The sequence below is a fragment of the Miniopterus schreibersii genome (genome assembly GCF_964146895.1).
Source record: "Miniopterus schreibersii genome assembly, chromosome: 7".
In the NCBI taxonomy this organism is placed as follows: Eukaryota; Metazoa; Chordata; class Mammalia; order Chiroptera; family Miniopteridae; genus Miniopterus; species Miniopterus schreibersii.
In genome coordinates this window covers 38339336-38411424 of record NC_138108.1, presented here as the reverse complement: position 1 = coordinate 38411424, position 72089 = coordinate 38339336, and the positions used below count along the sequence as shown (strand labels likewise).

Below are 72089 nucleotides of genomic sequence, written 5' to 3'. Positions count from 1 at the left end.
GTTATCTAGTCTATCCTGACTAGCATAGTAGGGTAACAACATATTATTATAATATGATATACACATACCATGTATGTGTATGTATCCTATGAGGTGTCTCAACACATGAAGAAGTGGTTCAGCCTATAGCTTTCTTTCCAAAGCACAAAGAACATAAATGCTCAGTTTGTGTTGTTTTTGGGCAAAGATGACACAAACACGAGTTACAATGGCATTCAAGTCTATGGCTTGCGCATTGGAAGCTCATTTACCTAGAAACCTGGGGGAAATCTCTCACCTGGGGTGGACAGACCCCAGGCCCTCTGAATACCTCATGGCAGCTACTGAGGCTTTACCTTGCGTGACTGTCTTGGCCGGGGGACAGCCCCTCCCCCCTCCACGCAAACTCTCCACGGACACTCAGCGTTCTCACAGGGAGCACCCGGGAGATGCTCTTGGGTTTAGGCAACGGGGGAACCCATACTGTAGGGAGCACCGCTATTCCAAAACATCTCAAAGCAGTACTGTTTCAGGCTTGCTGACTGCTCCCTTCATTCCCCAAGCAGTTTCAACACGCACACATCTGCGGCTTAACTTCTGTTCCAGTCACCAGAGCAGCTGGTCCTAGTGACCGCACTCAGAGACCAAAACCTCGCTGCAGCCCTGGAGGCTGTCCAGCTGCAGACAGCAGGACCGTGATGCTTTCCCCAGAAACCACACTTTCTTTGTCTAGGGCTGGCAAGAAGGTGCCGTTATCTTTGAGGCCCTGGGCTTCGAATTTCCTCTGCAGCATGCCTGGTCACCACCCCTTCTGTGGGCAAGGCTTTATTCTAAGGCCTTCGGACCTGTGGGAAGGATCCCTAGGGAGGGCTGACCGCTTCTTTCCTTAACAAGAACTGCCTCCCTCGGACCAGTTAGCTGGCTTTGATCCACGGTGGAGAATCCTGCCCAGTGGGCCTGCCGACTTGGGCATTGGTCACACAGGGCAAAGGAAGAACCATGAATACAGTGGGAAATCTGTCAGTAAAATTGAATAAAATCTTAAAGCTTCCTCCTACTGATAAGTGCAATTGTACTTTGAATTAAATGGTGCTGACCTTCAGAAAAAGAAAACATTAATATATTTTCTTCTTCTTCTTCTTTTTCTTCTTCTTCTCCTTCGAATCGGTAACTTGTTTCTAATTGTTGCTTTCTAAAATAAAAGCTTAAAAAATATTACCACTATGTGTTTATTGCAGTAAACTTGTCTACAGAAAGGTATATAAAATGTTTTAATAACATCTGTCAGCTTCTGCCTTGTGATATAATTAGCCATGTACCTGCCTATCTCTCCTCTATCTTATATGTTTCTTGAGGAAAGAAATCAGCATTTCATTACTTTTGTGTAGCCCATAACACCCAGACACAGAGCCTTTAATACAGTAGAGCACAGTAAATGCTTGTGAAATGAATGCTGTTCAACTAATTTAGGAAAGTTGGTGTTTTCACCCACCTTTGTGGACCAGAGTCTCCAAGGTTGAAAACAAAATTAGAAAAGATACCTGCAATAAAGATTACCTACACCTGGTAGGAGTGGTGCGTGACCATGGACTCTGAAGTAAGGCAGATGTGGTCTAGGACTTGTCTCTTATCTTGTTAGTGGTGTGGACACAGGCAGGTTATTTCAATGCTCAGAGTCTCCGGGGTGGGGGTAGGGTGGGAGGCTCTGCCTCAAATTGCCCTTGCTGCTGGACCCAAGCTGATGGAATGACCGCTACCTGAAAGGTGGATGCCTGGGACTGTTGCGGTTTTAGCACTGAAAATTCCACACCGTGGGAAACTCCTCAGTCTCAGGCAAACCAGGAAGTCTGGTCACCCTACTGAGAAGTGGGACAAATCACCACTGGCTCTTGAAACTTCTGTTTGGAAGCAAAACAAAACACTTCTACTCGTTTAAGTGACTCAAGCAAGTTGCACGGCCACAGAGAACTCCCAAGAAGTGGGGACATGTCATCCCAGGGGAGGAGACCTGGAAATATTTGGTTGCCAGCTATAATGACCACCACACCTACTTTCCCCTTCCTGCCCCCATCTAGGTTTATAGTCCCTCGGGTGACACTCAGCTCTACACCTGATCCTAGCATATTTATCGTTAATGGACTTCTGTTCCCCCTGCTCCACTCTAAGAACAGCACTGGTAGTGAGCTGGAAAGTGGATGCTGAAGGCAGAATCAGCTTCTCCTTCAATGATATCCATTCGTTCATTTATCGATTAGTGGATTCATTTGACAAACGCTGATCAAACCCCTGTTGGCTGGAGATATGCTATGTGATATGATATAGTCTTCCATATTAAATATACAAGCCCAAGAAATAGTGAGCTGGTCATATTAGGCTTTTACTGTGCCATATGTAGATCTAATTTCCTGTATTATATTATCTTATATTTTCTCTCCTGCCTCTTCTCAACATCACTAAAGACTGAATTTAGAGGCTTAAGTAAGTAATATTATTAAAGTGCTCAAACTAATTTGCTCATGCCTGTTTAGCCCAAGGGCACTGCTGGGTTCGGGGAACAGAATAGGACTTAAAACTGGGAAGCGGTGGTGCTCTTATGTATTTGCTGGTTCCTGCAGTTTGATTTTATGCTGTGAGTGTGCCATTAGCCATTCCCAGGTGCAAGTGGCTGCTTCCAAAGATCTACGTCACAATGTCTCAGTCATCTGTGGGCCATCAGAAAACTCATGCCCAGGCCACTTCCTCAGCAAATTAAATCAGAGTCTCTGGGGTGGGGTGAGACTCAGGCATTATTTTTTTAATGTTTCCCAGGTGGAGCCACTGGTTCTCACATTTTAACATGCACCAGAATCACATGGATGGCTTGTTAAAACACAGATCTCTGGCCCTGGCTGGTGTGGCTCAGGTGTTTGGGCGTTGTCCTATGCACTGAAAGGTCGCTGGTTCAATTCCTGGTCAGGGCACATGCCAGGGTTGCAGGGCAGATTCCCCAGTAGGCAATATGCAGGAGGCAGCGGACGGATGTTTCACTCTCACATTGATGTTTCTCTCTCTCTCCTCCCTTTCTTTCTCTTTAAAAATTAATAAAAATATTTAGAAAAGAACAAACCACAGATCATCTGGGTTCCACCCCAGAGAGTTTTTGATTCGGTAGGGCCTAAGAATGTACATTTCTAACAAGTTCTCAGATTATAATGTTGCTGCTGGTCTGGAGATCACATTTGGAGAACCACTGGTCTAGGAGGCCCTCTGTATCCTTGAAAACTGAACGGAATGGGGGTGGGGTAGGATAGTGGCAGGGAGGGCTAGTCTATATTTTGATTTACCTCTGGAGGAGTGTATAGTATGAAAGCATGCTATATAATGTTTTGCAGTCTTTTAAAAATATATACATAGCTGTGCAAGCTGTTGTGTTGTGTTTTTTTTTACTTAAGACTGTATCTTAAGGCTGTATTTTTTACTTAAGATTATATGCACCTCCTGTGAGTGCATATAAACTTGCACTATTCTTTTTCATGAGTCTGCATCACCCCATTGCAACTATGTAGCATAAATTGTTTAACTCGTCTCCTACAAATGGATGTTTACTTCCTTTCTTTTGCCATTACAAGCATTCAAACAGTAAGACAAACAGCTCTATCAGATAAAGTCATTAAGGTAAAATTTTTGGGTCAAGATTATTTCCAATTTCCGTTTTGATCCAAACTGCCAAACTCCCTGGGAACTTCCAAGAGGCAGCACAGTAGCAAGGGTTCTGCTGCCAGGCTGCCTGGGGTCAGCTAGTGGCTTAGCCACTCACTAGTCGTGTAACCTGGGGCAAATTATATTCTACCTCCCGGTGCCTCACTTGGTTTTCTCACCCGTAAAATGGTGAGAGTAGCAGTTCTTTCCTCACCAGGTTGTTATGAGGACCAAATAAGAGACTACATATGAAACAGTACAACACCTGACACAAAGCAAGTCCTTGGTAACTGACACAAAACAAAAAACAAAAAGACAGAACCAAGCAAGTAGAACTCTTGAGACGAGGGTGGGTGACCCCAATGATCCCATCTGGGTTTGGGCCTCTGCCAATGGCCCCAAATTTAGGCTACACCGGTAGGCTGCACCGATGGGACTTGTGCTACAGGTATGGTATGCCTAAGGGTCTGGCAATTTCACTAGGACTGATGTGACTTCCCTGAAGCTCAGGCCCTTGCCTTTGCTTTGGGTTCTGTCACAATAACTAACACACACTAAGTGTAGGGTTCTAACACTTGAGCCTTCAAAGGAGTGATGTGCCAAGAGTGAGCTTTCATGCTGACTACAGGTATAGGAGGCTCACCTGGAGAAACCGAAGCTGAAAGACTTGCCTAAGATTACACAAAAGGAAACGATGGAGGTAGAATTAGTACAGGAGAAAGCATTGTCTTTCCATTGTGCAAAAGAGTCTCCAGGTCTCTCTCTGATTAAAGGAATGGTGTTGGCCATGTAAAGAAATAGTGGTGATGATGATGGACTATGACACGACTGGCTAATTAACTTCACTTGAACACCATGGATCAGTTGCTGTACTTAGCCTTTTACCTGGATTATTTTACTTAATTCTCACGACTGTATGGTTGAGTGCTCACTGTGTGCCAGCTGCTCTTCTAGGCACTTTACACACTCAGGTTCATTTCATTCTCACAATCCTGTGAGATAGGTACTAATAGTATCTCCATTGTACAGATGATGAATGAGGAATAGAGAGGTTAGCTAACTTACAAAAAATTAGTGAGTAGTGGATTCACAGTTCTGACCCAGATATTCTGGCTGTTTGTTGTTGGATTTTTAATTTTTATTTTAAAAATTATTTTATAATTAAAAAGAATTTTTTTTTTAAACTATAAAAGAAAGTTTATTTAGAAAGTCACAGAGGTAGAAAAAGTGAGCTATAGGAGAAATGGGCACAGGAAACAAGTTACAGGCAAAAGAAGGGAGAACCTTTGGAGCTTAGGAGAAAGAGAGAGGCAAGGGAAACACTCCTGGGGGAAGGGCGTTCTCCAGAAAGAGAGTCATCTTTTGCTGGTTTAGGTGGAGGAGGTTGTACTAATCACACTCTTTTTAGTCCATAGTACCCTGTCCTCATTGGTCTCTGCAAGGCTCTTCTTTGGTTCTATCTATATCTATCTATCTATCTATCTATCTATCTATCTATCTATCTATCTATCTATCTATCTATCTATCTATCATCTATATCTATCATCTATCTATCTATCTATCTATCATCTATCTATCTATCTATCTATCTATCATCTATCTATCTATCATCATCATCATCTATCTATCATCTATCGTCTATCATCATCTGTTTGTCTACCGACCTGTCATCTATTATCTCCTCCCATTCTGATCCCTCTCTAATTTACCATTCTCCTGTGCTTAATTTAATGTATATCTTGTTTCTGTGAGTGGTAAATTCTGTGCTGTAACAGGTTGTGTTCTGTTGTGTGCCATTTCTTATCCACTCTTCCAAGGGTAGCCAAGGCCTGGGTTAAGACTGCTGCTGCTACTGGCTGCCCTAAAATGCTTGAACTACTATACTAGAGAAGTTAACGTTCCTACTACCCTCACTCTGGATGTGCATGGAGCCAGCAAGTAAGTCTGAGGGTATGGAAATCATGTGGTCTTCCATTTACAACCAACACATTAATACAGTTACAATAGATCTTGAAAGGTCAGCATGATGAAAGGACAAGCTAGAGACCAATGGGAGCCCAAGGGTTAGTTGGAGGTCTGGCCTTACATTCATCTGTTCTAGACCCAGGTCACCCCAAATAATAACAAACCATGTAAACATGATGGGTTTGCCATAAAACATGGCTTTAAGAAAACTCCCCTCGACGTCCACTTCCAACCAGATTAGCACCCCAGGCCTCTGCAGAGGGCTGGGTCCATCAGCACTGGTTTTAGCAAAGCATCTAACTCACATGTCCAGGTCAATTCCTAATGGCTAAGAAAAGAATGTTATGCCCTAGTCAGCTTTTCTCAGTGGTTAGAGCCCCGGCCTACGGACTGAAGGCCCTGGGTTCGATTGCGGCCAAGGGCATTTATTTCTGTTGCAGGCTCGGCCCCAGTCAGTCGGGGCACATGTGGGAGGCAGCCAATGGATATGTCTCTCTCATACCAATGTTTCTTTCCCTCTCTCTCTCCCTTCCACTCTCTGAAAAGCAATGGAAAAAATATCCTTGGAAGAGGATTAAAAAAAAAATGTTTTAAAGCTAGAGGTGTAATTAAATCTGTATAAACCAATATAGTCATCCCAAACTCAGACTCATTGAGGCCAAAAGTACCTCCACCATTTCCTAGTCTTCAGAAATTCAACCTGCACCCCTGCCATGCCGACCAGTCCCCATTTCTCTCCCCTTCTCCCCCTTTCCTCACCCTACTCTCTTTCCTGCCATCAGGTCTATTATTAATTATTATTATTATTATATATTTTTTAATCTTCACCCAAGGATATTTTTCCCATTGCTTTTCAGAGAGAGAGAGAGAGACATCAATGTGACAGAAACACATTGATTGGTTGCCTCCCGAACTCGCCCCAACCAGGCCAGGGATCGAGCCTGCAACCGAGGTATATGCCCTTGACCCGAATCGAACCAGGGACCCTTCAGTCCATGGGCTGATGCTCTAACCACTGAACCAAACCGGCTCGGGCCATCAGGCATATTATTGGTTGAATTGTGTCCCCACCAAAAGACAGGTTCAAGTCCTAACTCCTAGTACCTCAGAATGTGACCTTATAGGTAAGTAGGGTCATTGCAGATCAGTTAAGATGAGGTTATACTGGAGTACGATGGGCCCTTAATCCAACATGACTGGTGTCCTTGTAAGGAGAAGGCCGTGGGAAGATATCAAGACACAAGGAGAATGCCACGTGAAGATGGAGGCAGAAATTGGAGTAATGCACCTACAAACCGGGGACACCTAGAAATGTCAGAAGCCATGAAAGAGACATGAAACAGATTCTCCCACACAGGCCTCAGAAGGAACCAAATCAGAGTCCTGACTGGACTCCAGCCTCCAGAACTGGAAGAGTATAAACCTCTAATGTCTAAAGCTACTGAGTGTGTGGTACTTGGTTATGGCAACCCTATAAAACTACTATAGCAGTCCCCCCATATCCATGAGAGATAAGGCTCCCTGTGGATGCCTGAAACCTCAGATAGCACTGAACCCTAAATATGGCATGTTTTTTCCTATACATATATACCTATGATTTATAAATTATAAGTTTAATTTATAAAACTATTTAATAAAATAGAGCAATTATAACAATCTACTGTAATAATTATGTAAATGTTGTCTCTCTCCAATTTTTATATGTTTCAGCCCAAAACTATTCCTGAATCTCTAACCATCCCTTACTACAGTAAATAGTTTGGTGTCACTCATTTCAGGGGATCCCTTGCTGAAGTCTTCTATAGGCTCAATGCTTTCTGCCTCAACATGTTGCTGTCAATCAGAATACGTTTTCTGTTCATGTCCCCCACAAATTTAATCACGCACTGTGGCCATAACTTTTGCAGTTTGAGGCCCACAGCCAAACTGGCATGAATTTCTCTTTCTTTCCTCTTTAAGTCGAGAACTTTCACATTTTCACTTAAAGAAAGCACTTTGCGGCTTCTCGTTGGCTTATCCAAATTGCCAGCATCACCACTCTTGTGCTTTGGGGCCATTATTAAGTAAAGTAAGGGTGACCTGAACAGCAGCACTATGATATGGGGACGGTTGATCTGATAACACACAGACTGCTACTAAATGACAATGGGAGAGGTGGCATACACAGCGTGGATACACTGGCTGGGTGGAATGGAGCAGAACTAATTTAAATTTATTGGTTGTTATTTCTGAAATTTCCATTTAATATTTTGATTGTGATTGACCTCGCATAACTGAAACTGTGGAAAGTGGAACAGTGGACAGCGGGGGGCCACGATGCAAGGCTGCACAGCCCTTACAGAGCCTGGGCTCCACAGGGAGACGTTTTAGCAGGCTTTGCCCAACATCCCTGGTTCCACCACTCCCGCCCCCCTGTGCGGCCAATCCTGCTGATCCCAACTCTGGACAGGATACACTGTCTAATTTCTCTGCTCCTGTCCACACGTTATCAAGGTAATAGTTACATTTGATAAACTGGTTATGCTGCGAAGTCACTGTCTCCAACCACACTTGCCCCTCTCTGAGCCTGAGCAATCTTTCATCACACTGAACTCATCATAGAGATTCTTAACTAAGGGAGGAAGGCGGTGCGGGGAGAGAAGGGATCATGGTTTGAAATCAAAACTTTGCCTAATTGCTTTACTTTATTTAAAATGTATTTTTAGAATTCCTAAAAAAAGTAGAGGAGGACAGGGAACTTTTATGCTCTGCAAAGGCGTGTGAAGGTCCATCACATTCCCCTTCGTGCAGTGTCACCTGCCTGAGGTTATTAAGTAGGAAAACTTGGATTTGATTCCAGAAACTGCTCTCTCCTTCCTGTTCCACAACCCAGTTTCTCCTCCCTTCACCCCAATAAAATTGCTCTTTCGAGGCTCACCAATTGCTCTTTTGCGGCTCTTCTGGCCTTTGCTCTCACAGGCTGTTTCTCATTCTGGTTCCACTTCCTTCTCACTTTCCCCAGTATGAGTGTGTCCCATGGTCTTACCCTTGACCATCTTCTGCCCCTTTCTGTGCTCTCTCTAGGTAATTTCATCCAATCTCCTGTTTTGCCACCTACTGTCATAACCTTGCAGGGCATCTGAAAATCTTTCTAACCCTGCTCTTTTCTCTCAAGGTCCACATTTCTAGCTGCCTCCTGGACACCACTGCCTGATGCCTCATTGCTCTAAACTCAACAAACGAACGTCTCTCCCCCTCCCCCCAGGCAGGGTCCTTATCTTCTCACTCACCCAAGACAGAGACCCTCCCTTTGTCTTGTCTTCTACTCCGCAGGTCAGCATCGATACATTCTAACCACCCAGTATTTCACATCTCTTTTCTCTCTCGGTTCCCACCGCCTTTGCCTTTGTTACCCCCACCGTATAAATGAGTTAGTACTTTATCACGTAGCAGATGGCAGCTGTTGCCATCACACCCATCTCTCCTCCTTCTGATGGGTGGCACGCACGGCTGCTGACTCAGTTATGGAAGCACGTTGTGAGCATGCCACTCTCCTGCTCAGAAACCTCCCGCGGCTTCCAGACTCCATTGCCTAATGTATGCCCTGCACGTGACTCCCACCTATTGTTACAGTAGACTTTTCGCCCTTCCTTTCCTTCAGGTGCCCTTCACACCAGCTAAACTGAATCACTGTTTCTGCTGCAAACGCTCCCCACCTTCTCACCGCCTTTGCCATAGCCCTTGTCCACAGCCCATCTTCCTGAGTACCCTCCACTCCCCAGCTCTGCATTTCCAAGGCCTCTTTGTTCTTCAAAGCTCAATTTCCAGGCCCCTTTCACAACGCTACCAACGAATGCTCTGCTCTGCCCTGCCCCTTAACTGGAAGCTGCCGCTCCAGCCTGAGTTTTCATAGCTCTTTATCTAGACTTCTCCTGCAATACCAAACATTTCCTTTGTGTATTAGTTTGGTTTAATAACAATAGACATCCTTTGTTAAAATGTTAATATTATTTTCATTTAATCCCCTTAATGACTATGAGGTAACTACTATTATCCCCATTTCGCAGGTTAGGAAACTGAGGCGTGAGGAGGTTAAATAACTTACCCAAGAATGCTGAAGTGGTGAAGCCAGGGTTCAAACGAAGAGCCCCAGAGCCGACACTTCTAACCACTACTACACAAGACACTGGACAAGGAGCTCCTAGATGGCGAAAACCCTTGCATGCTCCATCTTTGCAGCTCCCAAAGTACACAATGCCATTCATTACATTTTAAAGAGGCTCAGTAAAAAGAGGCACAGGCTTGGTCAAAAGTTCCCTTTGTCTCCTCTGTTGGTGGGTAAATTAGTGACTCTTCTGTGGTGTTTGCTGCAACTACTGTGGTTCCTTTTTCCTACCGCTCCTCGTCCCTGTTTCTTTTTGCCCCATTTTTTTGCCCCCAGCTTGTGGAGAAGGCGACTGTTACCAGGAAGGGCCGAAGGGCCTCTTTCTACTCTAACGAGACTTGAGAGGGGTTCTCCTGGGGACCAGAGGCTTCCTGCGTAGCATTCAGGCAGCAGCCTTCTTCAGCTGGCAAACGCTCCACAGCTTGTAACCTCAGGTCATTCCAGAGAATAAACCTTTTGAAATAAACACAGAGGAATGGACCTTTTATTATCTCCAGATGGATTGCGCAGCCTTGGAAGATGCAGAAATAATTCTGGTATGCCTGGATCTCCCTTCTGTTGTCTTCCAAAGAGAAAGAAAGCTCCTTGCACTGAGAAGTGGTAACTTGTGTTCATTAAAAAGCCAACTTGGACTAAATTCTGAAGAATGAACCTCTCCCCACCCAGATTTTTCTGGTTTGCTTTCTATTTAACTTTGCATCTCCCTCTCCCTTTTAAAATAAGATATTAGGTTGGATAGGAATATACACACACACACACATGCACACACACATGAAACTGTTGTTTTTGACTCGTTACCCAAGATTTAGATGTTATTTTATAAAACAAGGATAAAAGTGGAATGTCCTTTAGGGCATTCCTGGAAGAGGAAGTATGATAAAGCACACCCGTAGAATTTTAATTTTTACTCTTAGTGGTCACCGGCTGAGCAGCTTCCACATAGAAGGTGCCCAATAAATATTTATTGAATGAACTCCATACTTAGATTTTGAGGCTATAACAATATAAAATATAATTTCAAAATTAATGGTGCCACCTATTGGTGAAGATATAAAATGTAAAATGATCGCTTATATAATATGGTACTTCATGTTTCCCAATCATTCCCGCAGAGATTCTAAGAGTAATTTGAGGAGCTGGGAGGAATAGATAGCTTGCTTGGTCCATGCACACATGAGACACTAATGTTTTCGATTCAGTTGTTCTCTACTGGGTGCCTTTTAAAAAAAAAATGTTTTTACTGATTTTTTTAGAGATAGAGGAAGGGAGATGGAGAGAGAGGTAGAAACACTGATGAGAGAGAAACATCGATCAGCTGCCTCCTGCACTCCATCTACTGGGATCCAGCCTGAAACCCAGGCATGTGCCCTGAACGGGACTCGAACCAGCGACCTCTTGTTGCATGGGACAGTGCTCATTTCACCAAGCCACACCTGCCGGGCTCTACTGGGTGCCTTTTAAGTGCACAGTATTTTGGAAGATGCTCGAGATGTGAAGACATAACCTCTGCCTTCAAGGAGCATATTATCTGGGTGGAAAGAGAAGACCTACCTCCTGAAAACAATCAACAAATGCAATGACACAATAAATAGTCTGTCATTATAATGCATGATGCTCATTCCATATATGTGGTATATTTTATATATTATATAGTAACCATACTTTTTGGACTCATAGGGCAGAAACATACCACAGTGCCTGGCATGTAGTAGGCAACTGATAAACACTATCGAATAATTGAGGTCTTGGTTAGATACATGTAGCTTATAGAATTTAAAAACTAGACAGGCAAAACAGATCAGAAAATATGTGTGAACTCAGGAAGTGCTACAGAGGAAGTGGGGTTTGAGTTCTGTTCTGGAAAATCCCTCAAGGGATTTATAACAATAGAGATGAAGCCATCAGTGTAGGGAGACCTCTTCTAGCGTTGGGTTTGGCTTTGAACTTGGAGTTTTTGTGATGTGCTGTGTCAACCCACACTGTTTCTTTAGTCAGTGACTGAGTTTTTACTCAATCCTGGTGAAGTCCAAAAGCAAAGTCAAAGAAGGTGGCGGTAGTGGGTACTTGCAAGACTATAAACATACATTTCACTCCTAAAGTCCTAAGCACAGGATTAATTCCTGGAGTATGAAAGTGGCCTAGAAAAGTTTTTCCTTCCTCACTTCACCCAAATAAACTATATACTCCAAAGTATTCTTATAATATTTGTCAATATGTAGCAAGTCTTAGAATAGTCATATCTTGATCTAGTACTTTTCTTTCTAAGAAAGTATGTTAAGGAAATAATCAGAAATGTACACAAATGCTTTCTGGGACAAAGAGAAATCTGGACTCAATATGGAAACTGTTAAGTGTTTTGCCTTCGAGGAGCATCTGTAGAAAAAAAAAGGAAACTTTTTTTTTTGCTAGAGATATAAGACAATTCTCACATGCTATTTAAAAATATAGAACAAATGTGTGTATGTAGGTTATGCCTAAATAGAAGGATTATGGATTGATTTGATTCTAGTGTAAGAAAGTCTTTGAAATTCAGTGGGTGAAATTTAGCTTATCCATTCAAGTATTTCTCCTTTCATTGTTTTTGACTACACTATTTTACAACTTTGTAGAGAAAAAAGTTAGCATATAGAAAATTGATAGTAATGCAAATGTTTACTGTCTATAGCTATAATAAATGATTCCTATTAATACAACACAAATGAACTTTACTTGGTAGATCATATAAATCTCCATAATTCAAATGCATTTGAACTAGGTATAAGATCTTATTGGTTCCCTCATTAATTAACGAGTTAAATAAAATCTTTGATATGTTTTCACTTGCTATTTAAATGTGTCATAATTTTACCTTTTTTGAAAGTTATCCTTTAACACTATATCTTTCCTATATTCTAGATTTTCTACAGTACACATGTGTTGCTAACTTTTTTAGTAAACTTTTAATTTAAGCACAATATGTATGCATACTTAAATTTAAATTTAAGTAAACCATGCATGCATACATAAGTTTATAGCTCAATGAATTTTCACAGAATCAATACACCTATGTAACCAGTCCTCAGGTCATGGAACACAACATTATTACCAACCCAGAAGTTTCCCCAGTGCCTCCTACCTAGTCACTATTATCTCCCCACCAAATAGGTAAACATTATCCTGGCATCTAATATCAGGGGTTCATTTTGTCTGACTTTTATTGAATTTTCTGCACATGGAGTCTCATAGTGTCTACTCACTCGTGCCTGGCTTCCTTTACTCACATCATTCTTCATCATGTTTGTGAGATTTATCCATGTTGTTGCATAAGGTTTTAGTTCATTCATTCTCATTGCTGTGTAGTATTCCATTATGTGAATAGATTGTAATTTATCTATTCTATGGCTGATGGGCATTTAGCTTGTTTCTGGTTTTGGGCTATTACAAATAGTGTGCCTATGAATATTTCTGTAAATATATTTTGGTGAAAATAAGAATACATTTCTGCAGACTATTATAGGTATTAATTTAAAATCTGAAAAATAAGCCTGAACTACATTTTGAAAGTTTCCCATTTTCTCTACAGTTCATTCCATCAATATAAAATCCTTTTGATTAAAATGGGTGTGTGGGGGGGTTAGGTGCAGGGTAGAAGGGGTCAATGGGGAAGAAAGGGAACATCTGTAATACTTTCAATAATAAAGATTTAAAAAATAAAATAAAACTTGAAAAAAATCTAAATGTATTCCAGAAGAATTAATCCTTGTTTATGCCTTACTGTGATTTTCTATAACCTGATAGTGAGATGTTGCCATTGGTGCTGAAGAACGTGAGGAAATATGGGGTGAGGAAAAGGGAGTGGGAGATTTGGGTCTGATAGGGGACGGTGAACATTGGAACATTATGGGTGGGGCCAGGGAGAAGGCAGGAGGTGGGAGATGCACTGACTTTTCCACTCAAGGCCTTGGCTGTTTGCCTTGGCAAAGAATCACTATGATTGCTAACATGGCTTATTTGTTTTAAGTAGTTTATAGCTGGCGAAGTGCTTTCATATCTTCTACCTCATTTGATTTCACTCTCACAAGAAGTTTGGTATTTTCATAGCTGTTCTTATTTTAGATGTTTAAAGCTTAAAATTAGGTATGATGGGCCAAGCTAGTTTTGCTCAGTGGTTAGAACATTGGCCTGTGGACTGAAGGGGCCTGGGTTTGATTCCCACCAAGGGCACATACCTCGGTTGCAGGCTCTATCCCTGGCCCTGGCTGGGCAACCAACTGATGTGTCTCTCTTACATCAATGTTTCTCTCTCTCTCTTCCACTCTCTCTGAAAATAAATAAATAAATAAATAAATAAATAAATAAATAAATAAATAAATAAATAAATAAATAGAGATATCATGGTCGAACTGGTAGGTGAGGATTCCAATTCTTCCCCATTGAGTCTGAACTCCATAATCTAAGTGCATCTAGTTCATCTTCTCCAGATCATTTCGATACCTCTCTGTTCAATGCCCTCCTCAGAAGTAGGGAACTAAGGAGGAATTAAAAAGCAGGAGGAAAAAGGAATGGACTTCTAATACATGCTAGAATACAAATAAACCTCAAAAACATTAGGTTAAGTTAAGTAAACCAGACACAAAAGAACTACAACAAAAAAGCAGGAGCAGAAAAATGTGCCGTCACCGTCTCTTTTATTATCAAGCATTGTAGACTCTAAGGGAATGTCCAAGGTCTATCATATGTGATCAAGGGCCAAAAAAGAGTGGTACAGACTAGTAGGGTTTACACTTTGGTCTTCTGCAAGAGGGCAGTGACCCGACGACGAAGACCCTGGGGTAGGGTGGAGTGGGGGAAGGTGGCGTGGAGATGTAGGATAAGCCCAACCCAGCAGGCTGGTGGGGCAGGCATGGGAATAATCATTAGAAAGGCATTGGAGTTGCTGAGCAGTCAAAACCGGAGGGAAATGATAGATACCTAAAAGTTCTGAGTAAATAGTGCAATGGACAGAATATCCTAGAAAAGCTGTGGTGAGTTTGGGGATGCAGGTGGGTATCAGGTAAGTGGCTTAGCAGCAAGTCTGAGAGCTTGGAGGTGATGAACGAAGAGGCCCAGGTAGGGGTGTTGTCAGGCATCTTAGTGGAGTTAAGGAAACAGACCTTTGTCTCAAGAACGATTTTCAAAACTTGTATTGGGACTTGTAGCTGTTTGAGATTTCACCAAATATGGTTCAGCCGAGCTTCCTGTAACTCCCCTGAGCAGTCCTAACATCAGATGACAGGGGAGGCAGCAGTGGTGCCGGCCTCCTGTGGATGGTCACGCAGAAGGGGATTCACATGAACGCCCCTAACAGGTACTCTCCTGTGTCCTTTGCTTTTCTGCGCCCTGAGAAAGGATTAAGGCCGATCCATGCCAACCCCATCAATGGGCTCACTCTAGCTTGGCCAGCAAATTGTTGTTGACAGCTTCCAGGTGTGTGTTTTCTTAGAGACGGATTCCATGCAAGAAAAATGCAATTCTTGTTGCCAAGGCATTAATTTAACAAATAAACAAGTTTGCAAAATGCTAAAGGGGAACATGAAGATGTTTCCAGGCTTCCCTCCGGGCTTATCAGGAGCTGCTTGTCTGCTTCCCACACTTAAAGCCCCAACAATGCTGCTATACATAGTGTGTTTTATCCATTTTTCTTAATAAATATTTTAAAGCTTATTCTTATACTTTAGAATCGCAGCATTGTACACCCATAGGGAGTCTGTCATTTAATTTGCAGAATAAACAAAGAGTAGGATTCCCATTTTAAATCTACAAAAACAAAGGAGTCGAGGAGATGAAATAAATTGTCCTTCATCACATAATGAGATATTAAAACTGGATCCCTTGTAATGAGGCACCTATCCACACATCCATCATCCACAGAGCGCATACAGTCCTGGAGTGTCACTCTCTACAGGCCAGGACCATTCACCCTGAAAGTTGGTCAGGAGACCAGCTGGGACAGATTTCCACAGGGTTGGGCCCCCTTAAAGAGCAGGCAGCCTTCAGCTGCGTCTTACTCTCTGACTCCTAAAGTAGTCAAAGGATTTGGTTATCCCACAGGCCAGAGATAAATGGTTGCTTGCTAGTCCTTTCACGATTTCAGGATTGTTCTTTGGAGACAGCCCAATCCTGATCGCTCAGCTCTGCAGGCAGAAGCCTGGATTAATCATTAGTGAGTTCCTTTGCTATGGTACTTTCGGTTTCTTGAATGACATTTTAAATCTATATAATAAAATAGTAGCCTATTTAATGTTTCTGCTACAAATGACATTTTCCAAGTATATTTCAAATTCTGAAAAAATATTCTTACTGATGAATATAAATTTGAGTTTCTTAACATTTCAAAAAGCATCTTACACAAGGAAAAAAAAACTACTGAGGGGCTAGTTATGAGTATCATCAGACACAGGCTGGGACTGGGTGAGGTTTTTTCTGGTTTTTTTTTTTAACTTTTAAGAAAGCTTTATTTTTTCTGTATCAATTTTATGATATTGTTTACTGATTTTTGTGTTTTTAAAAAAATTCTTTTATTTTTTCAGGCTGATTTATTTTTTCTTTTTCTAACTTTTGCTTTGAATGCATAACTACTTCATATTAATTTCTTCCTATTCTAGTAATAAAAGTGTTTAAGGTATACATTTGTTTGCAAGTAAAGTTTTATTTTCCCATAGTTTTAGTATTTTTGTTATTGCTACTTTAGAGATATTCTTCTATTTTAGTTTTGATTTCCTTTTGACCCAGAAGACATTTATGTATTTATTTTTACACTTTAATTGAGTTTATTGGGGATACAGGTTAAAAAAATTATATAGGTTTCAGGTATACAATTCTATAATACATCATCCATATATTGTATTGTGTGTTCATCACCCCAAGTCAAGTCTCCTTCCATTACCTTTTATCCCTCCCTTACCCTCTTCTACCTCCCCCCAACCCTTTCCTTCTGATTGGGATTGGGTGATTTTGTAAGATACAAAACTGTGATGCGGTGTCATTATTACAGAGTGCTCCATTTGGGGCAGCTGGAGGAAATGAGATGGCTCTAAGAATAGAGTTGAGTCATGAAATCTTACTGCATTTGGAAAAGAGAATGAGCCACTGGGTGTCCACTGGCCAGTTGAAGGTGGAATGAGAGCTATGGAAATGGTTAACACTTTTTTTAAAAATGTTTTTTGTTGTTGTTGTTTTTTACTGATTTCAGAGAGAGGAAGGGAGAGGGAAAGAGAGATAGAAACATCGATGAGAGAGAATCATCCATCAGCTGCCTCCTGCACACCCCCTACTGGGGATGAGCCGGAAACCCCAGCATGTGCCCTGACCAGGAATCGAACAATGACCACCTGGTTCATGGGTCAACGCTCAACCACTGAGCTACACCAGGTGGTCTGGTTAACACATTTTTAAAATGTAGTTTTCTATATTACAAAAAGAACACTTCCTCGTTATGCAAACAGAAAGGGGGAGAAAATAAAAACACCTTAGTACTTTCACTGATTACTAATTTCTGCACTGGCTTTCCATAGTTTTGGGAATTAACGTTTAAATTAAGGAAGGGAGGAATGAGAATCACCTTTGAAAGTGCCTTAAGTCACTCAGTGTTGGAATAAAACTGAGCACCTATTGAAGTAGTTGTATTTAAAAGCCATGTTACTTAAATGTAAACAAACAAAAGTAAAAGGATCTGTTAACACTAGAAGCACACTCCTCATGACCAGTTACTCAAAATATGAAAAGCACGCACGACCAGAAATGGGTCACATTCACTCCATCTCTTTTAAATTTACTTTGGGTTAAGTTCAAGCCAAAGGAAGGCCACGCAGAAATCACCACTCCATTTAAAATGTTCTCTCTTTCTTCCCTTCCCCCTCTTCCCTATTCTTTCTCTTTTGCCTTCTGCCCTTACCAAGTTAAAGGGAATCCCAGTGAAACTAACTGCAAAATAGTGTGATGCTACTATAACAACACATGTGTATTTACTCTTCAATAACTTTTAGTTACCAAAACACATACGTACATACTAAAGTAAAAATTAAAATAGTACAGAAAGTATAAAACAAAAAAGGGGGGGGGAATCTCCTTTTCCCATCCTCTTGTCTCATTCCTCAGCATTCTTCCATCTGGAGAAGTGGAAGCAAGACCCAGAGTTGGGTTGGGGGTAAAGCCAGGCAGAGCTTCTTTCTGCATCTTTATAAATTGTGCTCTTCATTTTAGTGACATTTGGAGAGCAAGAGGAGATTAAATGCATGTGCTCAGTCCACCACCTTGAACCAGAAGTCCTTGAAGAGCTTTTAAAACCACACTTACATTCACATTTATTTATTTTACAAAAATTGAATCATGGAGTACATATCGGTTGGTTCCCTGTGTTTGTCCTTAATAACTTTTAGCCATCTTATCACATTAATAAATATTTATCTATACCATTACTTTAAAGATAAATAGTACATAATACAAGGTGGGGCAAAAGCAGGTTTACAGTTGTGAATACACCACGAATCAGAGTTTATTCTTGTATTGCTACTTATTAATTATTATATTATTTTCCACATGAACACCTATAAACCTGCTTTTGCCCCACTCTGTATATGGATGTATTTATTTAACTAAACTCTTTTTTTTTTTAACCCTCACCCGAGGACATTTTTTCCATTGCTTTTCAGAGAGAGTGGAAGGGAGAGAGAGATAAACATTGATGTGAGAGAGACACATCGTTTGGTTGCCTCCCGCGTGTGCCAGGGACCGGGGCCGGGGATGGACCCTGTAACCAAGGTAAGTGCCCTTGACCATAATTGAACCCGAGATCCTTCAGTTCAAGGGCTGACACTCCAACCACTGAGCCAAACCAGCCGGGGCATATTTAACGAAACTCTTATAGTTGGATATTTAGGTTGCTCTTATTATTTCCGTATGATGAACATAGCTTGGATGATCTACCTAGTAGCTCAATCTTTTCATATATGTATAATTACTTCCTAAGCATAGAGTCATAAAACTGAAATGCTCACCAAAAAATGTGCATTTTTAAGACCTTTGAGTATACCATGCAGTGAACTGCTCTCTTACATTTTTAGCTGTACAGTCTAGAACCTAACAATGAATTTAGCTTCTTTTCTTGGGTGGGTCACTACTTCAACCTGCTTTCATGTCAAGATCTGCCTTGTCTTCCAAAGTGGAACTTCTCAGCATCAGGCATGTGGGGGTGGAAGCATAATCCTTATTCCAAAAACTGTCATGAGTCACTATCAGTTTTCCTTTCTCCACCCTTACTGAGTCCATACACATCCCTGACCTTTTTTTTAAGAGGTGGAATTCAGTCTTAGGATTCTACAGGAGTGGAGTTAGAAAAACTGTTCTAAGTCATTTTTGCTTCCAGGTTAGAATCTACCTCGACTCTTAAAACAGCTATTTTAAGATGGACTCTTACCTTAAGAGCTAATTTAAGAAACCTTAACCAATTTAACAAAGTAAAATAAAATCTCCACAGTCTTTGAAAACTATTAGCAATGAAAATGGCTATTGTTTTTAAAAAAGTAATGAAATAAAAATGGGATGGACAGTTATTTTGTCAGGGTGATTCTGCATCTGATTTGTGTTCCTTGCCATTTGAACACTAACGGTTTTTGCAGATTTTCTTGGGAAATGAGGAAAACCCAGCATATGGGCTTGTGCACACATATACCTCCCACCTACACTCCTCTTTCTGTTTTTCTTTCTTTTACTACCATACTATCACCACCGCCAAAGTCTAGCAATGGTTTTAAAATGTGTAATGTGATCATATGGCCGGTCAGGGCAGTTTCTAGGTTAAAAAGCAAAGGAAATATAAAAATAAAATTTCAAAATCTGCTTTAAAATGTATAAAGCATTTCCATATATCTCATGTGATCTTATAATATTCCTATTAAATAGGTATCATGACCCCATTTCACAGATAACAAACCTGAGAGTATGGAGGTTTAAAAATTTCTCAAGACAAGTTAGGGTTATCTCCCATTTCAGTGCTCTCCCCTTCCTGCAGGTGCTATGCCCAGGGGTCTCGTGCTACTGAGATTGCTCTTAATCTGAAGAGGAAGCACTAAAATGAACTGATCACTCTCTGGGGTTAGGGATTTTATATTTCTTCTTATAAAACTAACATTCTGCTTTCCATTGGGACCATGAACTGTTTGTTGACTCAACTCCTGCACCTGACCTACATGACAGAGTGGAGAAAATGGTTCTGATTTTCTCTTCTCTAGAACCAAAGTCTTGCTCACGGAACTCTAAGATGGAATGTTCCAGTACCACTAGTTCCCACAGTAGGTCATCTTACATTCAGCTAATGAGGGATTCATTTTCAGGAGATTCCAGATAAAAAGGTCATCAGAACTTTGAACAACAATGCTGTAAAGTCTTAAATGATCCCCACCAGAGAGCTCTGTTTTCTCCCTGAAGTGGTGAGGGGCACCAATTTGCTCAAGTCGAGAACTGGCATCAGGAAGAGCCTTATTCTTCAGTCAGAGAGAGTAAAAATTAGAGAAAATACCAAAGTTGCCAGGTTTATAAGTTAAAGTACTTAAGAAATGCAAAGACTGTAACATGGTTACATGGTAATCAAGGAGTGTCACCAGATTGAGTTCCAAGAGTATTATGGGATGGAGGGGCGGAGGGGGGAGGATACACGTACATATTTTTCTATAAAAATATTATATACAGTGGTTAGGTACCAGGCTCATCCCTAAAACCTGTGAAAACTATACTGATTCTGCAATGACACTTTCAATTCCCCCAAGATTCCATTCCATCCTAATCCCTGAGGAAGCCTTGAGCATACTAGAGAATTGGGAAATTGAGACTTGAGACCCACTGAACCCTGAGGGGGACTATGGGTGGAGGTAGGCTTTTTAGGCGTCAGTAGCTCTCAAATGAGCAGAAGAGGAAACTTTTGCTATTTCTAGGAGATGGCCCAGAATAAAGGGCCATCAAAAACAACAATAGCTGTTCATATATCTGAGTCCAAAATGTTAAATCAATGGGTTAGCGATTGAAGAATTTACATTTCTTTTGGATTAAGTTAAATCACAGTTGTGTTTCTGATGAGAGGGACTCTTGTACTTCCTTTGCTCCGTCCCATTCAGTGTCAGGACTTGTTTGGGACCTATAGCTGATGCCTAGAAATACTTGCTTCATGAATTGAATAGTGATTAACTCAGATCACTGACAATCCTAGGTGTGATGGGTGTTTGCAAAAATAAATTCTGGAGGCAAGTGGAAATGATATTGAGAGGATTGTCTAAGATCTGAGGGGGAGGGTAAGGGTGGGTCAGTGGATTATTGATGGGCATTTACGCAAAAGAGTAAAGAAAATCAATCCACAGCAAAAGCTTCACCACTAACAAGATACAAGGGCGTGGGGCATATTACCTAACCTCAGTGTCCTCATCTAAAAAATATGGATAATAATAGAAACTGTAATCTAGGTTATTATGAGGGTTAAATAAGAAAATGCATATAGAGTGATTAGAAGAGTGTTTGACAAATACGAACTGGAAGGACCTAGGGGCAATGGCTATCAGGTTCATCTATGCAGATAGTCAGACCTCTAGGGGACTCAGAAACAACAGAAGACTCTTAGACATAAAAGAGTCACGGGACCCCCCCTACAGCACATATCAATCTTGGCATATCATTTTGAATGTTTTAAGGACCAGCTAAGAATCCCACACCATTGTAAAAGCCTTGGCACTGTGTAAGATCCTGAAACTGCAATATGGCTTGGATGACCATTTCAGTATGACCTGAAATGAGCAGTGCTACTTTTCCTAATAGCCCAGACACATGGGGACGAGAAATCAAGTTGAATTAAAAAACCCCACTTCAGCTATTATTATTAGGGAACCAAAGGATATATCCAAATGTCAAAAGAAAGAGCAGGGACTCATATACAAGATGGCTGAGAAGAATTTTGCCCTAGATACCTATTGCTCCATTGGCCATCCTGTGATTTCTGAAAGAGGACTCTATTGGGGGGGAAGTCTGGTGTAGGGAAGCTAGGGAACTTGTTTCCAAACCTCCTTTATACAATACATTACATAGAATTGAGACATCAATTATTCCACATGAAAAATAAATTGTAGGGGGTGGTTGTACCTATAAGTGGGGGAGAGGTAGGGTGAGGGAGCTTGTTTAACTCACTTAGGAGAACTCACTTTTCCTCAAGCTCTTTAGAACAATGCCCTGTACTTGACCATATTTTCTTAGATTAGGTAGTAAAATTAAATTTCTTTAAAAATATTCTAACATTCATATTTATCCACCAAGTCTAACCCTGATCTTCTTTTCATTTATTTGAAAGCAGATCTATTCTCACTGTTATTTCTGGAAAAGAACACGGTGCTCTTGCAACAATGATGACATTCCAAGAGGCAGGGTAAGAAAGAAGAGGCAAAGCAACTGCCTGAGGTGGACTGCTGCCGTTAGGGAAGTGTGGAATGTGGAAAATGGCTATCACAGACCATCACATTTGAAAAGGGATTCAGAAAAACTCACAGTTTGGGGCTGTTAACTCACCTAAGTTAACTGTTAGATATGGCCTCTTGGCACTCAGTGTTCTTTCTCACCACCTTCTATAGATACCCATCCCCACTCCATAGTACTATGAAAGTTGGAAGGCTCAAAGCTGTATTTCCTCCATTTCACCATGCACAAAAATCAATACGATGCAAATTATAAAGCCAGATATGAACAGTAAGAAAATAAAGCTTTCACAAGAAACACAAGAGAATATCTTTATGACCTTGGAGTCAGCAGAGATCTCTTAAACTGAACATACACAAACTAAGCAAACCATAAAGGAAAAGCTCCTGTGAACTGAAGCACATCAAAATTTTGAACATCTTCATTAAAAGGAACTGTTAAATGAGTGGGGGGAAAAGCCACAGAGTGGCAAAAGATATTCTCAATATATATACCCAACAAAGGCCTCTTCATTCACCATAAAGAACTACAAAGAACAACAAGAACAAAGTCAAGCAAGCCAATAGAAAATTGGGAGAAAGAATTGAACAGGCATTTCATGGCTAAAATATTAATGATGAAAGCCTGGCCGGGCATGGCTCAGCGTTTGAGCATCGACCTAGGATCCAGGTGATTGGGGTTCGATTCCTAGTCAGGGCACATGCCCAGGTTGCAGGCTCGATCCCCAGTTGGGGGTGTGCAGGAGGCAGCCTATCAATGACTCTCTCATCATTGATGTTTCTATCTCTCTCTCTCCCTTCCCTTTCCTCTCTCTGAAATCAATAAAGATATATTAAAAAATATATATATTAATGATGGAAAACCCTAGGTTTTGGCACATTCACCACTTTGGAAAACTGTTGGGCAGTATCTACTTGAGCTAAACATATTCATCCCCTATAACCCACAAATTCCATTCTTACATACCCAATGGAAATGCATACATATGTTCACCAATGTTAATAGCAACACTATCTGTAATAATCCCAAACCAGAGACAACCCAAATGTCCCTGCGGTAGATTGCAGAAGTTGAGTTCCTCATCCAATGGAATTCTAGACAACAATGAAAATAAGGACGGTATTGCTACACCCTACATGGATAATTCTCACAAATACAATGTTGAGTGAGAAAAGCCAGTCACAAAAAAGTACATAGTATCAGTCCACTTTATATAAAGTTTGAAAATAGGCAAATGTGCTCTATTGTATTTGAAGGCAAGATTGCAGTTACTTTCAGGGAGGAGAATGCCTAGAAAAGAGCAGGAGGGGGCCTTCTGGTGTGCCAGTCATTTTTGGCTCCCAATCTGGGTGCTGGTTACATGGGTGTGGTCACTTTATGAAAATCCATCAAGCTGTCTGATTATGATTTGTGTATTTTTTCTGTATGTTATACTTCAATAAAAATGGACTTATAGTTAAAAACAAAACCCAACAACTGTAATTCTTAGACTTCCATGCTAATAGGATTCTGTATAAATTCTGCCAATCAGACACAATGATGTGACATTTGAAAGGTAAAAGGTAGATGGAGGCTATTGTCACTGCCTGTCAGTTTTCCCTGTTGGGTGTTGATGTGCGTGCTATGTTAGATGTGATTTTCCACCGCAAGACTTTTTGTGCCTCTGTATTGCTACCGGCTCCATTGGTGAGAAGCAGCTGTGACGTCGGCAGTAGTCTCCATAGCTTCTTGACCTCTAGATTATTGCTGTATGGTCTGACCGGGAAGCCTAGGGACAGTCCTCTACTTCGATCCTTTAAGTCCTCCTAATAGCTTTGTATCCCTATAATTCCTTCTATTCAATACTTAGAATGATGTCTTCACTGAGCCCCAGTTGATATAACAACTAATAATACAGCCGATAGGCAATGGAGTAGGATTATGGTTGGTTTGAATCTTTAAAAAAAATTACCATTGGCAATCCAATCACCTAGGGTCGTCATTATCACAAGAAAGTTCTGCCTTAGAGCTAACCTAAATTTATTCTGATGCACTGTAAAGCCATTTACTTCAGAGGATATGCTAATTTATGCTGCCGCTTAAAAATGATTGTTGCCCTAGCTGATGTGGCTCAGTTGGTTGGGTGTCCTTTGCACCAAAAGGTTGCTGGTTCAATTCCCAGTCAGGACACATGCCTGGATTGCTGGCTCAATCTCCTGTAGGGGGCATGCAGGGGGCAGCCCATCAATATTATGTTCTCACATCGATGTTTCTCTCCCTCTCCCTCTCCCTTCCTCTCTCTCTAAAATATCAATAAACTATTAAAAATAATAAATAAATAAAAATGATTTTTAAGGCATCCTTTGCCTTCACAAGCTAAATAATGCCAGTTCTGCTTGGCTGGGCGTGGCTCAGCGGTTGAGCGTGGACCTAGGATCCAGGCGATTGGGGTTTAATTCCTGGTCAGGGCACATGCCCGGGTTGTGGGCTCGATCAATGACTCTCTCATCATTGATGTTTCTATCTCTCTCTCCCTCTCCTTTCCTCTCTCTGAAATCAATAAAGATATATTTAAAAAAATAATAATAATGCCAGTTCCTTGAATTTTTCTTTACATGTTCTTCAGCTCTTTCCAGTTGCGGCTATTTGAGTGAAGCGTGTGGCAAAAGTAGGTTTACAGTTGTTCATATTGAAAATAATACAATAATTAATAAATAGTAATACAAGAATAAACTCTGTGCTTCATATAATCATAGCTATAAATCTACTTTTGCCCCACCCTGTATTCATATAAGGAGTGCCAAGTCTGGTAGGATTAACTGCTCCTTTCTTTTGGGTACACGCCCAGGTTTACACTTGCTTATCTAACCAAAGCCCAACTGTGCTGACTCAAGTTTAGCTTACGGTCCAAGCCCAGTATCACGCAATTATTAGCCACAACTTCCCATGGATTGAGGTAGACTTGTATAAGGTTAAAAAATAAAACTTGTCAGCCATAAGCAAGAGATTTTTAGCTGGCTTTCTAGTACAGAACAATATCTAATATAACAGTTTATAAACAATGAGAATCACCAGCCTAAAGAAAAATTAGTTAATAGTTGAAGAGGGATTACTGAATTGTGAAATGGTACAGTTAAAGGGACCTTAGAAATAGTCTCTATATACCAGGAAACTAAAGCTCAGGTATTTATACAGGTTTCTAGTCAGTGCTCATTCTGAATACTCTTGCTATTCAAGGTGTGGTCCTCCGACCAGCAGCATCAGCACCACCTAGACATGCAGAATCTCAGGGCTCTCTAGGACCCACTGTATCAGAACCTGCATTTTGACCATCCCTCCTGTGACTTGTATGCATGTTATAATTTGAGAAGATCGAGGCAAAAGCATCCAGGTTCTTGGTCTACTATATAAAATCTTGCCTAAACTATATTACATAGAAAACCTGATCTCTTTTGGGCAAAATCTGTATTATTATAGGTCCTGGCCTACAGATTGTTTGAATAGTTGGATTAAAGAAAAAAGAAAAACTCTATTGATCTCTGGAAAAAGAGCACCTAATTTGAGCTGTGCTAGTTTTTAATGTACCCATTCATATTTTAATCCACTAGAAAAATTAATAACCTATTTGGTGGTAGCATGCCCTGTAAAAATAAATGCAATAAAGTGAAAGTATTTAAGTGGATATTTAAACTACACAGTCATCGGTGATTTAGTTTTCAATTACACGAAGGTAATTACCCTAGAATCCACCTCATTCACCCTTCTGTGAGAAAATCCTAGAGTTGTCGATGCTTTTAGGCAATGACTGATCTCCACTCCTTGTTGGCCAGGACCTGAATTCATTTACTTTTAGCAGTTTAGGGTGTATGCTAGGAATATAGATGATCAAACACCCTTTGTGATCCTTCTCACAAAGGAAGTAGCATCACTATTAAGGATGCATGTAAAGCCACAGGCCCAATCTCTCAGACTGAGGTGGACTCACATGTCATGCAGATTTGGCCCATTAGAGAAGGGCGAGACTGGGCGTGGGAGTGCTCCACAGCTGGGCTCTTCCTTTAACAGTGGTTCTAAAAGCTCTCATGCAGAGGAGGGCTTCGGGGCTGGGAATGCTCTGTTTCTTGATCTAGGTACTGGTTACATGGGTGTGTTCAGTTTATGAAAATTCACTGAGTTGTTCACTTATGATAAACACACTTTTCTATGTGTATGTTATACTACAATAAAAAAAAGTGCAGAATGCTAGAGTTACATAAGAGCAGATTTCTGTCCTCTCTTCCTCCCATTCAGATGCAGGTGGTCTGTGTCCCTTACACTGAGAAACACTGCCCAGAGCAATCCAGGAAACTACAACAAGGAAAAATTGATGCGCAAGCTTCATTAACCCACCATATTCATAGAGGTGGACAAGTAAACACCAAACAGGTAATGGTGCCTAATGCAGGGTGCACTGTGTTCTAGGTGCTATACAAATACATTCCGCTGGTCTTCATAACATCCTTGGGAGGAAAGAAAATGTATTTTTAAATTTTAATTTTCTTATTTTTAAATTACAGTTGACATTCCATATTATATTAGTTTCAGGTGTACATCATAGTAGTTAGACATTTATATACCTTACAAAGTGGTCCCCCTTGGGAGGACAATATTACCTCCATTTTACAGTTGAGGCAAACGGCATCCATAGAGGAGGCTCAGGACCAAAGACTATCCTATTTTTACTAGTGCCAGTGCTGACAAAGCAAGTAAGTCACAAGAACAGCCCAAGGAGTGAGAGGGGGCAGAGAAGGAACACAAGACTCTGCTAAGGTAGTAGCCGTTAAGTGCAGATTGCAAATAGGCACCCCTGGTCTTTTCAGCCTCTTCTGGCAAGTAGATAGCATTTTCTCAGTGGCAATGCCCTAAGGCTGAACCCATGGGACCTCCAAGCACCTGGAGAGAGTCCATGTGCCAAACTTGGTTGAATGTCACTATCATCCTGGGAAGGTTTGAAACATACAGATCCACTGGCTCCACCCTCAAGATCCAGATTCAATACATTTGGAGTGAGGCCTGAGAAGCTCTTTAAAAATCACCCCAGGTAATTCTAATGATTAGCTGGATTTGGGGACCCCTACTGTAGATACCCTGACCACACGAAAGAGTCAGATCTGGATTTAATGTTGGTCATAGTTCATTACAAGCCAGCAAGGTTAAAGTGAAGGGCCCACTGTGACGTGCCCTCAACTGAATACACGTAACCAGATGTCAGGTGAAGCTATAGAGCAGGATCAAAGGACCCTGGCTCTCATGAGATCAACACTTGTGACTAATTGAGGCCTGCAAATAAAAGGCCTGTACCTGTTGTGTCCTGGGCATTACACTTAACTAGAGTTTCTTCCTCTAGCCTATTCACAAGCAGAACATCTAAAAGGTTATTTGTTAAACATATTATTAAAAAAAATAAACAGTAAAGTTATTTAATATCTCAAATCTCCATCTGAAATCCTTGATGCAGACTGTTTTTAGTTTAGAAGTTTGAAAGTTTTGAACAGAGAGAAAATGCATTTTGCAAAATTTAAGGAGACAGTATTACAAAGGTAACAAGATTCAAGGGCACCCTACCCCACCCCCATCAACCTGAACTGGTTTATTCTAGATATAAACTACGACCTTGAACAACCCAAACTTCCATTTGACCTCGTTGTTTAGTGATGAAAGTACAGAGGTGATTATGTACAGTCAATAACGTCCCTATCTCATCTGTCAGCTAGAACAAATAGCTAAAACTGATAAGTTGATAAAATGCTTTGTTTTTATTGAAGAGTTAATAATTTACTCTAAAGGAGACTTTAATTACTGGATCTTGCTAACAACTGACAAGTGAATTAATTACCTTAAATCACTGCCAAGTTTAATCCTCATACAAGTTTAAAAGAGAACCTCACAGCACTCAAACCTAGAGGAAATATTAATGATATAAATGATAGAACACAAATCTATTATTCATCAGTATATATGGGGACAAAATATAGTGGGCAATAAAATAAGCCTAGAATTCAAGCTAATCCAGTTTTCAAAAACCAGCTCAATCCCAAACATGTTCTCAGCCTAAGCCTTTGTCTCATTTGAGGAAACAACCCTTGTGCCTCCTTTGTGAGATCAGAGTCCCATGTTTTAGTTCTTTCTACATGTGGAAGTGGGTAAAGAGATCTTTTAGCCAAGAAATACATCCTGGGCCCAAACACTGGAGAGATAATCAACCTCCATGAATTTTATAGAAAGTTAATATTATTATTCTGGATAAAAAGAGAAAAATGAGGACAAAAAGAGGAAATTGGGACACATATCTGGAGATTAAGGAGACCCTTTGTGTCCCCAAATTTAGAATTCTGTTTCCTGTGTGGGTGAAATGCCTCCAACAGAAAAGAATGCTTTTAGCTGCAAGTAGAATTTTTCTAAATGGCTCTAGGGGAACAAAACAATTGTAAAAGTAGTTTTTATTTTGGAGTTTTTTATTTAAAAGAGTCACAGTAACCTGAGATATGACCTATTACTTAACCTATTAGAAAATAAATTATAGATATAAGAAAAGAGGTATTTAAAAAACTCCCACACTCTCACACTTATGGTCAATTGATTTAGGGTTCCAGGATAATCCAAAGGGGGAAAATAGTCTTTTCAACAAATGGTTTGGGACAACTGTATATCACATGCAAAAGGATAAAGCTGAAACTTTACTTCACACCAAATATGAAAATCAACACAAAATGGGACAAAGGCCTAAATATAAGAGCTAAAACTAAAAAAGTTTAGAAGAAAACATAGGCATAAACTTTTATGACCTTAGATTGGTCAGTGGTTGCTTTGATATGACACCAAAAGCACAAGCAACAAAAGAAAACAGAAATAAATCTGGCATCATCAAAATTAAAATTTTGTGCTTCAAAGGACACCAGCAAGAAACCTACAGAATGAGAGAAAATATTTGCAAATCAAATATGAGATTGTACCTAGAACACATAAAGAACTTTTACAACTCGATAATGAAAAGACAAATAACCCAATTTAAAAATGGACATAGGATTTGAATAGACATTTCTCCACAGAAGATATACCAATGGCTATATAAGCACATGAAAAGATGCATAGCATCATTAGCCTTCAGGAAAACGTCAACCAAAATCACCATGAGATACCACCTCACACCACTAGGATGACTACAATAAAAAGCACAAATAATAAGTGTTGGTGAGGAAGTGGAGAAATGGAAATTTTCATTCATTGCTAGTGGGAATGTAAAATGATGCAGCCGTTTAGGAAAACAGTCTGGCAATTTCTCAAAAGGCTAAACATAGATGATCCAGCTATTCCCATTTTAGGTAGATAACCCAAGATAAATGAAAACATATGTCCACACAAAAACTTGTATACAGATGTTCATAGCAGCATCATTCATAACATCTAAAAAGTGAAACAGCCCAAATTTCATCAACTGATGAATGGATAAATAAAATGTGTTACATCCATACAATGGAGTATTATTCAGCAATACAAAGTACTGATACATGCTGAAACATGCATGAACCTTGATTCTCTGCCAAGGCAATCATAGACTCATAGAAACACATATTGATAGGAAGGTGCTATAATATTATAGTGGCTTAAATATGGAGGCAAAATGGAGATTCACCCAGACCTACAGCCAACTGAGAAATAAAATTCTGTGTGTTTAAAAAAAAAACAAGCCCCACTTCATTTAGATTTTAGAGTTGAAAGAGTATTTAGAGATCCTAGTCTAGGGTTTCTCAATTCCTTAGCATTATTGATATTCTGGGTTGGATAATTCTTTGTTTTGGAGAACTGTCCTATGCACTGTAGGATGCTTAGCAGAATGCTTGGCCACCTCCAGTTGTGACAACCAAAAATGTCTGTAGATATTGCCAAATGTCCCCTGCGGTGGGGGTGGGGATCAAAATCCCTGCTCCCCCTGCCTGCTGAGAACCACTGAGATGGTCTAGCATTTCCCAAAGAGTGTTCCTTCGATCATTCCTTTTTCACATTGCTGCAAAAAAAGGGTTTCACAGTTTAGTAAGTTTGGAAATCAGTAAGCTAAATGAATTCTTTCTCTTTCCCCACCCCCACATCTTACATCAGTATTAGTACCTGAACAGAAAAGTGAAATGACTTGCCTTGTGTCACTTTAGCAACAACTTAATCATAGCTCTGGAGTAAAGAACTTGAGTTTTCTCCAGCCTAGATAATGTTCTCTTTTGACTCTTTTAGAAACCGAGCCTTCCATCTCTGAACTGGATCTCCGCCAAATAAGACTCTGAGATTTATTGGCAGTTTGTAAACTACTATTAGAAGGGTGCTAGCACAGACCCTCTTAAGAAGTCACCTGTCATTCTGAGATGCAAGATAAAATAGAAGGCATGTCAAGGGGCAAATGGAATGATAGCAGTGGTTAGTGTCAGGCAACCCAGAGGCTATCTTCCTTCTCTTTTCTGCAGTTTAATGGCTAAACAGGTTCAGCTTTATCTGATTCTATTCCTTTAATTAAGATCTGATAATGAAGGAATGAAGATATTATGCATGGGTTTGCAGGGCAGGTCTCAGATGTAGCGTTAGTCAAATGTAATGTATCAGTAAGCATCTGGAACACAAGAAAAAGGTGATAACATCTTCAACATCAAAAAGGATGTACTGCAGATATGTCCCAATGTTTATCTGATGGGGCTTGTACTCAAGGCCAAGCTGAGTGCTTTGAATGTCACAGTAGGGTAAAAATGTCCACAGATTCCTTTAGAAAATGCAGCTTAAATATGGACATTAGTAAAACAGGAAAACATACTCCATCGCATGATATTAAAAATTGGAGAAATGGTTTAGGCTACCAAAACTTTTTAAAAGTCCAAACAAGATTTTTATTTTTTACCATCTTGGGATGCCATTTAGACCTAACTATGTGTCAAATAAACTTAGAATAATAATTTTGAAGAGGTTTTCTTCACAATAGGTAAATGAGACATTGCAGGAGCCTGGATTGCCCCTAACGTTTGTGGGACCAAGGGCAAAAGTACAGAGGTCTGTGTTTCACATGTCTAACTGTGTAAAAAGTTATAAATAAAATATGTCCTATTTTCCTAACTTGATCACTCTAGCTTCCTAATGACCTGAAGGCCAAATTTGAATGTGTAATTCTTGGACTCCTTAGAGTTCTGCACCAGGACATGGAGGCCCGGCGGGGAGCTGGACCCCAGACTGAAGCTGCCCCCTTCTCTTCCCATCCCTGGCTCTGACTGAGAAGGGCCTCTATGCATGAGGTGGATGCCCCAGCCCACACATTCATGCTCTGTGCACATCTCTGAAGCTCCCGTGGCCACTTTCAGGCTGAGGAGTGCGTACAATAGTGGCATGCTCTGCCCTTGGGAGGATGGGACTGGGAAAAACTGTAGGGTCCTTGGAAGTGGGCTTTTGGCATTTAGGCAAGGGATTCTGAGGTGGCCCAGCGTATCCAGAATATGGTCTAGAAGGGATTGATGTGGATTCTGAGTGGGTGCATCCCCTTGACCCCACAGTCTCCTCACCCAGTGGTGAGGGGCACAGCAAGAAAGAGTCAGAGAAGAGCCCTCTAAAAGCCAAAAGGTGGAATCAGCAGGAGCCCTACATTCCGGGATGTGATAAGTAGCCTGGGATGTGTAATCCTGGTGCATACCTCAGGCGTGCTCCGGCAGGAGAAGGGAGGGCAGACCAAGCTTGTCCAGACAGGGAAGATGGATCATGCCTCGCTCACCCTGAAGGGTTCACAGAAGCTTATCAGTGCTTAGCAAAGCAGAACAGCCCAACTTGGGACAGTCTGCCCAGATTTAAATTCCAGTTAGTTAATGATTTAAAGGGGCATTCACCTTTTCACTTTATGGAGAAAAAGTCTGGAAGATTCTGGTGTTTGTTCTTATTGTAACCCTGCTCCTTCACTCACCACCGTTCTCACAGCGCCAAGGACCCATCAGGCTTCACATAGTATCCTCTTAGCCTGTTGCTAGTGTTGACAACTTCAGCAATAGTCCTGATAGGCGCCCTCATTCCCTGTCCTCCATCCATTCCTGTCTTCCTAATCCCCAGCCCTGAATGAAATTCACCACGTAGTACTTTCTGTTCTGCTCCAAAGCAGAGGATATTTCTGGAGATCAGAATTCTGATCCAAGCCAATGTCAGCTGACTGGTTCCAGCTGAGTCCTTACTACTCAAAGGCAATTCTCTGATTTTTCAGTCAAGGTAGGTGCTTTCCTACCACTTTCCTTGCTGCCTCTTTTCTAAATCTTTCCTACTTCTCTCAAACCCCAATCCCACCTCCGGCATGTCACTTTCCCATCTTGCTTAACAGAAGAAATAAAAATTCTACAATGTGAACCCCTCTTTCTGCTTCTTCTCTACTAAGAAGATAACCCTCTCTTTTCCAGTGTTTGTTTTCCCTTTGGGTCCTACGCCCTGCAAACATGGCATCGTGCATAGTCCCTTCTCTGACCTACATCTGTTTCCTAGGATGCCAGTTTTCTTACATACTCTTCACATCAAAATATCCAATTTCTTGACCCCCTTTCTACTCCCCTTCCTCTGCAATCTATCAGCACCGTCCTGGCTCACGTCTCTCACTACTGAGCTGAGATGTAATTCTCCATCACTTTGAATGTTTTTATAACATCATCAATCCCCTTGCCCCTTGGCTCTTCTGCCCATCTTCCTGGCAAATCCCAAGTCTTGGATCAATCCACCACCCATTTTATCAGCTCTTAATTCATAACCCAAGTTATTAAAGAAAATTGCACAATTATGTAGACTAGTGCCAATACTAATTTTGGCTTCTAACCTCAGTTAGACTATCATTTAACAAATATTTATTGAACACTTAGCATGTATCAGGCACATTCTAGGTGCTGGAGGGTGAACAGTGATCAAGAGAGACATAGTCTTGCCTTAAAAGCATTTCCAGCCTAGTGGGAGAGCAGACAAGTAAAGCAAGTTAAAATATGGTAAGTGCTATGACATGAGAAGGTTAAGGCAGTGCACAAAAAGGCGCAGCGAAGTTGGGAGCAGGAGGGAGGTCAAAGAGGACTTCCCTGGGGAGGTGGCACTTAACCTGAGACCAGAGGAATGTGCAGGAGTTAGCCAGGTATAGGGGTTAGCCAGGTAAAGTCGGAAAAAATCTAGGAATATGAGAAAGTCCAGAGGCAAGAGAGAGCATGGTGAGCCCATGGAACTGAAAGAAGAGGGGGAATTGTAGGGAATGAGGTAGTAGAAGGAAACTGGAGACAGATCTTGTAAGTTTAAAAGTTTAGACTTTATCCTAAAGGCAATGGGAAGCTACAGAAAGGCTTTAAGCAATGAATGACCTAATAAAATTTATGATTTTGAGAGAATATGTGTCAGGATGAAAAGTAAAGTGTAAATGGAATGTACTCTTCTCTCCTTGGGCTCTGGGCTGCCAACCCGCACCCTGCCACCCCACCAACACACACACACACACACACACACACACACACACACACACACACACACACTCTCTCTCTCTCTCTCTCTCTCTCTCTCTCTCTCTCTCTCTCCATAAAACCCTTTTGTGAATAGAGTGGAAAGCACATTAATTATTGTGGAGACAGTCTGCTGTGGAGAGAGCCCCAGATTTTACATTACCAAATTCAAATACAAAGGGCTCTGCATGTTAACTCAGAGATTAAATCAGTGAGATTAAACAATTCACACAAATGTGTAAATGTGAATTGTTTTGTCCCCTCTGTGCTGGGAAGGGAGAAGAAATGCCCTGACTTGGAAGAAGATATGCTGGACAAAAGGAAGAGATGTTCTTGAATTGCTTACTGGGGTTTAGGGGGACACGGCTGCCCTTCTGAGAGGTGAAGCTACATGAAACCTACCTGCATGTGCACCTAGGCAAGCCATCACTACCTGTCAGAGCCAGCAGTGTCCAAAAATCTAGAGGGCACATTGGGCCCTGCCTGTGCTGCAAAGATAGACAAACATGGCATTAGCAGGTCTTGCCAGCATTAGGACCGCCCCACAGGAGCCTAGGTGGAGAGCTGCCACTCCATCACAGCACGCAGCCAATCACACATGCACCTCCATCCCTTCTCCACACCCCTTGGGCAGCCAGCCCAAGGACACTCAGAGTAAGAGGGGAGTGTGGCTTTTTTAACCTGAGAAGGAAGGAGATAGTAGAGAGGAAGAGGTTGAATAGATAGTTAAGAGTGAGAAAGAATTACTGAGCGTGAGGTCAATGTCAAGGTGGGAAGAGATGGGATTCAGAGCACGGGCCAAGAGTTCTGCCTTACTTAGTTGGGGGAGGGTAACACTTTTTATAATAAGAGGCAAGGTTGAATGAAGAGGCAAAGTGGTTAAGATGCAAATTTATAGGTTGGCATGGAAAACTGAGACCGCTCCCATCCCATAATTTCTATTCCCCACCCTTGATAAGTGGGAAATAAAATCAACCTACAGAGAATGAAAGAGAGCAAGCATGGAGGTTTAGAAAACGAGGAGAATTCTTTCTTTTTTAATCCTCACCTGAGGATATTTTTTCCATTGCTTTTCAGAGAGAGTGGAAGGGAGAACGAGAGAGAGAGAATCACTGATGTGAGAGAGACACATTGGTTGGTTGCCTCCCGACCAGGGCTGGGGATCGAGCCTGCCCTTAGGCTGAAATCAAACCTGGGACCCTTCAGTCCACAGGCTGATGCTCTAGCCACCGAGCCAAACCAGCTAGGGGGAGGAGAATCCTTGAAAGAGCCGCTCTGCAGATTTGAAAGAAAGAGCAAGCAGGGCAGGGCCATGTGGTAGGACTGCAGGCGGCACTGAAGTCATACTTGAGGTTGCTAAGCATGACTTCAGGGCAGCTCAACCTGTGTGCCTGTGTGGTTTTCTCCAGCAGTTTCCAGCAGTCCAGGTAAAGAAATGGCCAAGGCAGACAACAGGATTCAAGTTTTGTCAGGTAGAAGAATGATGAAATAGAAGAATGCTGGAGAAATGGAGTTGAGGCCCTGGCCGGGTAGCTCAGCTGGTTAGAGCATCATCCCACTATGCCAAGGTTGTGGACTGGATCTCCGATCAGGGCACAAACAAGAAGCAACCAATGAATGCATGGATGAGTAGAGCAACAAGTCGATGTTTCTCCCCAATCAATCAATCAATCAATCAAATAAAATAAATAAAATAAAAAATAAATGGAGTCGAGGACACAGGTCAGAGGCTAATGTCATGAACCATGAAATCCTTCCTGGGTAGAGAAGGAAAAGAGACAGCAAACGGATGGTAGGTAAGGAGAAAGAAGAAAGAGCAGAGGTCTTAATAAGTTTGGAAAATTAACAGAGTGAAAAACAAATAAGAACTAGAGGAACAGAAAGTTGTGGGTTGAGAGGTGCTGTGGTTTCTTGATGACAAAGTCTGGGAGTGGCTATGGGATTGGGTGGTTGAAACAGAATAGAGAAGGTAATCAGAGATGGAATCAATGAGCAGAGAGGTCAAGCATGCTTCACGGATACACCAAATGTGCCAGGTTGTTGGCAAAATTTGAAATACTGTGGGTCCATTGCCAATGTCTTCAATAAGTAAAGGGTATGGCCAGGCAGTCAGTAGAAGCCAGCTGGGGAAGAGAGTGTGACATAATGACTACATAGCCTGAGTCTCAGAGGGCAGAGAACCGAGACTCACGGAAGTGGCAACGTGTGACAGAATCTGACCCCGTAGCCTCCACGTGCGTGGGCTGTAGAGGAAGCAATGTATTTGTGGGGAAAACCAGGTTTCTTAGGGCTAGAGAGCTAAAGAATGTTTGGTGAAGAGGCTAGGGTTATCAGTTGACGATGGAATGGGATTCTTGAGGTCACAGAGGAAAAGTTTAGCACAGGGTGGAGTGAGAGGCTGAGTCAAGGATGAGGGTGAGAGGTATAACAGGGTAACTCATTGAAAGGGCTTCTCCCTTGGGCACACATCGAGGATATTAAGGGTTTGAGGGGTGGTAGGCTTGACAGCTGAAAGTTGCAGGAGAATTAAGTAATTAAGATTCCGCATTGTTCTAGGTGTGTCACACCTCCAAGAGTCCTGGGTCTCAGGAAGGAAGGAGTAGAGTCTTGACTCTAAGGAAAGGCTCCAAGCCGAGGGCTGGCCGCTGGCCTGCAGCTCTGGATGGTGTGGGATGGGATGGCCTTTGAGACTCACACAGGCCAGTGGCTGGGTGATACTCAACATCCCAGCTTCCTTCACTCCCTCATATTCTGCACTGTCTCAACGCCTCTCTGCTTGTTCATTTTAGGGCTTGGTTTTGTATCTAAACTTAAAGTCCAGGGAAAATCAGTCACCAGGAGGTGTTTCGGAAAATGTAGATAGCCAGACTCATCATAGCATAAACTAATTTTTAACACAAGGAATTCCACAAGGTACTCCTTCAAGGAAAGATGGGGTGTTTAGAGCAATTTCCTGGAATGTTTGCTTTCATAAAAAGAAAAAGAAAAAAGAAAGAAAGTAAAAAAGAAAAGGAGAGAGAAATTAAAAGGGACTCTGATAGATTCCAGATTTATGGTTGCCAGGGGAGAGGGGGTTGGGGGGGCTGGGTGAAAAAGGGGAAGGAATTAAATACAAATTGGTAGCCACAAAATAGTCATGGGCATGTAAAGTGCAGCATAGGGAATATAGTCAATAATATTGTAATAACTATGTACTCAAAATATCAGGGGGACTGCTTTGTGAAGTATGTGCTTGCCTAACCATTAGGCTGCATACCTGAAATGAATACAAAATAATATTGAATGTAGACTGTAGTTGAAAAATAAATAAATAAAACAAAAAAGACTTTGATACATCACAAATCGATTTTTTTTCTTTAATGTGAACCACAATCCACTTGGCCTTGGATTGGTTTATCTTTGTACTATATTTATTTTCACCCCCCCCAATGGTGAATCTTTTTGTTTGTTCAAAGGGCAGAAGTCACATTTTAGCTCTGTCTAGTTCATTACACATGAACAATTTCGTGTTCTTTGGAGTACTCTGGAGCCCTTGAAATGCCACACATTGAAGGGGCCAATTTCCTACGTTCTTTCTCTCTGTCAGCAGATTTTGTTGTGAACATCTTGCTGGTAAACCCCATTTTATTGTTTAATGAAGAGATTCAGTGATACCAGGAAAAGTAAAGGCTTTTAAAAAATCCTTATTGGGGCTTTGATGTAAACTATAAAGATCTAAGTGTGTTCCATTCCTTTTCTCTTGCATTATTAACTCAACCAAAAGTTACATGCTTTTAATGAAGTGTTATCTTCATGCTAACTTCCTAACCTTCAGTGCAGCACCTGGTGACATAGTGATCGTTTTATATCAGGTTCAAAGCATCAGTTGACAAAAGGGTCACTAAATAGCATCATTATATATCTTAAAAGAATCCAATACTTACAGAAAACCAGGTGGTTTGGTGTTTGGCTGTATCAGATGCCCAGCGTAATGATGCAGCCGATCATGTTATATGACACTCTGCATGACATAACAATATTGATGGCATTATCTTTAAGATACAGAAAACACATCTAGCATGGGAGAGACACTGCTAAGTGGTCAGTTTCCTCATTCACTGATACCAGTTTGTCATTCTTTTTATCTGCATATAACTGATTAAATCATTAAAAAAAAATAGTCAACCATCATACCTTAGGTTCTGTTCATTTTTTCAAAAAGGAAAGGTGAATTGGGGACAGGCTGTTGATAGGTATTTGCTGCTGCTGAAGTGTTCTGGCATTTTTTCATCTGTGCTGCCATCTAGAGAGAAGAATTAGGAACATACAAAATAAACTGGAAATCCCAAGATGGAGTTGAAGGAAAATGGATACTGTATATTGATTTGTAGAAAACTGTAAGAAACATCAGTGAGATTCGTGGTGATAATTTTGTTTCCCTGCCCCCCTCTCTATCCTTCCTATACACAAAACAGGATTTGGCTGTTTATCGGTGTTTATGACAACATTCCAGGCATTGCTGGGGAGCCATTTCCTGGACTCAAATTGACCTCTTCTTACATAAGTTAAATTCAATTGTGTTAACATTCTGGGACCTCCAAAGTGGTGTCATTTTTCCATAGTAAAACATTGCTGGAAATGCTCACATTCTGTCCTGCAGGATTTGGAGATAAAATAACAGGGCTAATGGGTGTGTATGTGTGTGTGTGTGTGTGTGAGAGAGAGAGAGAGAGAGAGAGAGAGAGAGAGAGATTTAACAAGGGATCCTCAGAACACAGTGGGACACTTTCCTGAAGTCAGTGTGTCCCGAAGAACCTACTAGTTTTGCAGGATGTTTATAGGTGAAACATTGGTCAAATAAATTTGGGGAATGTGAGGTAAAACAATTTTAAACAGTTTCCTTTAGTACAGGCAAGACTTCCAGTAGCCTTTAATTTACCAATGTACACTGTAAACTTGCAAGAGAGGAAAATGCTAGGCAAAGTTTCCCCAACTTGACCTTGAAACCCTAGAACCAGTGTTGTGTGGAGCGAACTTTAAAAAATACTACAACAGGAAAAGGAAGCTGGGCTGCTGCGTGTGCAGACGTACCAGTCATCTCCCCCCAACCCTATTTCTCTTCTCTGTGTCTAAATATTTTTGAAGCTTTGCTTTGGCTTGAGTAAAGATTGGGGGATTTAACTACTTTTTTTCCTGAGCAGGAATGTTACAGGATTTGTTTGATAATTTTTACTTCAAAGTAAAACAAAATAATTTTACCTATAACTTAGGCTAGATTTTCTCCCTCGACTTACACGTCCAACGGCAATTGGGGGCTTTCTACTTAGCACACGTTCGGCGCGCTCCAACGCTATGCAAGACACCGCTGCGTGGGAACAGGCCCAGCTGAGGAAAACACGACTCTCACCTTTGTCAAACCATTAACTGGGTGGAGGAATAAGTTTATATACAATTTACTATAAGATCCTTTTAAAAAACAAAATTCAACTACATAAATTTAAAGGTAAAATAGGTTTTATTCAGTGATTCATGAATTGGTCAGCATCCCACCTAGCAAACAGAGAGATGCTCCCAGGAGCTGTACAAAACGGAAGGCTTCTATAGGCCTTCCCATAGAAAAGGGGAAGAGCAAGGGAAGAGCGAATTGTTTCAGGTGGGGTCGCTTTCCTTTAAGGGATAAAGGGTCTGTCAGGAAGAAAAATTACAGACTGATCTATTAAGATTACATTCCTGTGAGAGGCTGACATTGCAATGAAATTAGGTATTAAGTCTTAGTTTGCTGACGTGGGCCTTAGCACAAGGGACTCTATTTTGGATCTGTTGTCTCTTTTTATTTTTTATCATTATTATTATTTTTTTAATCCTCACTGGAGGATATTTTTTGCATTGCTTTTCAGAGAGAGTGGAAGTGGGGGGGAGGGGGAAACAGTGATGTGAGAGAGAAACATTGATGTGAGAGACACATGTGCCCTTGGCAGTAATTGAATGCAGGACCCTTCAGTCTGCAGACTGACGCTCTAACCACTGAGCCAAACTGGCTAGGGCTGTTGTCTCTTTTTAAACAATCCCTTATATAGATAAATAATGGTCATATGAAATTTTTTCATTATAAGTGAAATAACAGAACTTTGTTTCTGTGGAACAAGGCCATGTTCACTCATGGAAGAAAATAGCCATAAAGTAATGCTGTTGTAGTACCCATTATTAGAGGATTTCACTTTATTTTTTTAAAAAATTAAAGTGTCAATAGCCATGAATATTTTTCTGTATTAATTCTAGAAAATGACATTCTTAGTGAAACGAAGTGAACAATATGTTTTGATTTTTTTGCACTTTAGGAAAAAAACTACATAATTCATACTTTTGACTCAAGAAGTAAGGTCTCTGTTTAGGTTAGCACAGATAATGATAAAACATCCTCCTTCAAAAGGGACACATATTATTTTCATTTTAGAAGCAACTGGGGCTCAGAGAATTGAATCAGTTTGTTTAATGTTTTGTAAATAGTGGGGTTGGGATTCAATTCCAGTCCTATCTAGCTCCAAATACTTATTTTTTATTTCCCTTATGGTGGGAGAGAGTAATTTCAGAAAATGTTTGCATGCTCCCTGATTTCAATAACCTAAAAATATGACTTGCTGAAGTGAAATGGGAAAACAGTTTATCCGGGATTTAGAGAATTACACACATACATAGGAGACTATAAGCTTTGTCAGAGCAGAAACCATGGGACCATAGTTGATCTCTTCACTATACTAAACCCAGCGCTCAGTACATGCCTGGTATGTTGATCCTTAATAAAGATTTGCTCAATGAAGTACACACAAGTTATAATGTTTGGGAATAGGTGGTGGGCATTCATGAACATCTTCAATCCTGTTGAAGTTTTTTTGCAGTACAATTCACAGTTGTGAATCTGTAAGGTCTTTTCTCTCACAAAACGGTCTGAACCTGGTTCTGGGAAGTTTCCACATTTGCAAATGTGTTTTCCCGTTAAATCTCAATAATTAGCCTGGCCAGACGTGGTTCAGCAGGTTGAGCATCGACCTAGGATCCGGGAGATCATGGTTCGATTCCTGGTCAGGGCACATATCTGGGTTGCAGGGCTCTATCCCTAGTGGGGGGCATGCAGGAGGCAGCCAATCAATGATGAATCTCTGTCATCACTGATGTTTCTATCTCTCCCTTTCCCTCTCCCTGCCCCTCTCCCTCTCCCTTCCTCTCTCTGAAATCAATAAAGATATATATATATTTTTAAATCTCAGTAATTAATTAATCACATTGTGAGTCAATTTGTGGATGATTGAGAACTTTTCCCTATAGAGTTGTTTGGTCATTCTCTAACAAATTAATTCCCTGAAAATGGATAAAAGAAGTAGGTTTGAAAGAAAACTAGACTTGAAGGCAAAGACTAAATATTTTTTATGTATGTATTCTTAGCACCCTGCTTCATAACAGATGCACAGTACATGTGGAAACGAAGGAAGGAAGGAAGGAAGGAAGGAAGGAAGGAAGGAAGGAAGGAAGGAAGGAAGGAAGGAAGGAAGGAAGGAAATGGGAGTTAGGAATCAGATTTTACCCTTGGGTTGGCTATGTGAACTTGGGCCAATCATTTCTCATTTTTGTTCCTCATTTTCCTTACCTGGAAGCTAGAGATGTTGACCTAGTTGATCTCTAAGGCCCCTCCAAATTCTAACTGCCTGTGGGAGAGACTGGGGTCATTCTTGGTATAAAGACCATGTTTCTTTGTGTCCACTAGGGGGTACTGTAGTACTAGTGCAATGGCTACCATCTTCCAATATATCCAATTCTGTTGATTTCCTCCACCTGAATTTACTCCCTTGAAAAACATTTCTACTTTTAACTTTCAAGCTCCGTTTTTTCCCCAAATTTTTATTTATTGATTTTAGAGAGAAATAGAAGGGGAAAGAGAAACATTGATTTGTTGTTTCACTTATTTATGCATTCATTCGTTGATTCTTGTATGTGCCCTGACAGGGGATCAAACCCACAACCTTGGTATATCAGAACGATGCTCTAACCCACTGAGTAACCCGGCCAGGGCCTCAAGCTCAAATTTATACTATAAAGTATAAAATTTAATTCAGTAATGAAAGCTAAATAAACCTAGGAATAATTAGCTTAATGATTCATATAGCTGAGTAGGAAAATTAGAATCATAGAGTTATTGGCAGAGTAAAGTTATAAGATGTTAAGGTTTTGCTTGGGTCAAAAGGAGGGCCTTGAAACTCTTCTGAAGAAAAATAAAATGGAACAAATTCCCTCTACCCTAACAACAAAAACATAAACTTAAGAAGTGTGCTAAATCTATGTTGAGACAACTATATGACTACCCAGGAGTATAAAAGAAGGCTTAAGTAGAGAGATATACCATGTTCTTGGATAAGAAGACTCAACACTGTAAACATTTTAAATTATTCTCCAAATGTATTCATAAGTGTAATACAATTTCAATCAAAACCCCAATGGGATATTCTTGGAAGCTTGATGAAGGAGTTCTGAAATTCACGAGAAAAATTAAGCTGAGAAAAGCCAGGAAAAAAAATTTAACCTTTGAGGCGGAAGAGGATTTGAACTATCAGATTTTAAAAGAAATTATAAAATGGCTGAAATGAAAACATAGTGGCAGCAAAATAAACAAACAGACCAATAAAACAGAATAGCAAGTCCAGAAACAAACACAAACATGGTGGCCTAGTCATATGTGCACATGTGCATGCAAGTGTGTATGTGTGTGTGTGTTTTGGTTACCTAGTATCCCAGCACTTTTCCTCAGCATAGAAACTGAAGAAGGTCAGATCTTCCCTCTAGACAGCAAGGGCATCAGCATATAACTGTTTATTCAGGGGGATTCTGACATTGAATCCAGAAGGAGTGATGCAAAGGCACAAGGTCCAGCAAGTTGTTTACAGAGATAGCGGTGATGTCAATAATCCAGGAGAAGAGAATGTCAGGGGATGGCAGTGTCACTGGAAGCAGGCTGCTTAGGCTCTTCCTATAACAGCTCTTGTCCAAGTTCTGTTCTAACCAGACTTCCTAAAGAGGTCCTTGGCTGAGTTTTCTGTTGCTACCCTATTTTGCCTCCTGTTTCCTGAGCCTGGTTTTTAACTTTCCCATGGATTTTGTGAGCTACTCGGTGTCTTTCTAACAAATTCCATTCTGTGTAAGCTACTTACAGTCCAATGCTTGTAACTACTGATCTTGACTTGTACAAAAGCAGGTAATGGGGAGTTGGTTACAAATAACAGAATCTTAAGGAAATGAGGAGACTTTAGTTATTCAGACGCATTCTGTTTGAAGATAATAAAGACTCGATTAATATTTAGAGATGGGAAGGTCATGGACTATTACAGCAAAACAACTGAAGAAATTTGTGCCTGTGAACATTAGGGTTAAGGTAGGCATTGAAGACAAGACCTTGAAGGACTTAATTGTTGTTGCCACAGAACAGTAAAAATGGTATAAGGAATTCAAGAGCTGTGTGATGAGGTTACCTGCTTCACTTGAAGAGATTGACATGTGGAAATTTCTAGATTCTCATTTTAAATGTGAACTGAAACACAAACTGTGAATTTGTTAAAAAGAAAAAACACAATGTGAACTGAAACACAAACTGTGAATTTGTTAAAAAGAAAAAACACAAACCACTTATAGCCCTAGAATGAGATAGCTATAATTAATATATCTACTTGCCAACTACTGACTTATAAATCAGTTGAATTGACCTCTTTACCTAGTGTCTTATATGAACATATGTTAAGGCATTGATCCCAAAAGAGTTACATCTTTTAAATGAAAATGCTAAGAGAATTTGAAGAATTTAAAGAACTCCCACCCCCAACTCCACTGAGCCTTTCTCACCAGCTGAAGCAGTAGCTCCTTTTGCTTCTGAGGCAATTTCTCCTTTGTTTGAAGATACTGAAGTACCATTGTTTGAGGGAGTTGTCTTATAAGAGGATGCCAGTTCTCTTATGCCATATTCTTACCTTGCACTATCTCCAGATCTTTAATTAGAGTCAAATTATATTATGCTTCAAGAGTCAATTACAAAGTAAAATTCAGGAAGAGAAGGTTCAAGCATCAAAGGAATTGAATAACTTTATAATTAACCTGTGGATTGTGGATTAGAAAAGATTTTAGAAATGTTGAATGAGGAGAACACAATTTTAGGTTGGGCTGATTCTACAAATAGAGCTTACAAGAGATTCTAGATTAACTGTTTTAGCTTGAGAAGCCGGGGATAATTCTATTTGTTCTGCTAAAGATTGACTGAGACACAATAGTGACTCAAGCAAAATGGCTGCAATGCAAATCTCTTTGGTAAAATGTAAAAGAACAAATTTTTAAAATTCAGGAGACAGGAATGCTGGAGTGGACTTACCATTTCTGACCCAACCACCCACCTCAACTGTATCTTCCCCAAAGGTCCAGAATACATCCTTCACAAAGACCTTGAGAAACAAATCTATAAGGAGAGGGTCAGTATATTTGAAAGCACTTTGGAGAATGTTCTCTGATCCAGGATGATGGTGAAAGAATCTAAAGTTGAATTTGGTTTCTAGAGTTGCAAGTGGGTAGGAGGATCCCAGAGTGGCAAGGTCCAAATAGCACCATCTAACATTCACATGTGGGTAGGTTGAAAGGTTGTAGGGTAAGTGTGAAAATCAGAATAGTTTGACCCATAGGTTCTTTGAAGTGACTAGTTGGTCACAGAGTCCCTAAGAACAAAATAGATAGGTCCACTACAGTGCTACTTGATTTATGTATCAAACAAACAAAAAAAACCTCATTAGGTCTAGAAAAGAGAGGCATTATCCAATTTCCATATACGAATCAGTTCTCAGACATAGTTTAAGGAAATCTGGGTACTCTTGAGGAAGTGCCTACTTGAATCTTCCTTCTGTCATGCAAAGAGACATGTAGACATTTATTAGGATATTTGTGAACAACAAGGCAGAAATAGTTTCCTTTCACCTGGTACGAACAACAATACAGCTTCACCTTCTTGCCACTGGATTGTATATCATCTTTAAGACTCTGAACCACAATCAAGCAGAAAATATGTTTATTTCCTTATTACAAGACATTACATAAATTAATAAAATAAGTTAATTTCATGTTTGTTTTACTTTTTTTAATGTGGCTACGAGAAAAATTTTAAATTACATATGTAATTTATATTTCTCTTGATCAGTGCTAATGTAAGGAAACCAAATCAAACCAAAGTTTCCTGTAGTTCATTAGAGCTGTCAGAATCATAAAATGTCAGTTATTTCACAAGCCTTTGAGCTGCTAAGCTTTAATTTTGGGCAAAATCACCATCCACAAATTGGAATTTTGCAGTTTTCAAAAAATACTGGAATGGCAGCAAGCAATCAGAGTTGTGTCTAATTCTATTTTTAACACAGGACAAGTTACATTGATAGCATTTGATAATTTTGTTTTAGAAATCAGGTAAATAAGAGCTCATTAGTTCTCCAGAAAAGGTATGGTGAAAATGGGCCTTCTGGTTAATTGTTTTGAACATAGAAAATTTACTTTGAAAATCTAAGCCTCATATCACTTTACCACATTCTTTTCATTTCATTTCACTATAAAATTTTAATTCCTCTACCTCTAACTATGAAGGCAGAGGAAAGCAGAGTAGACAATGAGCGGTATTCTTTCTGATGTGTGATATACAACATTTTAGGTTTGGATATAATTATTCTTTTAGTTATATTCATTAAGTCAAAGGTATCTACCAGACCAAAGCATACCAGCATGACAAAACCATAGTAATGTTTTCTTATTGAGACCAAGTAGAAATCTTGTTTCCAGAATTTAATAATCTCCTTGGCCTCCTAGATTGTGGGGGAATTTCAATAAAGTACAAATAACCTGCCAAAATATAATCATATTATGGTTGTTTTTGAAATGCGAGACTGTGAGTACTACATGGGGACACAGCACCCATATTTGCTAAAATGAACCATAAACATCAACGGTGATGCTCAGGTAGATTAGTGCCTTCTCATTCCTGTTTCTCCTCTTTCTCCTGTTTTGACGGTACACCATCTATTCACAGTTGTTCTGTATGTCCTCGCTTTCATTCCCTATGTCCATGTGGTCATTATGTAGCGCCAAGTCTACCTTTGAAATGTCTCTTGAACCCTTCTCTCTCCCAACGTTTTCAGGGTGACTTTCTTAGGTGAGTCCCTCATCAACTCAGTCTTGGATAACTGGGATAACCTTTAAGTGATTGGGTTTCTAGAATGAGCACCTATGAAAGTGTTCACAATTTCCCCCATTTTAATTCAAGTTCCACATTGTCACCAGAATTACCTATTCAAATATCCTGAAGATCCAAACTTATTAGCTCCCTGCTTGAAACTTTCCAATTGGATGCCCTCTATGCACAGAATAATGTCCACACTCCTTAACATGATATTTAAGGCCCTTCACGTTCTCATCTCAATTTACTTTTCTAGATTTGTCCTGCCTCTCCCACCACCAATACTAGCCTATGAATATCTAAGTTTAAAAAAAATCATGCAATCAAAACTCCATTAACATTCTGAATGTTCTATTGCTAATAGTGAGGGAACTGAGAGAATTTATGTATAGTATGATAAAATAGATATTACTAAAATATAAACCTATTACTTATGGAAAATGTATTCTGCGTATTTCCTTTTGTCAATGACATGGGAATTTTTTTAACAGCAAGAGACAGAAATCTAATTTGAATTAGCTCTGGCAAAATTAGAAATTATTGACTTATGGATTCCAAGGAAGAGTTAAAAAACCAACTTGAGATGGGCAGGGTTGCAGTGAGGTCTCCGAACAGCTGCAGGAACTCCACTTCCACCAAAATTTCCCTTGACAGTTGGCTAGGCTCCTCTCTGCACATCAGCTTCCTCTGCTCTCACTGCAGACAGGATTTCTCCACAAAGTAGAAACATGGACATCAACAGAATTGGGGACAATGTCCTTTAACAACTATGTGGCTGACTCCCTTTCTTGACTCCAGTCTGAAAAACCCAGAGGAAAGTCTCTGATCGTACTGGTTTATGCCAGATGTCTACCTCTGAACCCACCCAGTGTGACCAGGGGAGGGGGGTTATGTAAGCACAGAAAATCTCTGCCTGTGGTCATGTGGACGGCACAGGGGAGGGGAATACCAGTTCTTAGGAAAGAGCTTTCAGGGAAAGCTCACTAATATCCACTACAGTAAGTAATTCCTAAGAAATTTTAGTGAGATTAATTTAAAACAGCTGAAAATTGTATAATTAATTATACTTCAGCTGACTGAGGATCAGGATTCAAGATTTGTTACCTGAAAGTGTCGGTGGTCTCAGTATAGAAAGGAAATGGGAAAGGATAGGGTATGTTCTAAGAACACTAGTGTGGCTGCAACTGCCAGCTACAATTCCCCCTGAGTTCTTCCTCGCCTTTTGGAAATAAAACATAAAAGCATAGAGGGTAAAAATAATCAAACCAAACCAAAGTTCAAAGACTAACATACAGGGGGTATAATCAGAACAGGGCAGGCCCTCTCTGCTCCAGAGCCGGTGTGTCAGGGGAGGGGCTGTGTGCACCTCTAAACCTGAGTGTGCTCACTCACTCAATGAACATTTAATGAGTCCCCCCCTTGGGTGGGCATTGTGATAGTGCTGGGGCTGGGCCACTGAACAAGATAGCCATGGTCTCTGACTTCACCAACTTTATATTCTGACTAAGGAGACGGTCTTTAAATAACTAATCACACGATTGCAGCCATAATAAGCATTGTGAAGAAGCGCATGATGCTAGGGGAACTTCTGGTGGGGACTCTCACTTAGTCTGGCATATTAGGGAAGTTGTCCTTGAGGAAGTGACATTTGAGCTGAGCTCTGAAGGAAAAGCAGGGGTGTAGGGCCTGGGGTTAGGGTTGAGGGCAGGGGAAACAAGGCTGGTGGTAACAGCAGTGTGGGTGGCCCGCAAAGAGTGAGAAGGCTAAGGAGGTGGGGGAAAGCCTCTTTGGGCATGGCCTTGCAGGCCCCATTCATGATCTGGGTCATTTTCCTTGCACACCTTGCCTATAGGAAGCAACACATTTTCGAAAGGTTATTCTGGGTGCAGAATAGAGAAAGAATCAATGTGAGACAAATGTAGGTGTGGAAAGGCCAGTCATTGGGCTATTGAGGCCTGCCTAGAGTCCAGGCAAAGAAATGAGGGGGACTTGGACTAGGGTGGACAGTGAAGTCCAGACGAAAGGTTGGGAGGAGGGCAGGATCTGAAGAGACAGTGTGGCCTGATAGCGTCAGTGCTGGTGCGCCTGTGCACGGGCGTGTGTGTTCCATAGCTGTGAGAGGGGTCAGATTATCTCTGTAAGCGGGGACCAGATTTTATATAAACAATTCTGCATTGTTTTTAGTTGTACTCTCTTTACCTTCCTGACAGGATTTCCACACTCCCAAACCAGGCCCGAAGTCAGACCAGACCGCCAAGAATCGGTCATCCTAATCTCCATCCAGAAACTGCAAGATTTGCTTATGGGAGTCACACCCTAGGCTTTTTCACTCCTGTCCCAGACTCTTGTGCTCAACTTTAAAAAGAGATAAGATGCAAGGATGTTAGGAAGATATAAGAGGAAACTTGTAATCGGCTATTTAAAAAACAGATGAGTAAATATGGGTTAACTGTACGGAATTAAAAATATGTAGTGGTACAAGTTCCGCAGGCCTTCCTGTTCGGGTGGAGATGAAAGCGCTCTTGGCAGCGACTGCAGCTGCAACCGTGTTGGAGGCTCCTCTTTGTTGGTGCAATGCCCAGTCCTAGGGCTTGGACTTGGCAGTCGCTTGGTAAATATTTGCTGAATTGAAGCTTAAGTACAACATAGTGTAAGACAGGGCTGTCCTAAGATCCTTAGGGCTACATATTCTCAGCACAATTTGGCGTTCCCAACTCCTGTCATTTCACTGTAGAAAGGAGAAGGAAACAGGAAACAGATAGGGGCTTGGTCACTGCTGTGGAAACAGGAACTTTGTGGCATATGAAGCAAGCTCTGGGTCAGGAGTTCTAGCAATAGCTAGCTGACCTTTGACAAGTCTGGGTCTCAGTTTGTTGTTTTTTTTTTAAAGTTTTTCATTTATTTCAGAGAGGGGAAGGGAGAGGGAGAGGGAGATATGCCCCCTACTGGGGACGGAGCCTGAAACTCGGGCATGTGCCCAGACTGGGGAATCAAACAGGGACTTCCTGGTTCACAGGTAGACGCTCAACCACTGAGCAACACCGGCTGGGCTGTGTCTCAGTTTTAAAGTAAGGGGATTATATGACATGGGCTTTAATAAGATTTTAGTCTGACGTAGTATGAAAAGCAAGGCTCAGAACCTTATATAGATTTGAGTGAGGAAAGAAAAGCAAGGAAGCCAGCTATTGAAGGCGATTAGGGAGACTTCTCTGCTGATTTCAATCTTAAACTGAGACAGGATTCAAATGTGGATTCCTCTCCCCGGGATCCTGATTAGGAAGTGATTCCCATCACCTGTTTTTATTCATACCAGGAGCTATTATTGTCTAAAACAGTATTCTTCCATCACTAAAGCCTCAGTTTCCCGATAAATTTCTCACAACACAGGAAACCCAGCAGTCTTGCCAAAGACTTGAGATCACCTAAATTTCAACCTGAGCCTCCTAGGGTCCTTAACCCAAGGCCCTGGTCAAGCCTCAGGCCTCCTTTCTAGGCTCCTTAGTCTTTTATAACCAAGGGGAAAACGAATATATTTTAAATCCTTGAAATAAATATAATTTTACACCTTCTAATGAATTCTATTCTTTCTACGTGGCAATGAGGGTAGGTATAGCTGGCCAGGGATCTTCACGCAGAGTTGCTGTTGCATACAGTGTCCTCTACAGCTACTGGAGCTCATAGGACTTTTGGCTACAAGAAACAGGTAACTGAGGTCCCGGCAACCTTAACATTCCAAAGAGGCAGGGGCAATGGTTGAACCCCTTAATGTTTCAATCAGGGTAGAAATTAAGAGTCAATGTTAATACCTCATCATAACCTTGTAAACTTATTTGAAACACTGCAAGCTTTTCTTTCATCTTTTCTTTTTTTAATAGAAACTCATATGAGAGAAGTCAGCAAGCATAATTCTCAAGGAAGGATTTTTGACGGAGCTTTTAGATAAAAATATAATTAAAAAAATTTTTTCAACAAAGGGCCTTTAGATACTGTATAATGCTCCTTTCTCATAACAGATATTCAAGCTTCTTTTATTTTTCAAATTATAAGAGAAAGTTTATCTAGAAAGTTACAGAGGTAGTAGAAGTGAGCCAGCTGGGCTGTGTAGGCTCAGGAAACAAGTTACAGAGACAGAAGAAGGGCCCATGGAGCTTAGGAGAGAGAAAGGCAAAGATAACTCTCCTGGGGGTGTGTGGGTGCTGGTGTGCTCCTGAGAGGAAGAGCACTCAAGTGGTTTCTCGAAAGGGCCCCAAAGGTTTTGCTTAAGAACAACAGACAATAGTCATAGTCCTCTAGTTCCATTAGTCAGAAAGAATTGTCGAAATCACAATTTTGGTCATAGGATATCTTTTCAAGGTACCTTGTAACAGGATTGACATAGGAACATGAAAAACTCCAGTAGACACAAGTTTAAGGAAATGTAAAGAGCATTAAGTTGGCTTTATCTGGATCACTTTGAAGGATCGGCTCAGGCCGGAGTCTAGCTATACTGGTTTGCCCTGTGCTTCTCCAATAGGGATTCCATGGCAATCTTATAGATCTTCTGGTTTGTCAATACCAACTACCTTTGACTTGGCAACTAATGTAATTACAACAGACCTGAAATTCTAAAGACAAATATACCCTACTTGGATGATATTTCCTTATCATGGTCAGAAGAGTGTATTTGACACCCCACCAGCTTCCACAAAGAATCATCTGGAACTGTGCTAATGCAGTATCCGCTAGACACATGTGGCTACTTAAATTTTAATTAATTAAAAATGAAATAAAAATTTAAAATTCAGTTTCTGAATTTCAAATGTTATATTTCAAGTGCTCAATAACCACATGGGGCTGGTGGCTAACTATTAGACAATGTAGTTATAGAGCATTTCCATTATCTTAGAAGTTCTATCGGACAGCAGTGATCTAGAAGAATCACTTCTTTGTAAATATATAAATTACTAATTCAATTTGTAATTCATTTAAATCGAGACACCTTCCCTAAATTCTCACTACAAAAACAGAAGACAAGCAAACAATCTCCTCTCCAACTCTTGAAATGGTCCTTTGATATGACATTTCTTTTAGGACTTGTTGTAACTGGGTAGTCTTTCTGTAAGTTGTTTGAAGGTTAAAACTATGTTCAAATGTAGCTCCAAGTGAGGTAGGAGGAAAGAAGAAGTCCTTATTAATGAAGTTTGGGGAATGACTCATGTTAGAGACATAATCCACACTGTTCTAGAATTTGAAAGACTCTTGGACAAAGGCTTCTCATATCTGGCATAAACTTAAGGATCTGAAGAAGGTCCTTTTGTCTTGTCTCTAAATATACATTTATCTACCTACTTACTGACATAGGAAATTCCTTCAGCAGGAAGAAAAACTTTTTTTCTAAATAATTACATAAAAAATTTAGTACAAATATTCTTAGGAGAAACACACTAAGCTGTAAATGATTTACCTCTACTACTTTCCAGTAGGTTTTCATAGAAAATGGAAGAGAAAATTTAAAGTTGCTGAATTCCTAGATCAAGGTGGAACTGGCTGAGGAGGAAAGGATCAGGAAAAGGCTTTGGAGTAAGGGTAGAGTTTTACTGTCCAGTTTTGTGAAGCTTGACCTTTAACATTCAGGGAATATATCATTGAACTGACAGGATATTCAGTTCTGGTTTCCATTTGCTTTGAAAGTGGGATTCTCCAAGACCCTCAACAAGTTTACTGATAGCTCTTAGCATGAGAATGATTAATATTGATTTAGGGTGGTATCTTTTTTTTTTTAAGTTTTTATCATAAAGTTTAATTACTGTTCAGAAAAAATTCAGTGAATAATTTTCTCTGAAAAAATATACAGGGTGAAGCAAAAGTAGGTCTATAGTTGTTCCTGTGGAAAATAATACAATAATTAATAAGCAATAATACAAGAATAAACTCTGTGTCTCATGTACTCACAACTGGAAACCTACTTTTGCCCCACCCTGTACTGACTTTGTACAGACTGCAGTTATATTGGGGATGGCTGGTAAGTTAAATTACCCTATTTCCTATTCTGGAAATGACAAAAAGTCCATTTCCAGTCTGATTATAAAGGTGCATGTGCCTAAAATGGCTGAGAATAAATACAAAAAAGGTAAAAGCTGGAAGGCTAAGGGCATGCTATAGGCTCTAAGAGAAAGTCTCAGAAATACCCAAAATGGTGACAAGGAACATTTGGCTACAATATGGAGTTCTTTTCAGACATGTTTGTCTTTTGTTCCATGTTTAAAAATGCACATGAACTCAATGTAATTGAAATTTCTCTTTTTGTCAATAGGCGCTTCTCTGTACAGCTCCTCCATTTCTTCCACTATGAACCGATCTCCCGTTGTCAGCTGCTCTCTCAGGTAGTCTTCCTGAATGGTGCCAGCTGCTTCTTCATTAAAGCGAACAAAAGCAATTCTGATGACATCTTCTGGATCTGTGGCATTTAAGTTTTCACAAACATCATGACGAACATGGTGAAATTTATGAAACCTGGAGCCTCATTCATCATGGCATCTAGATACTCATCAGTTGGATTTTTCCCCAGGGAGGCAAACAGGTCATGTAAATCTTCCTTGTCAATGAAACCGTCTCTGTTCTTATCAATCATGTTGAAGGCCTCTTTGAACTCCTGAATCTTGACTGGTCATACGCGGCAAACGTATTGGATGTTGCACGTGGCGGCGGTGGGGGCTTCGTGGTGGTCTTAATCTTTGCCCTTTTGCTCAACACGATGGCGGTCAGATCCCTGCACAGCTGCAAGAATCCAAGAACTTCGGTGACCCTTCTCGCTGCCCTTGCTGCAGGTATCACCACCCTTCTACACTCAGTATGATGGTATCTTAAAGGGGCACTTGACTTTTGGTGACACTATATTATTGAATTTCAGGACCTGAGGAACCTTGGGCAGTATCTTTAGCAAATTATCTTCTTTTAAATCTCAGGGGAACTTCAGGAATATTATGAATTTTTACCTACATTTCATTTCTAAGTTGCAAAGCCCACTAGATTAGACTAGAAGTTTCCTCCCCGTATCTCTGGTCTCCAGCACAGGGCAAAATACCATATAATGTTTGTGGAACTGCTAAACTGCAGTCCCCTATTTTACAGATGAAGAAAATGAAGGCTAGAGAAAGAAAATGATTTTCCTAAGGTCATGGGGTGTGGAACCAGTAAGACAGCAATTAGGACAGAATGTTCTCTGTGTTCTTTCCATCCCACTCTGCTGATTTCTCACAACTGCTTTCTTTCTTTGGATACTTGGTTCTGGAGGCTAATAAAGCTTCCCACAGTTCAAATGGGTACAATTATTATTTCTCTTTTATTTTTGCATTTTTTAATTCATTTCTTGCCTAGCAGTGCTGAAAGCATAAAACATCAAATGACAGTTTTCTTCTTGTACTAAGCAAAGACAGTCTAGAATTAAAGAAAAAAATACTAGGAAGAAATACAACAAAATATTATCAGCACATCTCTCTGGGTGGTGGAATTATAAACTATTTTCTTTTCTTTCTTATCTTTTTTGGTACATTGTAATTTTTCTGCAATGAACATTAATTTAAAATATTTTATTAATTTTTCTCATGAATTACTTTATAAACAAAAAATAACACACACACATATATATATAATCTCCTTCTTCCCCTATTTCTACTGTTTGAGTAGGTCCTGCCTTCATTTAGATGAAGTGGAGCGGTGGGCTCCCATTAAGCAGGGTGAAGGGCACATTAATTATCCTACAGATATTTGGGACAGTCAAGGAAGACCCTCATTTGTGCCACTCCATTTCCCATATTTTCAGCTGAAAGGGCAGACTGTTGTCTTAAATGATTGCTGTTCTTTCAGCTGAAACCAGCTCAGTCCCCTTTTTAATTTGGGGCATGTGTCTCGGCTCTTTGTAAATATGCAGCCTTGCTTCAGTTCTCACCAATCTATTGCATTTCATCTACATGTGAAAAAATAGTTTTAAAAAAGCCCTTCACCTACACAATTCAAGACAAAAAGAAAGCACAAACTATTAATCCTATGGGGTAGACTTTTTACTTATTTTGGCACATAAAAGGTTATTGAATTAATTCCCTTAATATTGCCCCTAGACCTTCACCCATTACACATAAAGAGGGGTATAATCCTAGGCTTTTGTACATGAGAAATAAAAATAAACATAAGCCTAAAAAAACTATTAAAGATGTATGAATGTGTATGTGTGCATGTGTGTGTGTGCGTGGGGGGTGGTGGTGAGAAAGGAATGGGTCTTGCTTACTCCTTTATGGGTCAGCCTAGATATGTTTTAAGGGTTTTTTCTGCATTCACTACTACTGAGAAAAAACCCATCTATGATATCCCACAAAAGTTAAACTTTGAGTTTCTTTCACAGAGAGGAAATATGGAGAATCTGAATCTTTCAATAACTATTTGATGCATTTGTTCCTATCCCCTTATCCCCTTTTCTGAACCCCAACTACCCTCACCATCCCAGTTCCCCAGTGCTGCTAATCAAAGTAAAAAACCCAGAAACTGCATCTGCTTTGCTACTTTTCAGCTATGCCCAGAAATTAACAATTAAGTGCCTAAGAAGCTGTGTCCATTTGCTCACTGACATTTTCCTGTTTAACAGATAGGTAATACATATTATAAAAATGTACACATTTTCCCCAAGGGACTTAATAAAATATATTTCATTTAGAGTATTAAAAAAATGAAGCCATAAACACTTCCCCCTAAATTGGGTCTCATGCAAAATAGTGGCTAACCACTGAGCCAGATGATTTCCTTGCTCATTTTTTAAATTTTTTTTTTTTTGCCATTAAAACTGCCTTCTTTGGTACCCCCTTCTCCAGGGGTGAAGACCAGATCTATCCCAAACACGATTATCCAGCTTGGTTAATGATTTCAATGACCTCGTATGGAAAAATCCCTTCTGAAGGCTGCCGCTTAGTAACTCTAATGAAGGTGGTTTCGAGAGGCCAGAGGCAGGCGGTGAAGGCCGCCCTCTTCTCACCCTCCCTACTTCCCTCGCTGTCCTTCGCCTGCCCCTCCCCCTGCTCGCCTCCTTCCCCCTTCCTCCTCCCCTTCCCCTCTCGCCCTTCTCCTTTCCTTGCTACCTCTTTCTTCCTGTCTCCTTCCCTGCCTGTTATTGAACTTAGTGATACAGCAGATGGATGAACCTACTAATGCTCAGTAAGATCCCAGTACATAGCATTTGGGGATTTTGTCATGAGACGCGCGAAAATAAACTCTTTCTCATACTTATTACTGTTATTAATAACAATTATTATTACTACTACTAAAAGCATTATAACAGTACCTTACTTTTGTATCATGATAGTCATCTCATGAGAAAAGGACACTCCCATCTTCTATCTGGCCTGATTCTCCTGCCACCATGTGAAGAAGGGGAGCAGCTAGTATCTGTTTTTCAGATGAAAAAACAAGGCTCCAAGGGGTTGACCTGCCTATAATGGCACAGGTAGTTAGTAATGGATTTGGGACTAGAATGTAAGAGTTCTGATAGCTGTGTTCTCTTACATGGAGTTGAAGTTGTCTCATCCTATCTAATTTTAAGTTATGGCAAGTGGTGTTCAATAAAAAAGGTTTGTGGGTTGGATAAATGCAAATGCAGGTAAAGGAAGCGGTACCTAACCAGCAATTCTACCTTTCGCAGGTGTGGTCGAGGTGGCTTTTGCCTGGTCTTACTTCCAGGGAACATTCCTAAAGTGCTCTTTGGTTGCCTCTGCATATTTGAATGTTAAGATGTAAACCTAGGATTTCACCAGACACAAACATGCACAGACCTTGGGGCTTACTACAAAACAGTGAATTTCTTTTAAAAATGTGATACTTTTGGATTTCTTTACATTTAAAATAGACTTTCAGGGCAAAAAGGAATATGTGAAGCAATGCCAGTGGGACTAGGAGAGTGCTGTATGTGAAGTGCAGTAAATACAGCAAAAGAGGTTATATGAAAAAGAGCACTGGTGCCTCAGGGCCTTGCCCAGTCATCTTGACCTTACTATAATCTCCTGCAAAGCTGGATCCAGGCAAGCTAGTGCAAGAAGTGAACCTTGTTTCTGCACAAGAATATATCCAAGAGTCATTGACTTGGTAAGGCCTATGGATAATGACTTGCGCAAATCTCAGGCCAGGCTTGCTAAAATTTTTATGCATGACAAACCATGAAAACAGCAGTGAGAAGTTCATGATTTCACATGAGTTGTAAATTATTTTGTGACCCACTAATCCTGTTATTTGTAGCAAGTCTTCCTTTTCCCAGCCAGAGGAGAGATAATAGTCTTTGACTACGAATGTCTTCAAAATATTTAGTATTGCCATGATAACTCAGCACAATGAGACTTGCTGGCACTGCAAGTCAATACTTAACAGAACTATTTCAGTAAATTACTTTAAGGAAACAAAATCAATATGTAAAAAAAAAACAAGCCAAAGTTTAAAAATGATGCACGTGAGATCTGGCTTTGCCTGAAACCCAGGCATTAAGAATCCTGAACTGGACCTTGTTAACTTTTGGTTGGACTTTGTGCTCTTCATCTAAGCTTCCTTATCATCACTAGCTGAACACCCCCGGGATGCTTGCACCCACTCAGAACATGCCAAAGATGCAGTTTTAGAAGGTCACTTTCTAGAAAAATGGATAAATGCACAAAGATGATTCTTTTCTTCTTCTGGATAAAAAAGGTGAAAGAGGAGATAAAGATTATTTGTGAAATTTAGGGTAGGAGATAATCTGTCCATTTTATACAAACGGATACTTTTTCCACTTCTGAATCCCATTCTGTCTAAAATGCTGTTGCCAACTCAAGTTAAATATCAAGGACAAAGACCAAGCTGCTAATCTCACCCTCCGCCGTATACAACTTTCCTACCACAGTGAGTATCATCCCCTCAAATAAGAAAATAAGAATACATCTGGAAGCATTATGATTCTTTCCAGGTGCTGAGATATTGTTAAATTCCTTCCTTTCCTTTTAACAACATTCTTCTAAGTCTGCACCCCTCCCTCATCCTAAGAAGTGCTAAGTCCTTGCTTTCTCTACTCTACCACTTGTTGAATGTTTCAGTGTCATTTTGGATTCTTGTTCTTTCACCCAGGGAATCAACAAGCTCACAAACTTCGGTCACCCATCTAGATTATGGCTTCCATGTTTAGAAATAATGAATTTGTGTGTGTACAAGTGAGGTTTGTGTGTGCAATAAGCTTCTAGGTCTGTTTAAAAGGCTCAATTCTGTCCATTTGGCTGAACTTACCTTATAGCTAAGAGAAGAAGTTTTTATTACATAGATTTAGTTTAAGTATCATATTCAAATGTTAAGAACACGTTCCCTTGACCTTCATTCAGGGCATTAGTAATTTAAACTTCGGACTGACCACCTTGGGCCACCATTCACTGAATGATTCACCAATGATCAATGTCCTTTGGGTGCTGGCATTAGTTATTTGTATCTTGAGCACTTGCTCTGTAGGATGCTATAATTTAAGCCAATGCATCCCAAAGGGCTATAAATAGGTGCTGGGGGAAAACCATAGCGTGGGTAAACACACTGTATCATACAAGGTTACAAAGAATTTTCAGGACCTTTAATAAACTAACGGGCAATAGGACTTTTCAAGGGGGCAGAATTATAGTAGTGTTTCCCAAATTTATGACAGCAGAACCAGAGAAACATGCCCTGTCCCCAGAAAAACTAGCATCCTACAGAATTTACTTTGGGAAAGTTTGAACTAGCTAAACTTCCCAAGTGGCATATTCCTGCGAAACCACCTTCTTTTCTCTTCCCCAAATGAGAAGTGCAGAACACCCCACAGGTCTCTGGAAAAAAAGCAATTGCTATTTGGGTTTGGACCAACTCTCGGTAGAGCACCAGAACCAGATGTACAACTACCAAATTAGAGTCTGGTCACTCAGCTAGTTCTAAGGCGGAATGCAGAGACCCTCACTCTTAATGTAACCAGTTCCTATTACACTTGTTTTTTTGGTGTGTGTTTACAATTGTATTGAATCATCAACTTTAAAAATATTTTAAATTTCATTTCCCACTTATCACTCTAGATACCCCAACATTCTAGCTTAAGGCTAAAGCCAAAAGCTTTGCCTAAATCAAAAAGCAATTATCAGTCACAGACTGAGAAAGGGAAAGGGAAACAGAATGTAAAGCTTTGTTAGTTTTTCCCCAACCATATTAAATATCTATTAGCATTTGAATCATGGCTGAAGCAGGCTTACCTGTTATTTTCCCCTATGTGAATAGCCTGTTATTACGTCACAAAATGAACTTACTTGGTATCATTTCTCTTCAAGAAGCCATATTAATTGCTATCTGAGCCAGGAATTGGACTTTAAAAGACTAATACGTGATTTTATTGATCTGTTTTAGTGTTCTTATGAACATCAAAGCTAAACTAAATTGGGGCTGTCCTTTCCCTTCTTTCCAGCATTAGCCTTATTACATTTAGCCTTTTTCTATTTTTAGGAAATTTTGTTTATCTTCCAAGGTGTAAAATAGAATGACAAGTAACAACATGTACTAAGGAATACTGATATTTTTGCAGGACTCGTAACTTTGAACAGTACTTTTATACGCATTATTTCATTTGACCCTAACAATATCCCAAAAGGTGAAATGAAACCGAGATCCCCACCCAAACGATAAATAAGGTGAAGAAAGGTAAGGAATGAAGAAAGAGAGCAAAAGTTTTATGTAAGATCATACACTTTTTAAGTGGTACAACCAGAACTTTAACCCACGTCTCCTGACTCACAGCTTTAAATTATTTCTATAAGAGCAGAAGGTTTTTCTCCCTCTCTACTACTGAGGTATATACCATCAGGTCCTGATGCTAAATATATTCAGCAATTAAATATAACACACCAGCCTTAGCCATTTTTGCTCATTGGTTAGAGCATCAGCCTGTGGGCTGAAGGGTCCCAGGTTTGATTCTGGCCAAGGGCACATACCTTGGGTGCAGGTTCAATCCCTGGCCCTGGTCGGGGTCCTGTGGGAAGCAACCAATCGATGTCTCTCTCTCTCCCTTCCACTTTCTCTGAAAAGCAATGGAAAAAATATCCTCAGGTAAGGATTAAAAAAAAAAAAGAAAAAAAAATACACACCAGCCGCTGGGCCCGTGTGCTCAGTGGTTGAGCGTGGATCCAGGAACCAAGAGGTCATAGTTCTATTCCTGGCCACAGCACATGCCCAGGTTGTGGGCTCCATCCTCAGGGGGAGGTCATGCAGGAGGCAGCTGATCGTTGATGTTTCTTTCTCATTGATGTTTCTATCTCTCTATCCCTTTCCCTTCTTCTTCCTCTCTCTCTAAAAATCAATAAAAACATAAAAAAAAAAAAAAAAAAAAAAGTGAACAGCACTATTTGGCCCTGGTTGTGGGAATCTTTTTTTAAAAAAATACACATCAGCCATTTCCATCCCTGATCCAGAGTTTGGCTTTCTAATCTACCTTGAATCAAGACCAATTGTTGTACCTAACAAAAGTATTTTATAAAATTTGGGAATAAAACAACCACTACCCAGGAACCATTAAAAAAATAGAGAAAAACAATTATCTTTACATGGTTGTTATCACTTTTCCTTCCCTCTTTGGGAGCATGTGTGAGATTTTCCTCTCCCCCTTTAGTATGTATAACTAGAGAATGGTTTTCTGATAACATTTAGATCCATTTTAGATTACATCTCATTTCTTTCTTTTTTTTAAAATATATCTTTATTGATTTCAGTGAGAGGAAAGGAGAGGGAGAGAGATAGAAACATCAATGATGAGAGAGTCATTGATCAAGCCCACAACCCGGGCATGTGCCCTGACCAGGAATCGAACCCTGATCGCCTGGATCCTAGGTCGACGCTTAACCGCTGAGCCACGCCCGGCCGGGCATCTCATTTCTTATTTATCTGTCTATTATCTTGTCCCTATATAAAAATGACAACCATCCTTTATGTTACTCTTAGGTAATTCATCCTCAAGTCTTGTCTAGGTATCAGGGACAATTCCATGAAATACAAGAGTAATTGGGAAATTAGTTTCTTTTTTAATATATGCATATATTCATTTTAATTCCTAGGGGAGTCATTGGGGGGAGGTCTGACCTTAGGCAGATCATGGATGGAAGGACAAATGACTGATCTTGGATGTAAGCATGTTCTGCCTGACCTCTCCACCTCTCCTAACCCTCTTTTAGGTGCCTGATATTCTTGTGGTATCTCTATTCCTGGACTATCAAAACATGCTCTTAGGAAACAATCTTACATTAATCATTTATTCTTTTTTGAGTATTTGAGGCTTCTCTTACATGTTTGTATTTATTTCCTATACTACCTTTGTTTCCCCCAACTTCTCTCTCTCTCTCTCTCTCTCTCTCTCTCTCTCTCCCTCTCTCTCTCTCTCTCTCTCACACACACACACACAAACATACACACACACACACACACGCACATCACACACAATAAACTTCTATCTATGGTTAAGATCAAGCCAGTCTGTGGGAGTTCTTAAAAAATAAACACATGAGAAAGGAATTAGACCTACCGCTATGATCAACAACAGTTTTTCTCTGGGAAAAAGTGTCTGCTAAAGTGAGCCTAAAAAGAAACCCACATAATTTGGCTGTGTAAACATAGTAACTCACAGAGAATGAATCAGAATGAGCTCTCTGTTTGAGTAACAAATATTTTATTTTAACTTTGGGGGTGAGATTTTATAGCTGCTTTATTCTTTAGAGTGGTATAAAAAAAAATCTCCTTTGAAGAGATACCAATGAATTATCTTGACAAGAAGAAAATACCTGACAACAATTTAAATCCACATGTTCTGATAACATCAAGAGGACTCAAAAAGGAATCTGTACCTCAGAATTATAGGATTTTGAGAGTACTATTGGGTTGGGAGGAGAAAATGATTAATAGTGATTATTAAAAAAATAGTGACTATTAGACTCAGAATGAATGGTCATATGCATCAAACTCTTTCCATTAAGGAGAGTTAATTTATTATTCAACCAATTATAAAAATGATTATCTCTCTTTTACCAAATGATTATCTCTTTTACCAGTGAGTAAAATTATTATAAATTATTTCATGATAGCTATTATGAAAGTGAAAAAAAGTCACTCATCTTTCTCTTTCCCTTCTACTATACCTAAATAATCATTCTTTATTTTGCACAGTTTACCAATTTTAGAGCTACCTTTGAGTGTGTTAGTCTATTTTTAATGAAAAGATATCTACTTGCCAATAGACCACATGCCTTATTATAATCTAATAAGCATTATAGTTGAAAAATATGTGATTTGCTGGTGGACTGTGGAATTTATCTATTATCTCAATGATTTATCCACATATTATGTTGTTGGGTTGAGTTATTTGCAATGATGATTTGCATTCTGAAAATATGGTAGAAAACCCTAAAATATTTTTCAAAACTACCATATAAATCAATACATAAGTATCGAATTAGTAATGAACATAGAGACTGTAGCATAACTTTTAATTTGGAATGTATAAAATGAGACCAAGGGATAGCTAGGGACTGTCAGTTTCTAAAGATTTTAAGTTTGTTGAAGGCAAAAACCATATGCTGTATTTTCTTTCTCTTTTACCATGATTCTTTGGCTGGGATGGTTAAAATTACAAATCAACAAAAAAAACCAGACTATAGCATTTGTGTAAAATCAGATTGAAGCCCACCAGGAATGGGACTAGAAACCAGGAACTGAACTTTGGCAGAGGCACGCATGACCTCATTTGGGAATGGTGGGGATGAAACAGAATTTAGCAGCAATTGTTATTGCTGTTCTTTCAGCTCTGAATCAATTCAGTAATCCCTTGGCTTAAGTGCTTGATGGGGTAGTCTGCTTTTATATACAGAGATCTACAGTGTTAAGGTATTTTCAAAGTTTTAAATGATTGGAAGTTATCATTTGGCTCCCTCTTTACTTTAGTAACAAAACCATTCCAGATGGATTGGGGTTCAACTTCACTTAAAGACACCCTTGGCAAATCCATTTTTATGTGCCTTATTTCTGATATTTAAGTTATTTCTCTTTTCTATTCTACATGTAGTAGCCAGCCTTTAAAATGGTCCTCAATGATCCCTGCCTCCTGGTATTCACATCCTTGTGTTCCCCTCCCACGATGTACTAGGTTTGGTCTGCATGACCAACAGAATAAGGCAGAAAGGATGGTGCGTTACATCCAAGACTAGGTTTTAAATAACTATGGCTTCTACCTTGGGCACTCTCCCATTTGCTCAGTCTCTTGTCTTTCTCACTCTTACTCTGTCTGATCATGTTCTCTGTGAGACACCAGCTGCCATGTCATGAGGACACTCAGGCAGTCTACGGTGAAACATTTGCAGTAAGGAACTGAGACTGGCTAACAATCTTGTGAGTGAACCGGGAAGGGGGCATTTCAGCTTCAGTTAAGCCGTGAGGTTACTGCAACTTCTTAAGACATACTGAGCCAGACCACCTACGTAAGTCACTCCTGGGTTTTGACACTCAGCAATGGTGTGAAATAATGTTTATTGTTTTAAGCTGCTAAATGTTGGGGTTACTTGTCAGCCAGCAATAGATAACCAATACACCACAACTGTATTAAAATGTGAAATACTGGCTTTGTTAGGTTGAAGACGTGACCTCTCTTGCTGTTTCTGCAGGAGGCAGTGAAATGCTTGCCAGTGCTTTTTCAAGGTGCTTTGCAAAGCTCCTGCAGACAATAATTGACCTGATGATGTCTTGGTTCCCTGACAGAATTCCTTCTAATCGTGGAGGATGAACACATTCATCTAAGGTATCTACTTACTCACATTGGTTAACCTGACCTTACAATGACCACAACTGCAGGATGGTTACGTAGCACAGTACGTTTTGTATCTGTTTCTACCAGCCCTCAGTTTTATAAATGTGGGGCAATACCAGTCGATGGTGGAGAAATACATCATGGCATTATAGTTAAGGACTAGTTGAGGCTGCTAGGTCACTGATAAATTTGCAATTATAGAGTGACATTATTAAAATATTTGATGTTTGAGTCTTGGGAAAGGTCATGCATACTAAGATTTCCCCCCCATCTTTACCCTTTGTTATCCTTTCTAGATTTTTTATGATCTGCATTGTTTTGAAACAGGGCACAGTTAAAATTTTAAATATAATTCTTTAACTTATTATGGAAAATTTGAAACATAAACAAAATTAGAGAGTATATGAACCTCCATATAACCATCACCCAGCTTTAACATGGCCAATTTTGTTTAATTTATTCTTCAGTCTTCTTGCTGCCTCCCTGGTTGCCACATACATTGGATTATTTGGATGCAAATAAAAAACATCATATTCTTCCATGAGATAAGGTATTAACAATCTCATTTCAAAGTGGGAAGCAGGAGCTTACCTGTTGTTCTCACCAACTGGTTCTAAGAAAAATGTGATTTAGCTGAAATATGTGTTTATTTTAGGCAAGTTGCGTAACTGATCATCAACCTATATTTTATGATTTTTTTATAAGGTAAAACTGAATTTTCACACATTCTTACGGCGATTTTTATGTCTTCCCACCCTGAATTTTCAGTTCCTGCAATGTTTTTCCTGACATTTTAAGATTTGTTGAGTAGCTGGAAGATCTGTAGGTTGGTTATAATAAACAAACTCCCTCAATGATGAAGCAGTCTTTAGAAAATCATGGTTAGAATTTGGGATGGTGCTTCCCCTGACTACAAATGTACTTGTAACTAAGGTACAAAAGGGCAGGTCAGTGGGTAGCCACTGAAGGCTGATTTTCCTGACCCCAAGTGCTTTATAAGTACCACCCAGGACTAGCATAGAAAGTGGCTCATTCAAGTATTTCACCTCTTTTGTAGAACCTCTGGCTGCTGTGGGGCCTAGGTCTCTTCCTGATTATTATTGCATCTGGTGACATGTTTTTCCAGCTGGTGCACTGCTTCCCTGTAGGAGATTCCTTGATGTTCATCCCTCTACCAGCCTCCTGCCTGCTCTCCTGGGGCTCATCCTATGACCCTACTCTACACAGGCAACTTCTTCAAACCTGAACTGTGATTAAACGGATGGGTTTTAAAGCTGTTTATGGATCATATGTTTATCATAAAAATAAAGTGTTAGAATGGACTATAATTAAGTTTTAGTAATGTGAATTTCAACTCTGTCCCCTCCACCCCCCACCACATATAAGTAAATCAGAACTCTGCTTTTAAACCAGTAACTTTGGCAGTATTTTAAGAAGCAAGAAATGAATGTGTTCACAGTCCCTGATATTTGAATGCCTTCAAAACAGAAATGAAAAATTACCTAACACTTTCACACATAACATTATTTTGCACACAAGCTTAAACAAGCTGGATCAAGGATATATTTTGGGGACTATATTTAGAGGGCCAGACAATATCCTTAAAGAGCATATTTCAAAAAGACAAGAAATCAGCAGAATTAGATGGCCTCTTATGACTGTCCTCACATTCCTGTCTTGCAGTCTGGCTATCAGTGATTCTACACAGGGTTCTATTTTGGGGTGTGTTTCCCGCTTTGGCTTCTCCTAAGGGGGATCTCTTGGCATTAGCCTTAGTTGTCCTCCCATGACTCTGTCTATTGGTTTATGGACCAATTTTATTGTTCATTTTCCTGTCCATGAATACTTCCATTGCTCACCTCTCTAGCCCTGCATTACATTGACCCAAGTTGAAACACAGAAAAAAGGGAGGTCTTAAAGAAAGAAAATAAAGGGGGGGGGGTGTTAAAAAATAAGGAAAAAAGCAAGAAGAGCATGAAGAAGCTATCATCTATCTTTGCTTGAAAATATAGTCATTTAATATGTCAAAAATTTAAAAAGTAGGTTTCAAAAACAGGTATTGCTCCTTTAAGTAGAAAATTTAGGGGTACAGTGGAAACACTGCATGGGTAGTTAATAGGTCATTTTAAACATCTGATTCAAAGTAGCTTTCAATTGGCCCCAGGACATCTTGTTAACTATTTATCACTGATCTAAATGCAATGATAAACATAACTTTGTAAGCTTCAAATGGGAATGAGCCTGATTTAACAAAGTACAGGTAACTTAACCATGTTATGTCACAAAAGTGACACTAAATTTATCTACTCCATTTATATGAACTATATTTCTGCTAATACATGAATTGGATTTGGAAATTTGATTTTAAGGTGTAGGAATCACTTTCAAAATGTGATTGTATGAAATTAAAAATCTGTATACTTCAGAAATAATGCACTAAAATACAATATTATGTCTTAAATATTTTTGACAACTTTGTTTAGTAGCATTGCACACTGCTTCTTCGAGGCAATAGCAGTAATTACTTTTAGCACCTAGTTATCTAATGCTTCCCTAGCAACTGTTTTAGCAGACATCTATAGAAATACATGTATTTCTCAAAATGTCTGGAAAATCTTGTAAGTCCTTGGAAACCTTTCAGGGATTAGCAAGGTCAAAACTATCTTAATAAGACTAAGAAGCTGTCTGTATTTTTTACTCTCAGTCTCTCATGAGTGTGAAGTGGAGTTTTACAGTGGTTACATTACATGTAATATCTCAACAGATTGAATTCAGAAGTAGCTATGAAAATCCAGCTGTCTTCCATTAAGCAAGACAGACATTAAAGAGATTTGCAAAACTAAAGAAATTCCATTCTTCTCTTTTTTATAGAAAATATAATTGTTTTTAATAAAAACATTTGTTAATATGTATTGATTGGTTTATCATTATTATTTTTAAATAAATTGATGAAGAAATATCTTACGTACTTTTTGAGTTTAATTTCTAATATAGTATAGATAGACAGGTAGGTAAGTAGACATAATCATAAAAGCACTTCAGAGGTTTCAATTTTAAAGATTATAAAGGAATCCTAGAGACCAAAAAGTTTACTTAAAAACTTAAAACTTAATACGTTTACTTAAAAGTTTACTACTTTAGATTATTAATTGGTAATTATCAAATATTGATTTTATATGTTCCAAAGAAAAGAATTATTTTAAAGTGACTTCTGACTTTGATTTCCAAAATAATTGTACATTTATCATTTGGCAATAAATCTGAGAGGTAGGCTGTCAGAAATTACTCCTACCTAAAATCTCAAGTAATCGAGAATCAAAGAACTTAAGATTGCATAATAAGTTAGTAGTAGAGCTGTAAGAGAATACTCTCAAATATACCCCAATGATTTGGCTAATTAAATTTAAGGAGCAACTGCTCCTTACCCTATATAGTGATCATGACATCCTGAAATAGAATAGTATTGTGACAGAACATGGAACCACTTCTAGCCATTTTCACATTAAACATCTTTATTTCTTGAGGTAAATCAGTGTCCTTTACTGGAATGGAGAGCTAACCATACATAACTCCTTGCTTTCCTGTTATTCAAAAATATTGTTAACTTCTTTGTAGTTCTTTAGGTCTTCATCACTTGCTGGTACAGTTTCTTTTTACAACTGCCAACAGGTTCTCAGATATACTTGATAGGCTGACTTCCACTTAAGAATGTATTCCAAAATACTAGTCTTTCCAGGTCTGTCATGCTAATCCCCTGCTCAAGAACTTATATTAGCACCCACCAGATCAAGGTTTTATTTCTGCTAAGTTTTCAATGTTCTCATGATTTGGTCTCCTAATTACCCATTTAACCTTATTTTTCTTCCTACTAATATGAATTATCTTTTCCAAGAAGGCAGTTTTCCTTACATCAGATTTACTCCTCCTTCCATAATAACAGAATTTACTATATTCTTGCTCATTAACCTTTAATACACCTGGGAAGTAGTCATTACTATCCCAATTTACAGACAAGGAGCCAAGCCCAGAGACATTAATGTGACAAGCTCAAGCCAACATATCTGGTTACTGGTAGAGTCAATATGCAAACCCAAGTCTGTCTGGAAATGAAGCTAGTCTCTTAGTCGGATATATTGGTAAGTCAATTACATTTAAATGGGCTAAATGAATTTAGTACTTATTGCTCAGACTGCTTAAAAGAAAACATCTAAATGCTGTTTACAAGAAACACATCTAAAATAGATGGATACAGAAAGCGTAAAAGTTATAGGATAGGACCAGAGCTGGTGTGGCTAAACTTTAAGACAAAGTTTATGGACAAAGAGGGATATTTGGTAACTATAAAAGGTTCAATTTATCAAGAAAATATAATAATTTTGCGATATCCACTATATAGCTTTAAAGCACAGAATGAAAAAATTAGCAGAATGGGAAAAGTAAATCAATCCATAATAAGAGTGGGAGAGTTTAACATACGACAAAATACCAGTTAGGATATAAAAAACTTGAACAAAACAACCATTACGTTAAATTTATATTTGGGAAACACTGTACCTCAAAACAATAGAGAATACTTATCCTTTTCAAATACAAATGGAAACTATTTGGAACTGAATAATAATGAAAATGCCATTATTAAAACTTGAATAAACTTAGAGAGAAATTTCTAGCCCTAAACACAGGTATCAGAAAGCAAACACACCAAAAAAAGGCTGAGTAATCAATGAGCTAAGCATTCAAGAAATTAGAAAAAAGTAGCAGATAGGGAATGAGAAAGAATATTAGCAGAAATTAATAAAAAAGAAAGCATACATATAATAGGATCAACAAAGTCAAAGGCTGATTCTTTATAAATACTGATGAGAATGTGGAAAAAAGGAAATCCTTATACACTATTGGTAGGAATGTAAATTGGTGCAGCCACAATGGAAAACAGTATGGAAGTTTCTCAAAGATTTAAAAATAGAATTGCCTTATGACCCAGCAGTTCTACTTCTGAGTATATATCCAAAGAAAATAAAATCTGAATTTTGAAGAGATATCTACACCTCCATGTTCACTGCAGCATTATTCACACGAGCCAAGATTTGAAAACAGCCAACCTAAATGTCTATCAATGGATAAATGAATAAAGAAAATGTGACACACACACACACACTGGAATATTATTCAGCCTAAAAAGGACATCCTGTTATTTGTGACTATATGAATGAACCTGGAGGACATTATACTAAGTGAAATAGGCCAGACACAGAAAGAGAAGTACTCACATATGTGGAATCTAAGTTAGTAAAATTTACAGAAACAGAGTAGAATGGTGCTTACTAAGGGCTGTGGGGAGGTGGAAGTGGGGAGATATTGGCAAAAGGTACAAAGTTTCAGCTATACAAGATGAATAAGTTCTGGAGATCTATGTACAACATGGTGACCATAGTAAGTTCTGTAGTCCATACTTGAAATTTGTTAAGGGGGTAGATCTTCATTGTTCTTACCACACACACACAAATACACAGGCACACAGAGAAAGAAAATGGTTACTATGTGAGGTGATGGATGTGTTAATTAGCATAATTATGGCAATCATTTCACAATTTATACATATATTAAAACATCAAATTGTATACTGTACCTTAAATACTAATTCCTATTAGTAAATTATACTTCAACAAAGCTGAAAGAAATCTTAAAAAAAAAAGGTTGTTTCTTTAAAAAAGTAATAAAATTAATTAGTGTCTGGCAAACTGATTAAAAAGAGAGTGAGTGAAAGCAAAATAATCTGTGTTGTAAATAAAAAGTGGGACATACTACAAATCCTATAGATATTAAAATGATAAGATACTATAAAAAACTGTTAATAAATTAAAAATGTAAATGAAGCAATATGTTAAAAAAAAAGTAAAAAATTGAAACAAGTAGAAATAGAGAATGTGAATAGCATTAAACTATTTAATGTGTAAATAAAAACTTTTCCATAAAAAAACCTTGAGGTTCAGGCTGCTTCTTTGGTAAATTCTAACAAACATGTAAAGAAGAAATAATGGTAAGTCTTACATAAAACCTTCCTGAGACAAGAAAACAAAGGAGTCCTCACTAGCTTGTTTCATGAGGCGAGTAAAACCTGACATGTTCCTATTAGAAAAGAAAAATAATAAATCAATCCTACTTATAAACATAGATACAAACTCTTAAACAAAAATTTAATACACTTCACTCAAAATATATAAAAAGGCCAATATATACTGACCAGGTTGGGTTTATGACGGCATTGCAAAGTTGGCTGAACAGTGGGAAATCAATACATGTAATTTACCATACTAACAAAATAAAGGAGAAAAACATATAATCATCTCAACATATGCAGGGGAAAAAATATTGGATAAAACTAAAAATCCATTTATAATAAAAACTCTTAGTAAATTAGGATTTGAAGGGGAGTTGCTTACTCTGCTATAAGGTTTATTTAAAAAAAAAAAAAAAAAAGCAACCCACTTCAAACAGTGGTGAAATGTTGAGAAATTTCCCTTTGAAATCAGGAACAAGATAAGAGTGCCATCATCACAACTTCTATTTAGCACTGTATTGGAGGTACTGATCAGCTGGGTAAGGCAAGAAAACAAAGTACTGTACAGGTCTGTAAATGAAGAAAAAGAAGTACAAGGGTTGTAGAGAAAGAAATCAGCTGTTATTATTCACAACTGTAGAAGATCTAAAAGAATATGTTTACAATAGTTAAAACAGTGTTTTACTGGCATAAGGTTGATAAATAAACCAATGGAATAGAACAAAGAGCCCAGAACTAGACTATTGCTATATGGACACTTGATTTATAACAAAGGTGACAATGTAGGATAAGATCTTTTCAACAGGTAGTGCTGAGGCAACGAATAATCATATGAAGAAAAAAAGAAACCTGATCTACACCATAAGCAAAAGTCAAATTCAGGTGAACTGTAAGTATAAATGTGAAAGGAAAAACATAAGGCTTTGAGAAGGTATTACAGGAGATTTATCTTCATTACACATTCACAAATAAGGATATACAAATGGCCAACAAACATACAAAAACAGCACTTGATCTCATTAGTAATCAGAAAAATGCAAATTAAATCCACAATAAGATAATAGTATACAATAGCTAAAACTAACTAGATTGGCAATGACAAGTTAGAGTAATGGGACCACTCTCATATGCTACTGGGATAGTGGGTTTTGTACAATCCTTTTGGAAAACAGTCTGGCATTTCATTATTTATTAAACATATGCATACTCTATGACCTAGCAATTCCACTCTTAGGTGGGTACTCAACAAAAATTCTTCCTAGAGACATATGCAAGAATGTTCACAGCAACTTCATCCACAACATGGAAATAACTTGAATGTTCATTAATCATAGAATAGATAAACCCTGGTATATGCATTAAATGGAATACTATACACCAAAGAAAATGAATGTACAACAACTACATGCAACAATATGGATGAATCTCATAAAAATAATGTTGAGTGAAAGAAATCAGACACAAAAGAACATACTTTATGATTCTATTTGTATAAATGCAAACAAACAAATAAGGAACACATGCCTAATTGTTAAAACCATAAAGAAAAACAAGAAAATACATATCATAAACCTCAGGACAGTGGTTACCTTTGCCAGGAAGGGAGGGTTAAATGATTGGGAGAGGGCATAAGGGAACTTGCAGGGTGCTGGCAGTGTTCTATTTCTCGACCTAGGCGGAAGTTACCTGGGTGTTTGATCTGTGATAATTTATGATCTGGTACACTTTACTTTGTTTGATTTTATAATAAAAAATGTGTGAAAATGCAAGAATTCCTTTATTCATGGATCACTCAGCAGCTCTGAAGATGAATAACAAAAATCACTGCAGTAAAAAAATTTAGTGCATATTTTAGGAGTTAATCTATCCTATTTAGACTTTTTTGTGCTTTATATTAGAAGAGAGAAGTGTCATGTGATACTTGTCTTTCTCTGACTGGCTCATTTTGCTTAGCATAATACTCTCCAGGTCCCTCTATGCTGTCTCAAAGGGTAAGAGACCCTTCAATTTTACAACTGCATAGTATTCCATGGTGTTAATATACCACAGCTTTTTTATCCACTCATCTACTGATGGGCACTTGGACTGTGTGTTGAAGGCCTGGGGGGGAGGAGGGAGCAATGGGGAAAATAAAGGGAACATTTGTAATACTTTCAACAAAGATAAATTAAACAAACAAACAAAAACAAAAAACAAAAGAAGGGTCATAAATGCAAATAAAGGTTACTCCATTTACAATCCCACATGTCAGTGGTTCATCTCTTATTTCTGTACATGTGGTCAGCTCTCCATTGGGATCCAGATTATCAAGGGTCAAGTGTTTCCAGGACTCAGAAGACACAGGTTTGTTGAGGCCCTCCTGAATGTGACAGTCACAGAGGTTTTGCTTTTTGTGGGAATCATCAGCATCGCAAAAGACCATGCTTCAAGTAAACATTTGTTCCTCCTAAGTAGCATGAAATAAATTCAGGGCACTCTGCTTCGGCCTTGCTCTTGTAAGAAGAAGGGGTAAGAAACCCTTCACCAAGGTCAGCTTTATTACACTTATTCCACCCAATAGTATAACAGTTTTTCCCCATGTATATATCTTAATTCCTAATTAGCCTGATTATACCACATAGGTGAGACATTGGCTTAAATACTTTTGCATCTCATAGCACAAAGTAATGAATTAGGTACACAAAATAGGCTTAAACAAATGCTTTTACTGCCTATATGGTTTTCATTACTCTGCACATATTTGAAACATAAATCAGTAGTATTTCCACTGGTCCGTAATTTTGGTTTACATCAAGCTTTTCATTGCCCAGGAGAAAAGGATTCTTGTTATTCTGTTGATATCTGCAAAATTTATAAATTTGCCTCTTGAGAGTTGGCAAGAAGCTTGTCCATACCTCATCTGGACAAGACTAAAGAAGTCAGTTAACTATATTTACATTTAAAGCACGTCAATGGTATTAGATTGAGCTCTCTGGGAGTCAAGCAAAAATGAACAGATCCATCTCATTCCCAAAAGATTCTATATTGCTTATATAGCATTTTAGCAAGAAAGGTACTAATTTTATATAATTACAAGCAAAGATGCTAGTGCTTTAATGCTGTTCCAGTAACATATGGAAAGGATATGAGAACCTTGATTCCTATAGTTGCCGAACTCTTGAACTTGAGGAACCTTTCTCCTTAGAGTCCTCAACAATTTACTCCTCCTGCTGTCCCTTTTCTTCACTCCTAGTCATTTGAAATAGCCATGGGTTCCTCTAGGAAGAGTACAG

The 72089-nt window shown here is 39.4% G+C and overlaps 1 pseudogene across 1 annotated transcript; it reads right to left on the bottom strand.

Annotated features, from left to right (window-relative positions):
- Window positions 1–52143: 52143 nt before the first annotated feature.
- On the bottom strand, window positions 52144–71239 carry LOC308559745 (myosin regulatory light polypeptide 9 pseudogene; annotated as a pseudogene). The gene is made up of 2 exons: window positions 71092–71239; window positions 52144–52731 (listed from the first exon to the last, which is right to left on the bottom strand). The product of its transcript is annotated as a myosin regulatory light polypeptide 9 pseudogene (transcript).
- Between the last annotated feature and the right edge of the window lie 850 nt (window positions 71240–72089).